Source organism: Sinocyclocheilus rhinocerous, unplaced genomic scaffold, assembly GCF_001515625.1.
Source record: "Sinocyclocheilus rhinocerous isolate Xijiao unplaced genomic scaffold, SAMN03320098_v1.1 scaffold831, whole genome shotgun sequence".
NCBI lineage: Eukaryota > Metazoa > Chordata > Actinopteri > Cypriniformes > Cyprinidae > Sinocyclocheilus > Sinocyclocheilus rhinocerous.
In genome coordinates this window covers 1-72,089 of record NW_015641020.1, presented here as the reverse complement: position 1 = coordinate 72,089, position 72,089 = coordinate 1, and the positions used below count along the sequence as shown (strand labels likewise).

The 72,089-nt window shown below is 36.7% G+C and overlaps 4 protein-coding genes, 1 long non-coding RNA gene and 1 pseudogene across 6 annotated transcripts; 4 read left to right on the top strand and 2 right to left on the bottom strand.

The window, feature by feature from the left end:
• Positions 1–22,087, top strand: part of LOC107753975 (DNA polymerase nu-like) — a 43,540-nt pseudogene extending 21,453 nt beyond the window's left edge.
• Positions 22,088–22,578: 491 nt separating this feature from the next.
• On the bottom strand, positions 22,579–30,129 carry nat8l (N-acetyltransferase 8-like). The gene is made up of 3 exons (XM_016570190.1): positions 29,704–30,129; positions 28,421–28,585; positions 22,579–23,330 (listed from the first exon to the last, which is right to left on the bottom strand). Exons 1-3 carry the CDS (start codon positions 30,017–30,019, stop codon positions 22,963–22,965), a joined length of 849 nt encoding a protein of 282 aa, XP_016425676.1. The 5' UTR covers positions 30,020–30,129; the 3' UTR covers positions 22,579–22,962.
• Positions 30,130–39,550: 9,421 nt separating this feature from the next.
• On the bottom strand, positions 39,551–41,673 carry nicol1 (NELL2 interacting cell ontogeny regulator 1). Of its 2 annotated transcripts, none has more exons than XM_016570188.1 (4): positions 41,569–41,673; positions 41,136–41,276; positions 40,789–40,877; positions 39,551–40,342 (listed from the first exon to the last, which is right to left on the bottom strand). In XM_016570188.1, exons 2-4 carry the CDS (start codon positions 41,257–41,259, stop codon positions 40,271–40,273), a joined length of 285 nt encoding a protein of 94 aa, XP_016425674.1. In that variant the 5' UTR covers positions 41,260–41,276; positions 41,569–41,673; the 3' UTR covers positions 39,551–40,270. The 2 variants fall into 2 exon arrangements, with proteins under 2 accessions (XP_016425674.1, XP_016425675.1); XM_016570189.1 differs by lacking the exon at positions 41,569–41,673 and adding an exon at positions 41,386–41,407.
• Positions 41,204–54,463, top strand: LOC107753916 (uncharacterized). The gene is made up of 3 exons (XR_001641519.1): positions 41,204–41,278; positions 43,187–43,193; positions 54,453–54,463. It is a non-coding gene; the product is annotated as an uncharacterized LOC107753916 (long non-coding RNA).
• LOC107753914 (negative elongation factor A-like) lies at positions 43,197–50,656 on the top strand. The gene is made up of 11 exons (XM_016570187.1): positions 43,197–43,441; positions 44,824–44,995; positions 46,071–46,232; positions 46,387–46,476; positions 48,042–48,169; positions 48,382–48,451; positions 48,576–48,664; positions 48,755–48,866; positions 49,020–49,330; positions 49,669–49,768; positions 49,867–50,656. Exons 1-11 carry the CDS (start codon positions 43,232–43,234, stop codon positions 50,049–50,051), a joined length of 1,629 nt encoding a protein of 542 aa, XP_016425673.1. The 5' UTR covers positions 43,197–43,231; the 3' UTR covers positions 50,052–50,656.
• Positions 54,464–57,869: 3,406 nt separating the features above from the next.
• Positions 57,870–70,581, top strand: LOC107753974 (dual specificity testis-specific protein kinase 1-like; the record flags this gene model as incomplete). The annotated part of the gene is made up of 6 exons (XM_016570271.1): positions 57,870–58,034; positions 58,343–58,787; positions 67,190–67,311; positions 69,194–69,242; positions 70,272–70,418; positions 70,499–70,581. Coding segments are annotated over exons 2-6 (602 nt in total), but the record flags the coding sequence as incomplete, so codon positions are not given.
• Positions 70,582–72,089: the final 1,508 nt, after the last annotated feature.

Below are 72,089 nucleotides of genomic sequence, written 5' to 3'. Positions count from 1 at the left end.
ACACACATTTTTATAAGTACTGAATAGCTCTTTTCAGATCCTGAGAGCTTAATTTGTGCTTTAAAGATGAAAGTTGTCTACACTAGTTCTGTCCTCCAGAGGAAAAGTGGGACTAATGATGGTTTTACTACCAACTACTCATGGCACCCCTCTGCTTTAAGAGCATGAGGCCAGGGGTCGGTTTCAGATCCAGAGACCGGAGACAGTCTGTCCGCCAAGTAGTTCAGATCTCATGTTCAAAGAGCTGTCATGACCTTACCAGATTAATACTTTATTTTCCTTGTCTTATTAGTGTCTTTCGTCCCTCTCTAGGCAGATAGAGAGGGCAAATCATATTTAACATTTCTTCCCAGAGACAGTTTGAAATGAATTAAAAAATCCAGTAAGAGACAGATCTCATTCATTTACTGATTGGACAGACACTGCTGCACCATGCCTTAGCGGCCCCAATTGGCATTTTTGAAGTCTGCATATTTGTCAAAGCCAGGGCTAAATTTAACCTACTCTTTGTGTTGTAGTATTGGATGTGAGAGACACTGTGCTGTGCTTTTCAGGGTGACTGAATCAGACGCTTTCAAATGAATAATAACTGGTTCTTTCCTCCTGCAGAATTTTCAAGCTCTTCCGAAGCAGCCACTGCAGATCTCTAAGAAACAGTACATCCAAGGTAAAGTATGTGTAATCTGACACTTACGTGTTTCTCTCTCTCTCTCGCTCTCTCTCTCTCTCTCTCTCTCTCCATGTCCTTTATATGGACCCTTTCAAAACCAGTGACTCCGATAATGGCCAATAAAAAAAAATTTTTTAAAAACAGTACATCCAAGGTAAAGTATGTGTAATCTGACACTTACGTGTTTCTCTCTCTCTCTCGCTCTCTCTCTCTCTCCATGTCCTTTATATGGACCCTTTCAAAACCAGTGACTCCGATAATGGCCAATAAAAAAAAAATTTTTTTAAAAACCTTTGTGATGTCATTTATGAATCATTTAAAACTAAATGCTTTAAATGATTTATGTGAATTTAGGTGCCACAGCATTATGATGCTCAGTATGAAAAATGGGTATTTGTTTTTGGATTTGCTAAAGACTACATTTAACAGTGTTATTCAGTTAGTAGTGTTTTTAAAGATTAACTTTAAGTCGGCATCAGATGCCTCCTTGAATACATTGCTTTGTGATTTTGTCACTTAATTTGTATTTATAATGTTTCAGTCAAGGTTTCAAACAGGAATACTATGAAAATATATTATAAATGGTGTTATACTGCTGAATCAGTATGATTGTTTTAACTAATATTTTTTTATGATTGTTGTGTGTGTATAGGAAAGATCTCTGACGTAGTGACTGTCCACCCACGTGCCATGTTCATTCCACGAGAGGGATGGACTTTCCTTTCTGTAGGTGAGTGTCTCTGAAAAGCAAAACCGCTCTTTCCGTAACTTCTGTTTGATGTTAAGTGGTTTGTTTTGTGATGTGCACAGCACTAATGGTGTGTTAAGGACAAGTACATGATGTGTCCTGTTCGTCTGGGTATGTGTTTGTTTGTTCTGACAGCACTGAGCGTGTGTGTGAGGTGTGTTAGTGTGTTGTTGTATAATGGTGTCACAGCAAGGACAGCATAACCTGCAGCAGAAGAGGCCAGCCTTCAGACCCTATGGCAATAGCATAATAACAACCTTGGAAACAGCCCGTTCTGGCCCACAAGCTCATCTGCTGGCCGGACAACAAAGTTACACAAACCCCCTAAACTCTGTGTCTGAGAGATGGCGACACAAGGGAGTAATGTGAGATCACTCAATTGGTTTTTTTCTCTTTGATATTTTTCAGCCTCAGAAGTACTCATTCACTTTATATGTTTACTGACATGTGCATATTTAGTGTGTGTGTGTGTATGTGTGTGTGCGTGGGGGTGGTTCAGTAGCATTGCGAGTTCCTGTCCCTGTGGTGGCCCTGTCACATCCAATTGTGCATTATGCCCGGATGTTTCCAGAAGGAGAACAGAGAGAGACTAGAATGAGGACAAAGTCATCCCTCGTTCCCTGCTTGTCTGGTGGCCTCTAGCACAGACTGAACTCCCCTGCATCTCTCCTGAACCCTCTCTCCTGAGCCTTCAGATCAAACCATAATATTTCACTTTATCATTTCATATCAGGGTCGTTTTAACTAAACCATCATTCCCACAAGGCCTTGCAACCTTTTTTCTTAATAACTCCATCAGTCAATACCACCTTTCAATAAATCTGTTTTTCTGGAAGCCCTCTTTCCGTTTCCTGAGGAGAGAGGTGAATCAAACTCTGTGTGTGTTTGAGAGTGCTTTTTCCATATTGTAGTTATTTATTTATTCATTTATTTATTTGATTTTTGTATGAAGGCATACTGAGAGGAGATGGAAAAGTATGGGGGAGATAAATGGGAGCAGGTTGAATTCCATATGAGAACCACAGTTTAATTGTCTGTGATAATCAGCATTTTTACAATCAGGTAGCTTATACTCATCGTTATAGATTAATATGTTTGCTGGTTGTATTGTTATCGTTAACTAAGACTAAAACAAAAATTTCATTTACCAAATTAAAGCTTAAATAAAATAAAATATAAATGTTAGATGTTAGATGAAAACCTTAAACGAAAATTAGAAATTACTGAAATTATGTAAGTGCTAAGAAACTAAAATAAAAAAATTCTAAATGGATATTTTAAAAGGCTCAACAGTCCCGCACACTGTCAATACTTGCACATATATATTTTATTAACCTAAATAAAATATATATGTGTATCGATATTGTGCAGGACTGTCGAGTTTTTTGTATTTGGCCTTGGTTTGGTATGTTTTCCTACACACTTATCTATTATGTGTGCGAGGTTAATTGGCAATTAAATTGATATATTAAAAAATAAATAAAAACAATAAAAAAAGTCAAAAATTATAAACATTTAAATTTAAATGAAAACTGAAAATATAAAAATAAAAGCTCATTCAAAATAATAATAAATAATATAATAGTATATAAATAATACTAAAATAACACAGGTTGTATTTCATTTAGCTCAGATCAATTACATGTCTGGTCAAATCTGTCATGCTGGGAGCTTGCATCTGTGTGAACAGGGAAACACATCTATCTGGTATTTGAGCACGCTGCTTATGAAGGTATCGATTTTGTATGCCTATGTTTACACCATCTCTTCATTTATGAATCAATGTGGGGCTATTTTTGCACTAAGACCAGACTCATATTAATAGATCCACTCCTTTTCAATATATTCTCTGTCAGATCTTAATTTAGCTTGCTCGGAGTAAAGGAAACCTGTTCTTGTAAACCCAGATATCTAGTTTTGAACCATAGAAAGAAATCTGGCACTAAAGGGACATAAGAAAACTATGACTGTTGTTGCTTTATTGGACTTTTACTAGTATTTAAGATTAAGGCTTTAAAATTTTTTTAAAAAGTAGTTCTTAAACCTTATCACATAGTAACGCGTCTTACACTGCTTATTGAAGAGTGTGCTATTAATTTTCCAATCGTTCAGGTGATAAAATATGTACGAATATCAGACCCTAAAGATACTGTCACATTAGCTAAATTTTGGATTAATTTGTGAGCAAATAAAGGTCCATTGTCATTATTTTAGCAGTGTATGAAGCCTGCATAGACCAGTTCTACTCACATTTTCATCTGAAAAAGTAAAAAGCTAATTTCTTCCATTGTTGAGAAGTGAGGTTTTAAATAGAAATGCAAAAAATCAAACAGTAATTGTAAATCAGTAAGTTAATATTTGCTTACAAGTATTCAGACAGTCTGTTCTTTTAGCTGGTCTGTGCGCATGGATTTGCTGACTTCATGTGTTACATGCACATGCTCATCTCCCGACACAAGGCCATTGACATTTAATAACCTGCTAGAAAAACGGGAAGCTAGTCCAGAATAGACTTAATGTGACAAGCTGCCTTAAGTAGCTGTAAAGGGAATTCAGTTATGGTGATATGGGTCTGTACTTAAGGCTTATTAGATTAATCTTAACTTAAATTGCTGCTATTGTGTTTCTAGCCTTCATTATACTGGAAAAGGTCAACATAGCTTATTTAAAGAAGCTCATTTAGAGAATCTATTTTGATGTAGTTTGATCCAAAGTGTCCATCTGGTCCTCATCGAAGCAATAAATTAAACTAGCTAAATTAAAATCTTAAATTTAAAAGAAGAAGAAAAGATTAATATGGTCTTATTTAAGCTGGTTTAGGTGAAAAACGTTTTAGAAATGAAATGCATCTAAACTGAAGAGATCTATTGCCATCTTCATTGTCTGTCAAACACTCAACTGATGCTGGACAATTTAGATCAGATTAACTTACACTTGAACTGCTGATTCTGCCATTTCCTCTCCCTCCTTTTCTGAAACTGTTATTGTACACACACCAACACATCAGTAAAGGGCAGTAACAAACATAATTTTTTTCTCTTCTCAGGACCTCTCTCTCCCTTTTTTACCTTATCAAATAAAGTTCAGAATACTCTCAAATGACATGATATGCCAGTTTATATACAACATTTATGTACACACTTTATCTCATAGTCCACATACAGGACTATGTTAGGTGCCAGTGTTGGTGTGTGTGAGGGTGAGTCAGCACTCTGGCAGTCAGCGCAGTGTACACTCTCACTCTCTTTCTCTCTCACACACACACACACACACACACAGTCTGTATTGCAATGTGAACTTATCCTCTCACACATTCGCTTTTATCTGACAGAAAAGCTGCTGGGTGTATTACTGTTCCTGCTGACACACATAGGAGACATGCCAACATGCACACACCACTCACTGTCATCTTCTCCTCCTTTTATCTTTTTATTAGGAAGGAGAGTTATGAAAAGTTATGGTTGAAGATTCAATTTGGAGGAGGTCATTATGACGTGTGTGTGTGTGTGTGTGTGTGTGTGTGTGTGTGTGTGGATTTCTGTCAGGTGGAGCTGCGTCTCTTGGCTCACCTATCAGCTGACCCACAGCTGCTGAGAATCTTTCAGAACACTGAAGCAGACGCCTTCACCATGCTGGCAGCCCAGTGGTAGGTACACACACTCACATATACACACTCACATATGTATGAGTGTATATAATGCACATACAAAACACATATTTGTTATTGTTTTTTTCAGCATACATGTTTTCAGTGTGACATAAGTTTGAGGTCAGTGTGTTTTTTTTTTTTTTTTTTTTTTGAAAGAGTGGAATTAATACATTTATCCATCAAGGATGCATTACATTGATCAAAAGTGACAGTAAATACATTTATAATGTTGCAAAAAATATTTCAAATAAATCATGTGACAATGAAGACTGGCTGCTAAAAATTAAGCTTTGCCATCACAGGAATAAAATACATTAAATTGTAATAATATTTCACATATTACTGAATTTTTGCAGCCTTGGTGAGCATAAGTCACTTCTTTCAAAAAATATCTTACCAACCCCAAACATTTTGAATGATTGTGTACACCTGTTCTGATGTGGTCATGAGACAGGGACAGTATGTTGTGCCCAGGTAGCAGTTACTTTAAACACTTGTTTTGCTATGGCAGCAGAGTTATTATAAGTGTTTTGTTTTGTCCTGCTGACAGGACCCCCAGTGTCTTTGCACTAATAAAGTCATTATGGGTTTTTAAAATTCACACTCCAAACACTCATTCAGAAAAATGGAAAAAAAAAATGATTAGATGCTGTATGTGAGGTTAATCCAAACCATTAACCTCAACCTAAAACGAAAGACCTCTACCTTTTTAGCAATAGCATTTTTTGTAAATAAAACAATTTGTTAAATTGCTTTTTATTTTTAATACTATATTTTATTTCATTGAAAGGGCTTGGTACATGTGTGTATGTGTATATATATATATATATAAACATACACTGTTAAAAATGTATTGTAATTTTACAGGAAATTCCTGGCAACTAATTGCTGTGAATTTACAGCAAGTAATATACAGGTAATGTACTGTTTTTTAATACAATAAAGTACTGTATTTATACAGCAGTGCTACTGTGATTATAGTAGCATTATTACAGTAAAATGCTGTAATTTATTATAATTTACTGTATATTTACTGCAACTCAGTTGCCAGGAATTTCCTGTAATTTTACAGGAGAGAATTACAATTTAATATTGTAATTCAATATATTGTATATATCTTGTTATTTGTAAATGTTACAATAAATACTGTAATTTTCCATCTTCCACAATTAAAACCAAAACAATGGCAACTTTTTATTATTTTTTTTATTAACTATGCAACATCACATGTTACAAACTTTTTATCTTTTTTTTTTTCCAAACAAAAGTATCCATATTTTTTTTCATACAAACAAAATTACAGTTTCACTGAAGAATCTAGCTCACTTCCAGACGTCCAGACAGCCTATCATCAGGGGGAACATGGTTATAAACAACAATGTTAATGATGAATACTGTGTAAAAAACAAAGTAAGTAACCTATTCCTACTTGCTCGTAGAAGAAAATGACGTTGATGTATTTATTTAACATTAACACATTTAACAACTTAACATTTAGAATTACATTGGCTTTTACATTGTTTTTCTTAAATATATAATGTCTTTGTATGTATGTACTGTATATTGTAGGTCACTTTGGACAAAAGCGTCTGCAAAATACCTTAACCCAAAAAATTGACTTAATTAATTAATGGTTAAAGCAAGGAAACTTTCTGTGCCTGAAATATGCTCAGGGTGCAATAAAAAAAAGTTCAGTGTGCCTATGAAATAAAAAAAAATCACCCAATTTAAATTTGGCTGCTATCCCCTTCAAAGTAGTCTCCTTGTGCAGTTTTTATTTAGATACAGACCGCTTACATGACACATGCTTTGCTGTGTAGTTACAATAATATTACAGGACTGTCCTTAAATTTCCCATCATGCATTTGCATTTACAATAAAAACATGAATACAATGCGTTGTTGTAAAATTTATTGTAAAAAATTACATCAATTGCTAACAGTGTATGTATATAAACGTGTATATATATATAAAAATATATGTATTGTCTGGATGCCAAACAATTAAAAAGTGTTCATTTTTGTGACATCTCTAGTAGTTAGTAGAGACTTCATATGCATGGTATTTAAAAACAAGCCAATAAAGTGTAATGGTCATACTTTAGGTAACAGGTTAAGAAGACAGAGAGTCGACCAAAAAGAGTTTAAAGAATGCTAGATGTTCCATTTGTCACACACGCAAAAGGTAATATACAGGCTGACAAGAGGGCAAAGTGTCCTGCAGTACCAGTCTGTGTGTTTCACCCTGAGGCTGTGTGCAGTCAACCAGACAGAGAGCAAGATCAGTCTGATGCTCACATCTCCACAGTTACCGTAGCGCACGGTGACAGGCCTGTCAAGACAAAGTGTGATTTGATTGCTAACATGAGCCCAGTTTGTGTGTGAGGATGGATATTACCCCAGATCATCACAGCATTTCTGTTAGCATATTCCTTCTTTTATGTATGTATGTGTGTGTGTTGCTTACACAAAAGAGCTGAGATTTTGATATAATAAAGTGTGAGTGCTGACCCGACACTGGCTGCTTCTCTAATGCAGTAAGACATCTGCTGGGCAGCCTCTGATTCCCTGTCACTTTACAAACGCGGATTCCACCAGCACTGCTAGCACTTTCATTACATAAATGTCTCTGTCTTTGTCTTTAGGAAGGGTATGAGTGAGGACAGAGTAAGTCTGGAGGACAGAGAGCATGCCAAGCGTATCGTCTACTCTGTGGTTTATGGAGCTGGTGAGAACTATGTTACCCATAATGCATGCAAACCATCACTTTAATCTACAGGAAGTACAGAACATGGCAATATTTATTATATATTTTACCAAGCATTTAAAAGTGCTGTTTTGCTAACTCAAACCACACGGCTTCTCTTCAGTGGCTGTTGCATGCAGTACCATGAATTCCTGCATGCTGCCATCTTTGCTCATGGGCGCTCCCCTGAGCCGTAAATACCATGTTACTAATTACTGTGGAGCCGCAAGAAAATGACATCCTGACAGCGCTGATAGGGTGATGGCACACAGGAACATGTACAGTTGAAAGGGCATTACTAGCAACACTTCTTTAGGCACAGAAGATGTGAATTCAAAAGCAGCAGTCAGGGAAAAATATAACTTTCAATCAACATGAGGGTGAATGGATGACAGAAATTTCATTTCTGAGTTAATTATACTATCGTTCAAACGTTTGGGATCAGTAACATTTTTTAAAAATGTTTTTGAAAATCGTCTCCATTTCTCAACAAAGCTGCATTTATTTGATAAATAAAATACAGCTAAAAACAGTAATATTGTAAAATATTATTACATTTTAAAATTGTAAATTTTCAGCAGCCATTAATCCAGTCTTCAGTGTCAAATGATCCATCAGAAATCATAATAGGTGCTCAAATATTTCTTGCCGTTATCAATGTTGAAAATAGTTGTGGAACTGTGATACATTTTTCTTCAGAAGTTTTTAAGGAACATAAAGTTAAATATAATAGTTTATATGAAATAGAAATCTGTGGTAACAGTATAAATGGCTTTATTGTTACTTTTGATCAATTTAATGCATTCTTCCTGAATAAAAGTATTATATTACATTATCAGTATCAGTAGTGGCAAAAGTCAGTGCTGAATAAAATTATTAATTTCTTTAAAAAACAAACAAACAAAACTTTTGAATAGTAGTGTATCCTTTTAAAAAGAAATGTGGACATTTTGAATTTGGAAACTAAAAAATTAGGGTTTCAAAATGTAAATAAACTATCCATATTTTTATCTGTATTTAGTCAGACAGGGAAGATTGTGGCATAGGCAGAGATACATAAATGGATTTTTTTAGAATTAAAGAGATAGATGGTACAGATAGGAAGAAATAAAGAGAAAAGTTGTGACCCAGACTGGAGGGCTTTGCTCTATGAGTCAAGTGCAGAGAGCCTTATTGTTTATAATGGTTGCTAACAGAGATCTCCCAGAATGTGGCCTCCATGTGTGTGTGGAGGGAAGAGAGGGACTGAAGGAGGGTGTCACTGTTCTACTTTACTTTAACTGGGTCAACTTGAATGTATCTCTGTGTGTTTTTTTTCTCTCTCTCATTTATATTTTTCAGTCCAGTATCACACAAGTGGCTCACCAAAATTTGTTTGTGAGCATTAAGTTGCTAAATACAGAAAAACACATTTATTGCACTCTTATAAAGGCATAAGGCTTGATGTGTCAGAACGAAACATTTTCATTTCGACCATAATGTCATCTCAGGAAAACGAGAAAGAGAGAGACAGCATGAAGAAGGAAATAATGAGTGACTGAGTGCTGGTAGAAAGTGAGTGAGAGAAAGAGGGGGTGAGAGTGCTAGTGTCAGCATATGTTGATAATCCTGCAGAAAGCGAAGAATTGCCATGGTTACCGAATACTAAAAGGAGGTGTAGCATAGAAGACAATCAAACACACACACACACTCATAGGCGAGGGGGAGGGGTGGACACACACACAACTGGGTCAGAATATGAGAGGCTAACTATTGAGCATCTCAGAGAGAAGGATGGTTTAGTTTGGAGTAATTAGGCAAAAGGAGGGGCACTAGAGAGAAAATGATTTCAACCAGTGAGAATGCACAGCGCGACACTCTTCATCACTCCTGCGTGCCTGCTGCTGCCTTCATCTTCCTGCTCACATGCTTGATATAGTCATCTCTCTCTTTCTGTCTAGAAATAATCTCAATTACAGGCAGACAGAAGGTCAAATAAAAATGAGCCTGAGTCTTGCCGGTATATGAACTCCATCCTGTTTCATTCAACAGGTCACTGTGTGTAAACTAAAGCAAGTAGCATGGGTTTCAGCCATGTCATGTGACTCTGTAGTTGGACTGATGAGAAATTCTTTGCATTTTGATTGGTTGGAATACTGCACACTTTCTAATGCAAGTTGTTAGTAGCTACATTACATCTGATGCTACAGTATTTGCTAGGTATTTATTATTGCTGCTTGCAAAGCGTCACTGGTGATGTTAACACTATAATTAGGGTTAGAGTTCTGAACAAACCATTAGACCTAAGTATAAACTCTTGCATACAGCTTATTTGTGCTATGGACATGATGACACCTCAAATTGTGTGGCTTAAAAAGGTGAGGTGTGCTATTAATTTTGTACATCATCAGAGTTATAATTTTTGCCTGGTGGATGAATAAAACACTTAGACTTAATAGTAAAACAGTAATATTGTGAAATAATATTACAATTTAAAATAACAGTTTTTTTATTTATCAATATACAGTAATTATAAATGTAATTTATTCCTGTGATGGCTAGGCTGAGTTTTCAACAGCCATTACTCCAGTCTTCAGTGTCACATGATCCTTCATTCTAATTATGTGATTTGGTGCTCAAGAAACATTTCTTATTATCAATGTTGAAAACGGTTGTGCTGCTTTACAGGAATAAAGCTATAGCCAATGGTATAACCAATATGAAATTTCTTCAATCATTTACTCAACCTCATGTCATTCCAAATGTGTATGAATTTCATTCTTCTGTTGAGCACAAAAGAAGATATTTTGAAGAATGTTGTTAACCAAACAGCTGATGGCAGATATTGATTTCCATTCCATTTTTTTTCTATACTATTCAAGTCAATGGCTACCCTCATCTGTTTGGTTACCCACATTCTTTAAAATATCTTCTTTTGTGTTCAACAAAAGAATGAAATCCATGCAGGTATGGAACGACATGAGGGTAAGTGATGACGGACTTTTCACTTTTTGGTCAACTAACATTTTTTTATCGAAATCATGATATCTTTTACTAGGATTCTTTGATGAATAGAAACTTTTGCTTCTTTGGTGAATAAAAGTATAATTATTGTGTATGTTATTTTACATTAGCAATATCAGTAGAGGCAAAAGTCAGTGCTCTCCCATTATATCTTGTTTTTATGTCATCACATTTGTTGTCATGGTAGTTGTCGTCATAGCAACATTGGGAGAATGGGGTGCTCAGTTTAACCTATTTCTCATAATCATTCTGAGCCTCTTCTCACCTCACTTTGTCTTTTTTGTCTCACCTTGAACTGTTTTATGCATGGAATATTTCTGTTCTCTCTTGCTTTTGTCCACTGACTTTCTCTCTCTCCCTTTTACTCGACACCCTCACACACAGGAAGAGAGTGGTTGTCTGACATTCTGGGTGTGAGTGCAGTGCAGATGAGGACAGTCGTTTTCAGGACACTTTCCTACAGACATACAGAGAGGTGCCGGTCTTCATCCAGCAAACCATCCAGCACTGCCACAAACATGGTATGTGTGATAAACACAGAGTAGAGTTGAAGAAACTAAGCAGAGCAGCACAGCAACTGACACTTTCTCCCAAAACTCACTCACTTCACAGTTCAGTGTGTATAGAGCTGCCGTTAGGCCTCACTTCTACTGATATTACACACATCGTGGTTTTACACCATGCTGTGAACTTAAGTCACACACTCATTCTTTCACTTCTCCTACTGTGAGTTACATACATTTGCTGCTGCCATTATATTCTATATTATATTCACGTTTCATCTCAGTGTTGCTTGAAAAGGTCAAGTGTGCCATTTACTGGCCGTTTTACTATTATTATAAAGTATGAAATTTTAATTTTGTTTGGTGTGCTGTATTGGCATGAGAAATATTAATAAAATGTATGGCAACACAAAATAAAGAACAATGCAAGGCAGCTAAATAGAAGGTATCAAAATATTAGTTAAGTACGAATGATTAATAGCTAAAAATAAGAAGATCAAATAATAAATAAGAAAATACAATAGCATACGTTAAGTCCAGTAATAAAATAGACAGTGTTAGGTTTGTAGCTACTTTTTTTTTTTTTGTCAGGCATTATCAGATTGCGACTGATATGCTGAGTTATTTTACTACAGTAAAGGTATTGGATCACTGCAGAGAACTAAGCACTCTTTCTTACCAATGGAAAATACAGACTTTCTGACTGTACCATTGCTATCAAACATTTCATAGGTTTCACTGTATTGCCTTCAATCAGACAATCAGTCAGAATAAGAAAAAATATATATTGTCAGTGTTCCTGTTCTGATGGCTGATTGTCTCATTTAGAGTATACCGTAATTGACAAATAGGTTAGAAAATGTATCCAATCACATTGTAAGGTATGCTGAAATGTTTAATGTTCAGAGAGTTACTTATCAAACAGGCAGAAACAGAATGAAACTGAAGTTCCGGGACTGAAAGTTTCTTCCAGTGCGCTCATTACACAATCAAAACTGGAGGCATTGACATGCCTGCACAGCCTCAAAACACCTGCTATCATTTTAGCTGAGAAATTTATGGAGTTCTGAAACGGAGGAAAGAGATTCAAGAAAATGAAATGGAGAAGGGCTGTACAGAGTGAGCTTTCTCTCTCCGTAATCTGTTCTAGAACAGGGAGTTCCAGTAGGAGTGTCATTGCGTCTAATCTTCTGCTCAGGGAGAATCCCTGTGCTGCCTTTTTTAATTTAGAGAGACGCATTTATGTAGCTTAATGTAAAGGAGACAAGACCTTTCTCAGAGGTGAAAAGGAGAATAACATATTCTCTGTTGATGCATGCTGTGATGGAGGGCCCAGTGGCCCAAAAAGTATTTTGGATATTTGGAAATGGTTATTTCACCCAAACATTAATATTGTTATCATTTAGTCACCCTTATGTTGTTCTAAACCTGTATGAATGACTTTCTTCTGTGGAACGGTTTGGTTACAATATCAACATTATTCAAGATATCTTCTTTTGTGTTCAGCATGAATACAGGGGGAGGTGAACTCATTAAAAAAATGTGTATGTCACTGAAAATAAATATCATTTGGTTTGATATTTTGTTAATGCAAAGAAAAATAGCACAAGCTTACTTACAAAAAGTGGTTTGGACATTTTCCGCTTGTCAAACAGTTATGGTAGTTAATCTTCCCTACACCTGTGGTTATTCTGCTAGGATGCCTATGTGACTACATCCTCTAAAATGGCCACCTTTATTTTATTTTTTTATACTTTTTTCGAAGTGTCTTCGTCTTTCGCCCAATAATGAAAATTCTGTTCTGTTCATATAATAAAAATTGTTGGTTGCTTTTGACCCCACTACATTTTTTGTATGGACAAAATAGTTAAAACGTTGTTCAAACTATTGTCTTTTCTGTTATGTTGAGAGAAGAAAGTCAAACAGGTTTGGAATGAAATGAGGCTGAGTAAATTATCACAGATTTGTTGTTGTTGTTTTGGGTGGATTAAGTGTCCAAATATTTTTGGCCACTGTATGATATTTAAGTACACAAAACTCTGAAAAGTAACGTGCACCGGCAACGTTACTGTCACACACTTCTAAAAGGATACGCCCGAGACAAATACACACAAACATTTTGCGTTTGACAAACAAAACACAGACGCAACACCCATTCTCATCATCTACAATAGCAGAGAAACACAATAGCAATTTCCAGTGACGCATCATCATTGTTATCTGTTCATATGACACGCCCACACTGAGCCACACACATTCCTGAACACTGTTACACATATGCATGCAGTGTTCTCTCTTTGTGCCCCTGGCGTCTCTGTGCTTCTGAGGTTTTCCGAATGAGTCCACTGGCTGACCTCACTCTTTTCCAACAGGGGTTTATGCGTAAAGCTTGACCTATTGTCTGACTTACCCCGGAATGCACTGGCATGAGTGATTCGTAAAGAGTCTGCGTGTGAATGAGTGACTGAGTATAATAAGGCTGAATGAGTGTATAAGTTGCTGTGTGTGTTCTTTCTTAATGATGCCTTAGATTTTGTCATGTCCATAATGGGAAGACGCCGTTCTCTCCCTCACATTCATTCCGCTGACTGGAACCTTCGAAACCAAGCAGAGAGACAGGCGGTCAACTTTGTACTACAGGGTATTGCGTGCGTTTCTACTTGTGTTTGTAATGTTTGCTACATCTGTGATCATCACAATGGCTGTGTGTGTCCCATTAGGCTCAGCTGCAGACCTAGCCAAAATGGCAATGATCAAAATCTGCTCTCAAGTGGCTTCTGCCTCTCACACTGCCAGGTACATCCATCCGTCCAACTTTCCACTCCCTCCCTCTCTTATAATCCCAAGTGTACCTGAATAATACATTTTGTATATGGGAAATGCAGTAACATTTTACAGTAAGTTTCAATTAGTTAAATGGATGGTTCACCAATAAATGAGAATTCTGTTATCTGTTAAGTCACCCTCATGTTGTTCCAAACGTGTATGATTTCTAAAAAATACAGAAGAGATTTTGGAGAATGTTGGTAGCCAAAACAGTTTTGGTGACCACTGACCTCTTATGTATGGATGTAAAAACATTGAGGTTTAGAACAACATAATTTAGAACAGAGGTTTAGAACAGGTTTAGAACAACATAATGGTGACTAAATGAAAGCAGAATTTAAATTTTTACTAACTATCCCTTTTACAGACTGTCCCTATAATGCATTAGGTATCATTCACTAACAAAGAAAATTATTTTTGCAGCATTTTTTAATCTAGGTTTATGTTAATTTTTACATATGCTAATGCAATCTTTCTTATCCAAGGATACCTTTCCTTTCATTCTTTTTCTACATATCCCTGATCTTCTCTCTTTTTTCCTCCCTCTGTCCATCTGTGTGAATCACTCAACTTGCAGTGCAGCTCTAAATATTACAGTCATTTATCTTTGTTAGCGTCTCTCAGTCCCTCCTTCTTCGTTCTTTCTCCTTGCCCCTCCCTCCAAGTCTCTTTCTGTTCTGTTCAGTGAGTATTAGGAGATATGTCTGCAATAGATGACTTCCAGACCAATGTAAAGCATTGACACATTTAATGTAATATTGCCGTCACACTCCAGAAGCTAAACACATCATGGGTTGGTGGTCATGGTCTGGTTATCTCCATGTTAAGATTGATAGTTGTCTTCTAGTTGTTGTGTCTCTTTATCTTTTTAGGCTGGTGGCTCAAATCCATGATGAGCTGCTGTTTGAAGTGGAGATCTCACAGTTAGAGCAGTTTGCTGGTGAGGGAGACCACACATGTCCTTTTATATGAACAAGTGAAATAAGTAGTTCATTTCAAATAATTCAGAGTAAATAAACTATTTTTCTGTGGTCTTATTTTAGTATTATTTATATACGATTAAAGTAGCTTTTACATTTTTATTTCTAATTAATATTTGATTAATGTCTTTAGAATTTGTTAGTTTTGTGAGATAGCATGGGATTAAACTATATCAATTAGAGACAAAAAACATTGGCCATTTAATTATTTTGATTATTATGTTGGTGAACAGTGTTGGTGAAGAAGACTATGGAATCTCTTCAGCACATTGAACATTTGGGAGTGAATCTCTCTGTAAGTGAACACCCACACAGCTTCATTTAAATGGCGGTCAATTTATCTTAGTATAAAGAAGAGCTTCTGGATGTAGAGAAAGTAACATGCCATGATCTATTTACTTTCTTCCTTGTTGCTTCAGACACATATTATAGCTCTATTAGAAGCCTTAATCATATCAGACAGACTTTCAAACAGATTTGTCCTCTATAAATGCGATTCACTGTGTCATAGCATTTGATTGGTAACCTAATTAAGCTGCACTGCATTTCCAGATGGCCTTCCCTCCTACAGCCTGGTTTTAAATTACTGTAAAACTAAATGATGCAGCAGTTGTAGATCAGAAGATATAGGCGCTCTAGTGATCCCAGCTCATTTCTCTCTATCCTCAGGTGCCCCTCAAAGTCTCACTGTCCACTGGACCAGCATGGGGCTCAATGTGCGAGATGTACCTCCCCTGCAATATTACAGCTGCATCTCTCTGAGTCTCCCGCTCTTCCTCTCATCCTGTAACTATGGTAACCAGGCAGCTGCAGTTCCCAATTCTTGTTTCTCACAGATGTATCCGAGGGCAACGGTAGGAGCAAGCTGGATCATACCAGTTTCTTTTTTTTGGGGGGGGGGGCTTCCCTTGATTCATTTTTATCCTTTTACTGTTGTATTCTGTTTGTCTTCTTACTGTTCAGAAGCTAGTATCTCTTTGCATGAGAATAGAAGTAGCTATTAAATTTGTTTTTTGTTTCTTTACACCGTTTGTACACCTGATGTTGCCATTTGCTCTTCAATACATCTCTCTATTGATATATTCAGTGAACAAATAATAAATATGGGCCTCTGTCATAAAGATGACTTAATTTCAGGTGTATTATTGGCTTGGTGAGCTGATGGTGCTGCTGTCTGTTTCTCAGCCTCTGTGATGGAACGTCTGTCTCCTGATGAATATTAATAAACTCGGTCCTCATTTAGTGAGTCTCGCTCACTCCATTTTAAACCCGTTAATCTTATCTCTTCTGTTTCCACGGCACCTCACAACTTGTTTAGAACCAGCCCACTGCCTTTTTGCTATATCTCTGTCTCATGTGTATACAGTCCACACACACACTGACTGACCCAGATTTTCGGTGTCCGTCTGTGGCGTCAGATCTTCTGTGCCCCCTCGCAATACACTCTATCAATACAAACACACCCTTGAAAAATGTTCCAGTCACTGTGCAGGTGACTGTTGTGTTTTCAGAGGCGATAACAGCGCAGATGGCTGTAACCCTCTCTGAATGTCAAGATATCCCCGAAAGCCTGTTCTTAAAGGTCTGGTGCTGAGAGTAGAAACCGTTTACCCTGCTAGGTCATAATCTGTCTGTTCTCTCTCAAAGTCATTAATAAATGCTTAGCATCACTGAGATTTGGTGGAGAAGATCCTTTAGGATGTGTAATGGGGGATCAGTAATGAGATCATGTTTTTAACAAATTATTTGAGCCTTCCATATTACTTACATAGTTAGGAAATGTATTACAGAGTTGTTGACTTGCTGAAATCAAAGGTCTTTTCAAAGGTCACTGTTATCAATAACATCTCCAAACCATACTGCCATAATAAGAGGTAAATAAAGTTGCCCTTATCTAACTAGACTTTTGAATGTTCTTGATGTGTGCGCATCCGTTGCTTTTAAAACTTGTTCAGACACACGTGTACAAGCTTTATGAATCGTTCCTTTAATTGATACAGTATGTACACCCTTTTCTTTCATAATTCAGGAAAACATTTCTTTACATCTTTACAAAGTTCCTGTGTATTGAGGAAATGAAAGAAAAAGGGGGAACTTAAACAGCAGTTTAAAAAAAAACTCCAAAGGAAACTCAGGCAGTACAATGATTTCAGACTCAAAGAACCAGGTGATCACTGCGACCAAATGGGTAAAGCAAGGTCAGATTTACCATGCTGAAAACCTCAAACCTAATTTTTCCCTAAACACAATTCTACCCAGCCCCATTTGTGGTTTCTGACCCTGCCCCCATGTATGGCCACATATAATTTCCCTGCTGTGCTTTGTGTGGGCTTGTTTCTATAGTAACAGGCAGCCAATGACTGAAATGTGACCATGCTGACATAAATGGGGTAACTAATGCCAACTTACACCAGAAATTGTAAACATGAGCATTTATAAAGCAAAGAAAAAGTGTTACTGCCAACTTGTGAAATTATCTTTTAAGTGCCATACATTTCCAAAGTATTTCCAGGGATTTACCCGTTAATTATCAGTAACGTACAATAATTAGTAACTAGTAGTAACTTCTAAAAGCCCATAATAAGTACTGAGAGGATGCTGGGACTCTGAAAGTTGCATTTGCTCTGACTGGCACAAATGTAAGCTGATTGTATAGTTAGAATTGTGTCTCAGTTTGCAGTTGTTTCCCAAAGTGTACTGTTGTTGTTTTTTTTTTTTTTTTTTTAAACATCTTAATTATATTCATATAGTTTCTGTTACAAAATGATCATAAAATGTCCCCAAATGCTATTTACAGTAAATTACACTTTACAACTTTACACATATTAAAATGTTAATAAAAAAGTTTAATTGTTTTTGTTTTCAAGAAAAATCATAAAAGCTTTGTTAATATGAACCTGTGCGTATTGCGCCACTTGTAAAACTGGTGTGTGGTGGTTGATTTCTCTGTTTAGATTACTGTCACAGATTGTTGGAGACTGCACTCCTGGTGAATCAGGAGACGGTGGATATTTGAGACCGACCAATCGTGGTTCAGAGCTTGACACAACTTTCAGAGGCCCAAGACATCACCCAGTCACAAAGGTTTTTCACTTATTTTTCCGGGCTTCATATCAGTACAACATAAAAATCCACTGTAAACTGAAGAATACAAGATGCAAGTAAACATGTTAGTTGTAATTAGAATTAAGGAAATATAAAACGTAATGAGAATATACAAAAAATAAAATTCACATTCACACTTTGTTAGGCCTTGGCTTGCCCGTGGTGATGTTGCTGTGCCAATACTAATAACATCTTAGCGATTGTCACCAGTAAAGTATGAGGGATTGAACATCAATGCAGCATTTTAACATTTTTATAATCTCATGGATCATGTTCTTATGTTTTGTTTTGTTTTTCAGCTGTGATACTTTGTATTATTGCTTGATAAAATGGCACATAGGCTTGATTTCCAAAATGAATTCTACAAAGATGAGTTGTGGTAACATCTTAAAGACAAACGGCAAAAGAATGAAATACAGCAAACATCTCGACTTTGGTAAATTTAACTTTCAAAAAATAATTTTAATACATTGTAGTGGATGATAGATAAGCATAAGACAAACCCTTATTTAAAAAATTAACCAAAAAAAAAAATCTTACAATTGTGCTACAAGTGCCACTACCTCCTTGGCACTTGAAGCCACAATTAAGGGAGTGCTTTCAACCTAGAAAATGAAGGGAGAAGGGAGCAGCTCCACAAATTGGTGCCTTGGCTTGTTCCATGCATCCCCTAAAGGGTGACAGTGATGAAGCAAGACCATCTACCATTGTGGATTTTCCCCGACTCCCTTTTCCTCTGTTAAGTGAAACATTCTTAGCAGCCATCTCTTTCATGCAGGTTACCAAGGTCAATCTGAATGCCTTATCATCAACACTAGAAATGTATATACAAAGAATGCACTTTATTTCTGTTTTTTTTCCCCCTTTTCTTTTTTTTAAGACTTGGGTAAAACCCCAGCTTTTTATCCTTGCGTAACAACTTGGCCACACTGCTCCAACTTTCAGAGACTTTCACTAGCCAGTCAAGTCACCAGTCTAAACCCACATATGACACACTAACTGTATACATAAATCCAATTTAATTGAGCCTTTAGCATGTGCAAAAGTTTTAGCATGTGCAAAACTTGCGGCATGATCAGTGACTGGCCAACGGGTCAGTTAAACACAAGCAGTGATCATGGTGTTCTTGCACTCGCTTGCAATTTTAGCATTACAATAAGGCTCTCTTCAATCTGGCAACAATACATGCACCTAATACATGAAATCCCAATCCCATGCTAACTGCATTCTGAATAATAAGATAAGGATTTTCAAGGCAGTTGCACTACAGAATAAGAATAACACTCATAGCAAAAGACCTTGAGTACATCAAACACTGTTCAAATCTGGATCTTCAAAATACGTAATACATTGCTGATTGCCGTGTACATTCACATCTGCCAGCACTATGGTAAATCCCATTAAGACATTAGTGTGTTTTTCCAGTTGATCTGATACTGATTCCTAAACGTGGTATTGAATACAACTTTGTGCTCCTTGTATATTTTCATAATCTATTCCATTAATGTGTGTTTGTGGATTGTTTTAACCTTTCACAGTTTAGCGCAAATGTTTCACAAGATCTCAGGTAAGCAATCTGTAGCCTGTTTGTTTTGGGTTTACACTGGCCTTCGTGCTGATAGTTTAAATATCCCATCATGGATTTAATCAGCCCAGCCTTTCTTCTTAAGGATGTTAAGTGCATTCAAACACAGTGTAGCTGACCACCTAATGAGTCAATTTTAAGGGAGACAGGTGAATGCTATGTTTCATTTGACTAGCACACACTGGCAAAGTTGTGTCTAGAGAATTGCTTTCTAAGTGCCTTATTCGTTTCAACCCACATGGCTTAAATAGCGACGTCCTCAAGTAAAGTGAGAAGCGTCACGTAACTGAACTGTAATCAAAACAGCGCATTCAGATAAATAATTTTCAAGGCCTTCTTACGAGAAAAAGGACATCTCACAATATCCTAAAAGATGACAGTAAGAATTTTAGAATGAACTGAAATTACATAGAAATATGAAAAGAAACCGCTCCACTTTTAAGACTTGCCATGTGAAAGAGGGTATTTTCTTGCTCATTTTTCTTTCAAAGACGTTTCATGCAACAACGATTTCTTTGAACAATGAAACACGTATTTGTTATATGTTCAGTTAAAAAAAGAAGCTTGTTTTACATAGTTTTAAATATACTTCTTTTCCAGGGCAGGCACCGTACGCACAAACCAGGTACAGAGGCATGCCACATACTTGCATTGCTCTTGCATTCTACTATTGGCAGCTGTGATGTCATTGAAGCAGCAAGCTGGTGGGTAGTCCTATTATTTGGTTGACCCCGCCCATCTCACATTCTAAGCCATGCCCACAACTCTCCACACTGCTACTGTGACATCACAGAGGGAGGGAAGTATGGGGGATAGTACAAGCTAGAATGGGAAAAAGGCAGCGCAACAAGACTCCGTGGCGCATGCAGAGATGGGGGTGGGGGTGGGGATGAAGGTTGGGGGACGTAAGGGAGGGAGAGGTCTGGCCCAGGGTTGCAGTTAGATATTCGGATGGGGGTGGGGTTAAAGTCGAGGAAAACTGACGATGTTCATGTTTATTATTTTTTTGTTTTGTTTTTGTTTTTTGCACTACATGTTACTTCTATGTATTTTAAATCACATTTAGTTTCTTAACTTTATACAACATTATGTCACAGATGAGGCTCATTGTGGTTTGTATCTCTCCCTGTGCTGGTACTGTGATAGGAGGGTAGAGACAGAGAGAGATTATGGGTATGTCATAATATATGTATTCAACCATTTTACATATACATATTGAATAGTTGCAGAATATAAAGCCTTATATTGTGTACTTATACAGTCATTTTTTATATATATATTTATCCAAATTTAGATTTGTGCTCGGATTAATTTCTGTTTTATCATCATATTGCTGCTTTTATGCCACCCAAGTTTAATTTGAATACAATTGGAGTCTGGTTGTTTTTGCTTTGTTTGTATTTTAGATATGCATCGGAGGAGCAATATCAGACTGGGAAGCATGACCACAATTCAGCAATTTTGTAGTAAGTATTTTTCCCCAAACCTGAATCGTGAAATTATCCACAAAGTGTACAAAGGTTTAATCAAGTCATTATTAAAGCTTCATCAAATCAGTACACAAATAGATATGTGCTAAAATCGGATCAATTATGTGATACAGATTATCACAGTATATGAAATGTGTGTACTCTTATAATTATTTTTTTTGTAGATTTTAGATTTCAAGTGACTTTTTTTGTAGCACTTCACTGTAAACGTGAATTTCACTGACTGTAACCGCAATGTCAGCCAAATTAAGTGTAGAGAAACGTTTTTTTCCCTATTTATTTCTTTAACATGATGAACATTCATGTTTTTCTAGTAATTTCTGACCTTTGTTGATACTGTGGCACCGAACCTTCTCAAAACAAATAAAGATTATATTGCAAAGTTGTTATCGTAACCTTTTAAACAAGGGGTGCTTAGGGATATAAATCACTGGCTTTATAATAATCACATTTCTAGCTCTTTTTGTTCATCAGTTTGACACAGTTAAAAATTCTGTGCTTTGGACTAAAAATTACAATTCGATGGACTGTTTGACTCCACCAGACTGCTGCTGTTGCAAGTTTCAAACATACTTCCTCAGGAGGAAGGTGGCATCAGAAAAGGTGGATCAAACTTTACTACCTCCTTCCCTCCAGTTCCAGTGTCCACTGGATCATGAACTGTGTTGATAGTGGTCTGTGCTACCCTGTGGATCGGCCTATAGAATGGAGGCAGAGGCAGAATTTAGCTGCCTTGATTTATGTGTTTTAAAGGGATAGTTCACCCAAAAATGAAAATTCTGTCATTAATTACTCACCCTCATGTCGTTTCAAACCCGTAAGTCCTTCGTTCATCTTCGGAACACAAATTAAGATATTTTTGATGGAATCTGAGAGCTGTCTGACCCTGCATAGACAGCAATACAACTGAAATGTTCCCAAGTCCAGAAACATAGCAAGGAGATTTGTGTAGCGCCATTTTGGAGAGTATCAGCTGGATGTAAACAGTGTATGCTGTTCTGTATCAGCTGTGTCATGCCGGATCTGTTTCCTACGTTGTTGTGATTTGATCTGAACGAAAATAGTGTATCCAGGTGACACAGCTGACACAGAACAGCATACACTGTTTACGTCTTGGGAACATTTCAGTTGTATTGCTGTCTATGCAGGGTCAGACAGCTCTCAGATTCCATCAAAAATATCTTAATTTGTGTTCTGAAGATGAACGAAGGTCTTACGGGTTTGAAACGACACGAGGGTGAGTAATTAATGACAGAATTTTCATTTTTGGGTGAACTAACCCTTTAAGGGAGAATCTATCACTGTGAACACATTTACATTTATATCCAATTAAGATCAAATCATTGGGGCTATTCATTTGTTCATGGTGTTTCATGGCAAGATGACCATGAGAAGAAAGAATAAGAGGAGAAACATCCAGTGTGGTCAAAGGAATGAAAGGTTCTGCTAAACCCCCTCAAAAACAATGATCATGAAAATAAGAATAAAAATGAAAATTAATAAAAATAAAGGTTGTAGGAACAGATATGACTTTTAAAAATAGCCCAAAACATAAATAAATAGGTAGAAGAAGAGGACCGGTCAGTGGGTGGTTCAGGGTCATTGCCGGCATTGTCGTTTATATTCTATCTTCTGCGCTCATGTTAACTCTCTGTCTCTCACTCTTCATGAAGCTGCAATCGGTACCGGCTGTAGCGAATCTGGAAGAAGAGCCTCTCCAGCAGTGAACGGGTCATCCCTGGTAGCGTGTAGTCCTCAGTGTCTCCCACTCGCCGGAAACCCAATGACTCGTACAGCTTGTGGGCGGCCATCTTGACTGCAGTTGTTCCCAGAACCACAGCCGAGTAGTTGTTTAACATGGCAAATTCTAGAACACGTCGACCCAGAGCCTTGGCGATGCCTTTACCACGGAAGCGAGAGTCCACTGACATGCGACGGAGTTCCACTGTGTTGTCGTCTTCTCGGCCTTGCGCTGCCACGATGCCCACAACCTGGCCTTGCAAAACTGCCACCCAGAAACAAGAGCCTGTGGGAATCAAAACGAAGAGATTATTCAGTTTTGTCTTTAGAGTAAAACTTTGGCAACTATTTGTAAAATCTAGTTTTCAATTCAAGTGTCTTGATGAAAAACTTAAAGAGTCTGCCCTCCAGGGTCATGCCTCTTTCCATCTGAATGTAATATTCATCATAGTATGGGCTGCTTTTCAACACCTCTCATCATTAGAAGATCAATCAAATCAAATCTTTCAGTTCTAGACTAATTGAAATCCATTCATCTTACATTATATAGAAAATCAATGATTCAGTTTTCAGTAAGATTGGCAAAGTAGCCAATGAGAGGTTATTCAAGCAGCGACCATGCTAATGTTCAATACATGTGCTGCACTGAAATAGTAAAGTGGAGGTAAATAGTTAAGCAAAGTTATACTCTTTTCAAGTATATATTTTATTTTTATTTGTTTGGCACCACATGATCAACCTTATACATTTTTTTAACTCTGAAAATTAAGTTATGTTCATCTGGAGATATATAGTGATGTTGCATTAGTGTGAGTGCAGCTTACAAATAGACTGAGTTCTGAAATGCGAAACCACATTTAAGCACACTGTGTAGCAGTCTGTAATTATGGATCATGCCAGTCAAATTCGATTCCAATTGCCCGGAATTACAGATGCCCAAATGTGCTGTTAATAGAATATAACAGATGGGAGAGATATTTATGATTAGTTCATTGTTAGTTTCACATATTTTTTTTTTACAATGTTTTGTTGTAGGAAGAGTAATAAAATATGTGCGCCATCAAAGGTATTGAAATGTATTGGTGAGTCCCATGATTGACAATTTGTTTTTACATGCTCAAATGCTGTTACCACTGATGACTTGCCTTAATAATTCTCAGAATTCCATGACTTGGGGGAATTTGGGAAGTGTTTTTGGAATTACTGGATTAAGTGCACTTTTTCTTGTTGGGCAAGTCAACTGTCATCTGTAGGTCAGATCAGGACAGGAGCGGAGCACAGATTATGGTATTTCTAATCTTAAACATTCATGCTTGTAAGGCTCGGTTCTGTTCTGCTGAACTAAGTTACTTATGGAGTTGCAGAGAGAAGCGAGGGGCAGGACTGTCACATCTGTGCCACAGAAGCTGCAAAGAATATATACAAAAGGACGGGACTAAACTCCAAGAAAAAACATGTATAAAGGTATGTCTGAACGGATGAGTTTTAAATGAATATTATTATCTTCTATCATGCATACTAATTGTTGTTTTTTTTAAGAATCACGTTTATAACCTAAGGTCTATTAACTTCTGACACACTCTTTTCTATCTCATGGTTCAACACATTCTTAAGCATCTAGTCAACACTATCTTCTAAAATCAGAAAACTATTTATTCTGTGTGTAGAATAAAGTGTCATAAAGAGATTTCATTGAACATCAAGTACAATCACAACATACAATATATAATACTGCATAAGTGTAATATTTATGTAGAAGGAGTTGCAGTCTTTCTACGTAAAAATAGTAGTGCTGAGAATATCATAGTGCCATGTTGTGACATATTGCTACTGTATATCACACAGAGGTGTGTGTGTGTGTGTGTCATAACTGCATTAGCTTCAGGGCTGAGGAGCACTATTAATCACTGTGAGACAACGTCCTGCTGTACACTCATTAGTTTTACCACACACATACATTTGCACAACCCCTCCCCAGCTGTCTGATAAATGCTTCTCTTGTATATGTGCAAGGCCACTAAAATGTAGAAAAATAACATAAGGCAATAATATTTAACTTTTTATGATCATTATTTACATTATTTCCTGCTGAATAGGCAGTTTCACAACACATTAAGGAAATTAAATGTGCCACAAACACCATTTAATTGTCATTAATTACTTGCGGGTAGCATAACAGATCTGCCTGTGTATTTTCACATATTAAAGCGATATCTTCATGCTTTATATTATGGGATGTTTGTTATCTTCCAAGTACCTGACAGAAACTCTGTCCCTGGAATGTCATAAGCCACTCCAAATAGATGTTTAGTGCATTCAAGAAACATCTAGCTCACCTTGGCAGATAACGTCTCAGGTTACTTATGTAACCATGGTTCCCTGAGTAGGGAATGAGACACTGCGTCCTCTAGGGGTCGCTATGGGGAACGCCTCGTCGTGACAAATAACGCATAGATCGTGTGTGTCATCAGATGTTAAACAACGTCAACACGGATGCACACATCCTTAAATGCTTTGCTAGTGCTCGCCATAATGAGATAAATAGAGATCGCTCTTACCACAGAAATGCACGCTTCAAACAAAACAGTCAATGAAGACGAAGAAGAGAATGATGTGTGCTCCCGGCGCCTATTTATACTATAGTCGCACCGGTAGTGACGTCATGGCTGTCGCCGGCCAACAAGTTGGTGTTTTTTCAATGTATGCTTCAGACACGGGTCACGACGAGGCGTTCCCCATAGCGACCCCTAGAGGACGCTGTTCGAAGTTCCCATGAAAGGGAACCCATATATTCTTTTACCATTTCCTCCTCAGATGCAGGATTCCACATTAGCATAGCAAGAGAGAAAATCCCTTGGGAGAATCCTTTGTCTGCATGCTGCCACTAAACAAAACTACCATACATAACTCACAGCGGGGCTTTGATTCTCTCTCTTGAATTCTCCCTTTCATTTGATGTAGGACTAAATAAGAAGCCTGTATGCATAGAAACTGTCTGCAATTAATACTATTTTATGCAAAGATGCATACAATTGATGACAGTAAAGACATTTATAAGGTTTTTAAAAAGATTAATATTTCAAATAAATTGTTTTTTAGCACTAATATTGTGAAATGTTATTACAATTTAAAATAACTGTTTTCTATTTTAATATATTTTAAAATACAATTTATTCCAGGAATGACAAAGCTGAATTTCCAGCAGCCATCACTCAGTGAAACATGATCCTACAGAAATCATTCTAATATGCCAATTTGCTTCCTAAGAAACATTTATTATTAAAGCTGAAAATGGTTGTGTTGCTTAGTATTTTTGTGGAAACAGTAATATATTGTTTTTAGGATTCTTTAATGAAGAAAGTTCATAAGAACAGCATTTATTTTAAAAAGGCATAACAACATACAAGTATAATAATACAATTAATGAAAGTACAGTATTAATTCTTTTTTTTTTTTTTTTTCAAAATCTTACGGAACTTTATGGGAGTGTATCATTTTATGTCACTCTTACGTCATTCCCCAGGGCATGCATGATAGACAATTCACACAGCACCATCAGACACACGCAAAGGGCAACAAACATGTTTTCCAGGTGTTGTCGGATCAGTGTGTAACCCTCGTTGGCATGTGTCACCATTGGTTGGCACTTGTTTTTGCCGGGTGAAGTCTGAGTGAGTGACGTACTTTAATCTGGTGATGGTCGCTATTGTTTTGCCTCCTTCAGTGCAGTGTGAATTGGTTATTATGATGAACTTGCTTTACAGACCCCCATAATTTTTATCTCTAACAGGTAAGGCCATTTTCTTGTAAACCTGTTATGTGTTATATATTTCTAATAATGTCTGGTGACACAGCAGATCTGCCAGACTCATTCTGAGTCAGTAGTGTGCGGAAACAGACACCATACACAGGTCCGGATCTAATATACAGTACACGTGCACTAGGGGTGTAAAAGAGACCCTTTTAAACTTCTAGCGTTGAATTGCAGAAAGCGTTCTGATCAGCAGCATCTGGCTGTTTGGAATGGCAGCTGTTCTGAGTTTGACCGTGAAGTGCTGCAGTGGAGTTTACCATAGGCAATAAATGTCTGTCCTTACACTAACGCTGTCTGAAGAAAGTCCATAGAGTAATAAAAGATTTCAGCCACCCAGCATTCAATCTGCACATGCTACTACCATCTGGCAAACAATTCTAGAACACCAATCATAAACAACTAGGTTAAAGAACCCTTTCTACCTGCAAGTCGTCAGGGTACTGATGAGCCACTAGCTAACCTCCATTATTTTGTCACTTTCCAAGTGTGCTTTTAATATCTGCAGTATTTATTAGTATGTTTACTACTGTATCACAATTGGGGTACATTAAGGATTATAGCTGTAATTCTGAGTTTGCCGCAATACAATAATCAGCATTTTTCCTCCCTTCAATCAATAGGGCCACATGACTCCAAACAGTTATCCTCAAGAGCAGAACTGAGAGAGACTTTCTGCATATTTCATGAGTCTTCCGCATGAAAGCTACACATCAGCTATTCATCCCCTCTTGGACTCCTAAAGTGCAGTATTTAACCTCAGTATCACAGGTACCGATCCTGAGAATATTTGTTCTGGTGAGATAAATGTTTGATTGGGGAAGCTGGTGCATTGTGGGAGACTTATTTCAGTAATTAAATATGAAGTTTATATACGTATTTGAGCCTGTGTGTGTGATTAGCATAAATATATTCACTACCAAGTGCCCATGTGCCATTTGGCATAGACATATTTATACATCATACATTATATATTAAAATATAGTGACTTTTTATATATTAGATGTCAGTGACTTCACCAATACAATTAACTACACACCACAGAATCTGCAGACAAACATTAAATGCATACAGTACCATTCAAAAGTTTGTCAGTAATTTTTTTTTAAGAAATATATATTTTTATTCAGCAAGGACACATTAGATTGATCAAAAGTGACAGTAAAGACATTTACATTGTAACAAAAAAATATATATTTTATATTAATGCTGTTCTTTTGAACTTTCTATTCATCAAAGAATCAAGAAAACTTGAACACCAGATCAGCATATTAGAATGATTTCTGAAGGAACCTTAACATTATTTCAAGTTGAAATTATCTTTTTCTTTTATTTATTGGACTGTAATTTTGATCAGATAAATGCAGCCTTGTTTTTTTTTTTTTTTTAATCTTACAGACCCAAACTTTTGAACAGTAGTTCATATGTGTGTCCAGGTTTGGCTATACTTATGAGGGCCATCTTTTTTTTTAAATGTCCTCACAAATGTAGCAAAACATGTTGAAAACCTAGTTGTGATGATAATTTTGTGTGAATGTGTGTGTGCGCTTGAAATTACGCCTTACCTGTGGGTTTCATGTAATATGTCTCAATGTCAGCCATATCAGTGTGCAGAGCACAGTCCAGGTAGTTGAGAATTACTTTTCTGCTGTAGTAATAACGTGCACCCATTAGAATAAATGGTGCGCAGAAGGTCAGTGTGAAGGATTTGGTCATAACATAGCACATTACTATGGAGAAATGGAAAAAAAATAAACGACACCTGTCAGAAAAGAGAATCAAATGTTTGATTTTTGGCAGAGGAGAGGCAAACAGACATCAAATGTTTTACACACTAGGAGTGTGCAGATACACCCTGAGCAGTGAGATGTAGTGCAAAGTAATTAAACAGTGTATCCTGTTAAAAAAAAAAATCTTTATACATTAGTACGACTTGGAAATTTAATGGGCATGGATGGCGCTATAACAGGGTCTTCATAGATGTAATTAAACCCAAGAAAATCTGAGTATGTCGAGAATGTTGACACTAGATGACGCTCTTGAGAACAACTGACTTGCTGCATTATCCACACACTCCACTGCAACACGATGCGCACTGTTTACTGTCAACACAGAGGTACTTTCAACTCTAATACACTATAAATTGCGCTTACAAAGTCTTTGCTACTCAAGTATTAGCCTTTATGATTCATTTATCTGAGAAACAATTGTCGTACTATGTGTACAGTGATGCAGCGTACTCTAAGCGTATATATTATGTAAGTTTATGGACACTGTTAAAACACCTCATTCATTTCAGATGTGTGGCATAAATGTCATTTCAACGCAGCATAAAAAAGGTTGCTGTCTAGCCAGATCGCCACGGTGCTCGGTTACACCGCCTGCAGTTGAAAACCACTGAACATCATTAGTAAACATGAAAAGGAAATAATCATTAAAAATGATACGTAGCATTAATAGTTAACAATTATCTGTAATCAAAACGTCACATATCTCAACAAACACAACTTCGTGCACTAACATGAGACGTATGTGGGGAACGCTGTGCGCTCGCGCGGGATTCATTCATTCATTCGGCGCGCGCGCACACATGCCGCATGTTCTGGACTGCTGCTGCCTTTGTGACTCCTTTACTCATATATTCACTGGCATTTTAAACGAAAAAAGATTTTAAGATTATGTGAGCGGAGAAAAAAACCGTTAGCTTTTTAGTTTTACGCATAAAATGTCTGAATTGATTAGGCTCATCGTTTTAGTTATATATGAACTTAAACAGCTCAGAGCCTATTTTCACATGTTGCAGGGGAACCCGTTACGCTCATCCTATACCCATAGTTTGACCACTTACCTGTGAGTAAAGCATAGATAAATTGGGTTCTAGTTTGCTGTTTTAGACCCCGAAATGCCGAATTGGGTATCCGCTCCATGATTCCCTCGGTGAAGATCCGGCGCACCTCCTCATGGTCCGAACGTTCAAACTCTCGAATAAAAACCTGGTCCCGTTTTTCAACCTTACTCTCGAACGCACTGGGAGAAGGCGAAGAAGACGTCCACATTTGCGAGGAGGAAACTATAACTGAATCTTTTTTGGTCCCAGCTATGGCCTCGTGTTCGTCTGCAACAATTTTAGTCTCGCAAACCATTTTGGGAGACGAACAATGCATGCAACTGGCCTGAAATGAACTGATATTGGGGAGAAAAAACAAAAGATGGATTATGGTCTTCTTTATTATGGAAAGAAAAAAGACTGATGTATTACTGCAACCCTGAGCTTCCTCACGACCAAGACTTGCCGGTGCATCACAAGTGGTATTTATAATGCGCCAAAGCCGCATTCAGATTCTGGGGTGTGGGTGTTCTCCTCATCTCTCTGATTGGATGCGGCGCTGTGCCACATGACGGCAGTGGGAGGTGAAAATACAAAAGACACACCATAACGTGTCTTTTTGAAACCGTATTTTTGACCCCGTCAGTACACCGGCGAAATTCCTCACATGTTTGTGTTTTGGGGGGAGGGTGAACCCATGGCTTCGTATGATGCGCAAGGTGTCGCCATGAACCCCGCGTGCGATTGCAGTATCAGCAACGTCACGACGATGCTGCGCAACATCAGTCTGCGTTCATCACCGACACCCGGCCTGCACATTTTACAGTGCGTGTGCAAATATTGACGGGTTTCATCTACTGGCAGTTTACCAACATGCACAGGACTGCTTGTTTTACGAGTGTGTGAGTGACACTTTTACTGCACTGCAATGTTTCGCTTCGGTTTAAGTTCCTCCAGCACACACCCCTTTGTTCTTGAGACCCCGGATCACCGTGGCCTTGTACGCTAATTATAAGCGACTTTATGGCTTTTTTTTTATATAACGGCTCTTATGAATATAAGCAATCGTAGGTGTTTTTCGCTTATTCACAGAATACGGTCGTGTATTGTGGGCTTGCGCGTGCTTGAGCCCCAAAGCACAATAAAGTATCAGCGACGGACCACTAATAACAGTTGTGAAATGTTCAAGACTGTTTCTTCCTTTTTACATTTCCCAAAGGTGCATGCGCACGAGAGAGACATTTTTAGTTGTTTAGGTGGCCAATATAAGCTATGTGAGACATTTTAATTATTTTTGTCAAAAGTATACAAATAAAGAAAATATTCTGTTTTAACATAATCTTGTTTAATTTATGACAAGTTTTTGGAACATTAAAGCAGATATTGAAATCAAGATCCAGTGCTCCTCAGTTTTTAAAAGAGTAGAGTAGTGCCTACGAGAGATGTGGGATATTAAATACTTTTTTTTGGATTCCCTCATTTACAACATGAAGTGCTCTATTTATCCTTTATCCGTTTTCTACCACAAGAATAAACACTCCTTGCATGCTACATGTCCAGATTACGTCAATGTCTCGTTTTAAATGTTTTGGGTGTACTCCAAAGTAACTGATGCCCTAAAGAAATCGCCTCGATTTGAATAAGGTCGCATTCCAGCCGTATTGTACAAAACTAGTTTAGACTGGATCGCCTCCCGCCCCTCACCCAGACCCCAGCCCTCAAGACGAAAAGAGGCGTCTTTTTTTTCTAAATGTTTGAGCAGGTGTATCTTACATGCGCTATAATACGAAATCGACGTCCCTCAACAATTGAAAAAACGGAACGCGCGCGTTTTACAGCTCTAGTGAAGATACGGTCTTTTCTCAGCATCAGCATCTGCGTGCACGCGGGCAGTCTGGTGCAAATGGGCATGCGCGCGTTATGCAGAGAGTAGGCTGAGCAATGAACAGCACTCTTCCGCGATGCCTTCATTTTATCGGCATATAGTTACTGTGAAGATGATGTCAGTTCGAAAATGTACACTGTAAAAAAAAAACACAAATGTACTTGTAATTAATGAATCTATTCATTTTTTACAAAATTCGTTAGTACAAAATGTAATATACTGAAATGTTTTTACAGATTTTTTTTTTTACAGTGTATTGTCATAATGTTTAATATACAGTATAAAGGTAGGCCTATATAGGGTTTATTTGAGGAAATAGTTGTGCAGATGAAAGCTGTGTTTGTGTCTTTCAGCTCCTTCTGAACTCGAACAAAACTTATCACAATATCTTGTCACAATATTTTACAATCCAGATCACTTACCTTAAAGGGATATTGATCCAAAAATGAAAATTCTGTCATCATTTACTCAACTTCCCACTTGTTTCTTTCTTCTGTTGAACACAAAAGAAGATATTTTGAAGAATGATGGTAACCAAACCGTTAACAGTCGACTTCCACAGTATGGAAAAAAAATATTAACAATACCTATTTATGCATATATGTATTTATGTATGTATGTGTATTTTATGTAACATTTATATAAAACATTTTATATAATTATATAACATTCATATGGTTTCTCTAAATTAATAGAAAATATCATAATTTAATTGATTAATTAACTCAACTAATTAATCAGAACTCAACACATCTACTCCTAAAAAGTGGTTTAATTGTTGGTTCCTTTTGAATCAGAGTATATGAAGACACATGTCTCTCCTTCCATTGTCCTTATTGTGTAACTTGACCTTTGACCTCAGCAGTCCAGAAGGAAGTGGTGACCCCGAATGTCAGCTGGCACAAAATATGCCAATGGACCCTTTTCACAAGACTGTGATGATGCGTTTAACGGTCATCAGCATCGTAAATCCTCGAAAGTTTTTCATATTTGTATATTTTTTTTAAATGTATGTACATTTATAACACTATTCTTTGTATTATATCACCTTTGCATCAAATTACAAAAAAAAAACAGTTAACGCTAATGTGAGGGTGTTTCTAATGCAGCGTCTATGGGAGGGATGGTAAATTTGACATCGTTCTCTCTTCTGACTGCCGTTATCAGTCTCTCTCAATTTTTTTCTTTTTATTGAAAGTCATGAAAACACTATCGTGGAGTTTTTCTTTTACTGCTATGAGAAAATGGGAATGCAAAAAATATATTTGTGGTACTCTCCCATTCACTGCTCTTCAAGTTAACCCAACTATGACGACTTCCGCTGCTGAGAAACCCAGAAATGTGAAAAAGGTCCATTGTGGGCTCCAATTTGCAGTAACCCTTGACCTTTCAGGTTCTCAGAAGTCGTAATAACTAGCATGTGTGTGGCAAGAGTTGTGGTGTGTGTGTTTTTTGTTTTTTTTTGTATTTTATTATTTTTTTTTATTTAGTATAATAAATTTGTTCCTCTCTCACTAATATAGTACCTGCTCAGGGTGCGACTTTGAACACTGGGAATATAGATCCTAAGAGACTTAGGTCAGTATTCTCATATAATAAGCACTCATAAGCTCATCTGAGACTCATTAAAGGACTGAGCTGAGGTCAGTTCTTTTAATCTCTTAGTCTGTGTATTGTAAAGGCAAATCACTAGTGCACTTTCATTAAAAAAAAATCATGTTTTTAAATGTTTCAATGATAATTAACCAATTTATTTATTGCACATTCATTGTAAAGTTGCAGTGTTTGAATTTGTGTACTTGTATAAGTTTAAATAACACAAATATTAGTGAGCTATCCTCATGCATGAGTGAATAATCTATGGCTGCTTTGTTCCCAGTGATTGTTATAATGACTGATGGCCAGGGCCCCCCATGAATGGATGTGTGTGCGTGCGTTTGTGCACGTGCGCTAGTTTGTGATCCAGGATTGGCAAGGTTTGTGCTGGTGGGTCAGTGGGTCTATGAGTAACACTCCTCAATTTTCTGCAGGGTGTAGAATTAGCATTGCTCAACTTAACTTGTTTCTGCAAAAATGAGTAATGGGTTAATGGTAGCTCCAGGGCTTAGTGTGCCATTCTGTCTTTCAAGGAAGAAATTAGGATTGTGTTTCATATAGTTATTTTTTAAATAAATAAATAAAGCACTGACAGAACTACTCTGTTACCAGTGTATTTATTTATTTAGTTATTTATTTATACAAAAGCTAAACAAATCAAAAATCTAAACACAAAAACAGCATTTTGGTTATGCCCTGTCAGGTATAAACTTATTTCAGTTATGAACACAGAAGTCAATTTTCCATTATGAACACTAAATTCATTTCATATACTTCTTTACGGTACCTTAGTTAACCAAATTTACTATGGAAAAAAGAGATAACATAACTTAGTAGGTCTGTTCAATGTGCAAATCTTTTTGCATTATACATTTGTGTGTGTCTGAAATGTTTGGATTTGTTTTGCCTGATTATTCGGTCATTAGACTTCATTGGACTTTATGTTTGAGCTGCTTTCCCTCCAGCTGTGCGTGAGAGTAATAGGTCAAGAATGGCAAACATAATCTGTCTTGATATTTTTTCTTCCTCTATAATTGTTTGTTTCTTGTCCTTTTGATTTTCAACAGAACAATTAGTCGGTTTTGGAGTCAGACCAAACAAATTTGTCAGGGCAACTATAACTATAAACTATTGCTCCGTAAAAATACTTATTTCTGTGATGATTTATTTCTTCAAAAATAAATAAATAAAATTAGATACATAATAGTATATTCATAATTATACTCATGAATAATTATATGAATTCATAATTAAATAACATTAGTATATGGTAATATGTGATTAGTTTATCATGATTAGAAGTACTTCAGAATAGAAAGGAACTAATACAGACGGGACTACTTTTCCTCACAGAGCTTTACTAGTAACAGAGCAAGAGGAAGTGGGAACTGGCAGGAAACCAGCATGTGTTAATGGGTTGAATTTGATGCCCTGTCCTCTGATCTATCAACTGAACACACAGCACTATGAATGGTGTTCACCAGAACCACATAGGTAAGGTGAGGTCCAACCAATGTGACCTTTTTGTGTTGCTTGTTGTAAATATCATTTTATTCTCAGATTTTTTTTTATTTAGTATAATAAATTTGTTCCTCTCTCACTAATATAGTACCTGCTCAGGGTGCGACTTTGAACACTGGGAATATAGATCCTAAGAGACTTAGGTCAGTATTCTCATATAATAAGCACTCATAAGCTCATCTGAGACTCATTAAAGGACTGAGCTGAGGTCAGTTCTTTTAATCTCTTAGTCTGTGTATTGTAAAGGCAAATCACTAGTGCACTTTCATTAAAAAAAAATCATGTTTTTAAATGTTTCAATGATAATTAACCAATTTATTTATTGCACATTCATTGTAAAGTTGCAGTGTTTGAATTTGTGTACTTGTATAAGTTTAAATAACACAAATATTAGTGAGCTATCCTCATGCATGAGTGAATAATCTATGGCTGCTTTGTTCCCAGTGATTGTTATAATGACTGATGGCCAGGGCCCCCCATGAATGGATGTGTGTGCGTGCGTTTGTGCACGTGCGCTAGTTTGTGATCCAGGATTGGCAAGGTTTGTGCTGGTGGGTCAGTGGGTCTATGAGTAACACTCCTCAATTTTCTGCAGGGTGTAGAATTAGCATTGCTCAACTTAACTTGTTTCTGCAAAAATGAGTAATGGGTTAATGGTAGCTCCAGGGCTTAGTGTGCCATTCTGTCTTTCAAGGAAGAAATTAGGATTGTGTTTCATATAGTTATTTTTTAAATAAATAAATAAAGCACTGACAGAACTACTCTGTTACCAGTGTATTTATTTATTTAGTTATTTATTTATACAAAAGCTAAACAAATCAAAAATCTAAACACAAAAACAGCATTTTGGTTATGCCCTGTCAGGTATAAACTTATTTCAGTTATGAACACAGAAGTCAATTTTCCATTATGAACACTAAATTCATTTCATATACTTCTTTACGGTACCTTAGTTAACCAAATTTACTATGGAAAAAAGAGATAACATAACTTAGTAGGTCTGTTCAATGTGCAAATCTTTTTGCATTATACATTTGTGTGTGTCTGAAATGTTTGGATTTGTTTTGCCTGATTATTCGGTCATTAGACTTCATTGGACTTTATGTTTGAGCTGCTTTCCCTCCAGCTGTGCGTGAGAGTAATAGGTCAAGAATGGCAAACATAATCTGTCTTGATATTTTTTCTTCCTCTATAATTGTTTGTTTCTTGTCCTTTTGATTTTCAACAGAACAATTAGTCGGTTTTGGAGTCAGACCAAACAAATTTGTCAGGGCAACTATAACTATAAACTATTGCTCCGTAAAAATACTTATTTCTGTGATGATTTATTTCTTCAAAAATAAATAAATAAAATTAGATACATAATAGTATATTCATAATTATACTCATGAATAATTATATGAATTCATAATTAAATAACATTAGTAATGTGATTAGTGTGATTAGTTTATCATGATTAGAAGTACTTCAGAATAGAAAGGAACTAATACAGACGGGCCTCACAGAGCTCACAGAGCTTTACTAGTAACAGAGCAAGAGGAAGTGGGAACTGGCAGGAAACCAGCATGTGTTAATGGGTTGAATTTGATGCCCTGTCCTCTGATCTATCAACTGAACACACAGCACTATGAATGGTGTTCACCAGAACCACATAGGTAAGGTGAGGTCCAACCAATGTGACCTTTTTGTGTTGCTTGTTGTAAATATCATTTTATTCTCAGGGATTTTGGATGAAAACCGGGAGGCTTGTGACTGTCCCATTGACTGCCAAGTAAATTACATCAGTCAAGGCCAGAAAAGTATGAAAGACATCGTCAGAATAGTCCATCTGCCATCAGTGGTTCAACCGTAACGTCCAAAATATCCAAAACATCCAAAATATCTTAAATTGTGTTCCGAAGACGAACGAAGCTTTTACGGGTTTGGAACGACATGAGGGTAAGTGATTAATGACATAATTTTCATTTTGGGGTGGAGTAACCCTTTAATGAGGTTAGGAAAAGAGAAAGGCAAAGAGACGTGAAAATATTAGGTGTTTGTACATCCAGCGATGCTAATAAGCTTAATTGTTGATTAATCCATTCCAACAAGATTTAGGGGTCAAGGGAAAGCACCTGGTTCAGTCAGTGACCGTTTGCGTGTTTTACATGTAATCATTTAGCAGATACTTTTATTAAAAGCATCTTAAAATGATGATGCAAGCACAAGCTGTTTATCATACAGGAACCAACAAAAAGCAGCAGTGCAATAATACTTTTCAAAAATACATCAGAGAAGTGCAGAAGCTAGAGGCGAATTATAATAATCTAAAAGTGGAAAAAGTAGATTGTACGTGCTGAAATTGTGGGGTCATCAGCGACAGGTAGAGTAGAGGTCGTCAGAGTGCATTATTAAGCAAAGTGGTCACGACTAATGAATAGAGGAATGGCTTGTTTTAATTCTTTAAAGCAGAGGTTTTCAAACGGGGCGCAAAGTAGTTCAGAGAAGAATACTGTAAAAATATCATAAAATATGTAATGATAAAAATATATAATAATAAAATAAGTTCAAATTTACAGAGTATTATTCTGCATTCTAAATAATGTCCGTAATATTGAAATAATGAATATATTGAAATATATAATGGAATAAAATGGCTGTTCTATTGACAGCCATATTTTTGTGTCTAAAAAGGCACAAAAATGAAAATTCTGCCATCACCTTTTATTTATTTATTTTAATTCAGCAGAAGGAAGAAAGTCATACAGGTTTGAAACAACATGGTGGACTATCCCTTTATTGTGGTGATCTAAACTAGTGCTTTTGAGTGTATGAATTCCATTTTAATGTGTGTCTGTGTTTTTGTTCCAGGATTCCTGATTCTAAAAATAATCCATCCACATGTGGGTGTGTCCCAGGATGCTCACTGTCCGCACACTGTGTCCATTTTCCTCTGGGACTCATGCCTAGTGCCAGGGGCATCAACCACCCAGACACTACTGTCAGCATCGGGACACAGGGTCAGAGAAAGGGAGCGAAAAGACAGAGAGAGAGAGAGAGTGTGCGCTAAAGAGTGAGACTGAGAGGGCGGGCATGAGGAGGAGAGATGGAAACAGGAACAAACTGGATTCTCCATCCTGGAGGAGACAGACAGACAGAGGTCTGGGAGGGAGGCTTGAGGTTTGTCCTCCTTTAAAAACAGCCAGCAATTCTGCTTGTTTTTTTTGTTTTTTTTTCAAAATCAGCAGGGGGTGTCAGCAGATGCATAATGCAACAGGACGTCACCTCATAGCAGATCGTCAATTAAGTACCACACACACACACACACGTTTACAATGTGTGTAATGGGCCAGTCTTTTTTCTTCACACAATCCATCGTTTCCTCTGCAGACCCCCTGCTCAGAAACTCTTTACATCAGAATGCTGTCGTATCTTTCTTGCTCTCTCTTTCTTACCTAGAATGGGGGAAAGTGAATATTTCATTATCAGAAATGGCCATGTTCTGACCTATTCATAGTTCAGCCACCTAATGAGTAATTCATTTGAGGCTTCTGCAAAAATATGTATGCATAATTAATAGATTATCATCTTTAAGTATGTGTGAGCCTCTCAAGGCCTCTGTAGCTGGTTTGAGATCAAGATTGCCATTTATTTTCATTTTCGTCTTTCTAACTCGAGTTGTTTGTTTAGGACTCCAAAGTCATCTTAATTAGCAGTAGTTGATTCATTGTTGAGTATTATTGCTTGTTTGCTGGATATTATGAGTGAAGCTAAAGTTTAATTATAACTCTGACTCAAGACTAGTTTCTGCCTCCTCTACTCTGAGCTCATTTATCATAATAAAAGCTGAAACATAGGTTTATTTTGACCTGATTGATCAATAGATAATCAATATTCTCTGTATTCCTCTTCTCTAGCTTGCTCCCTACACTAGTTGTCCAATCTAATACGAATATTATTAGATATTTGATTAACTTGGTTTTGTTCCTCTTTTATAAATGACTTTGGATAAAAGCATCTCTATCTAAATGCATAAATGTAAAAAGATTATTTTGATCTAGTTTGATCTTTAATCACACATTAGGATTTAGGTAAAACACAGAATCAGTGTTAATTTGTTATTAAATTGTAAAAAAAAATGTTTATATTCAAATGTGATAAATATTTGTCTTTCCAAAAGTATAATGATAATTTTTTTCACTTTTATTGAAACATACAATGATTTATTGCCGGTGACTAAGCCAGTGCTCTGCGTTTGTTTTTTCTTGTGAGAGAGCAACTTTTTTTTCTACGCCTCAACCGTTACTGTGTGGAAAAGAAACTGTGAATGATTTTTACCTAAAGTTTTATTTTACCCTCCTTTAATGAAAACTGTGCCATCATTAGGTAAAGTACTTTAACTCTCTCACTCTATTTTGCGCCACTGTCAATAGTTTGGAAAGCTTTACATTGCACTTTTAACTATAACCGCGGGGGCTGTGCCATTCTCTGAATTCTCGTGTTTACTGTTAATGTATTTTTTTCCTTAAAGTTGCTTGCTCTGCAGAGCTGTGTTTTCACACCTCAACGGGAAGTGCTGCATTGATGCGACAGTATTAGGGAACCTTTATATCCTTGCGCCACCATCTGGTCATTTGATGCGCCACGGGCAAGAGGGCGTGCGGGGCAAGACAGCTGCAAACTGCTGGATGTTGACGTTTTTTAACAGCTGGTAGGATTCAGATACAAAAAAAAAAACTTCAGATAGCTTACTGCAGCTGCTGATTTGAGCTAATCTGGAAAGTTATCACATATTCAGAGATTTTTGGTTAATTACACATTTTTACGGAGGTTAAGATAAAAAGACAAGGGTCTAATAAAACCTATGAAATAATTTATAACATGAAATACAACATCACATATGTTTTAATGCACTTTCTCTACACACAAAAAGACATTGTTACAGCTGTGAACTTACATCTTAGTACCAAAGTAATCTCTACAGGAAACCATCCCTTCTTGTTCCTCCTTCATAAATCTCATAAAATTCTAGACAAGCACTTTACATGCAGGTTCTTTTCTAGTCATATATCTATCATCTAATAATCTTACAGCAAACTCTCTAAGACAACGCCTGAAGATCTACATTTAAATTCTGATATTTAATAAATCTAAATTAAAATCTGCTTGACTATTGTGACTGTTAATCCTATATTTCTAGAACACAAATATAAAAGCAGTTAAACATTTGAAAAAAAAAAAACAGTGTACTGTGCAAATAATTATGATAAATAATGTGTTTAAGGTTTGCAGTATATTTTGCAGTGCATTGTGCGTGGAGAGGAAACATTTACCCTTGTCTTCATACACACTTATGGAAAGTTCAGTGCGTTAGCTGCTGCCCTAATATGTATGTGCCTCATCATTGACATTTAAACTGTGGAATGTTGTGTTGTGACTTCTTTAGTCAGGAATGTGTATTTATGATGCTCTATGCACATATTACAATGAAAGATAAATCGTTTCATGTAACACGTGACAGGAAACATGTTTGAGAGAGAGTAAAAGAGTGTGTATGACTGAGAGAGCAGGTAGTATCCTTTAGTGCAGTGTTTACAGCTGTTTTTTTTAGCGCAGGCTGCTGGCAGGCATGCAGTCACACAGTGCCCTCCTCTCGGCCTTCAGCACCAAACTCTCCGTCTGAAAACACATGAGATATAACACGGCAAAAGTGAAGCCCTCAGGTCTCTGTCTCTAAAATTTCTAAAAGATGCTTCATTTGACCAGATCGACTAGACATTAACCTTTTTCACAGCTTGATTCCATAATTTCTAAACTTACAGGAATAGACATGAAAGCAGGGGTCTTCAGTAGGGCGTCTGTGACTCCCTAGGGGGACCATAGCAATACTAAAGGAGTCTGAAATTTATTTTTGGCTCTCAATTGAATTCCTGTTATAAAATGGAAAATGTTAAGAGGGTAAATGTCAACTGAATGTTTTATTGTCTATCCCACGTTAAAAAAATATAATTAGGGCTAACAAATCATTTGTCTTAGTCCATCAAGGGGTCCTTGGCCTGACTGCCATGCAAAAGACTGCATTGAATGACTTTATGTCTCAGTTGTCTCCTGTTTTATTATCTTACCCGTGAATCTAAGTTGAAAGCTGTTTTCTTCAGGTCTTGCAAGGCTCTCTGCATGAACTCGAAGGCATGACAATCAACACATGGCCGGCCTATTAAACAAAAATTGTACAGTAGGTTTTACCAGCGTTATTATCATTAGTCAAAAAAAATTTTTTTAAACCATTTTTGTTATTTGAAATAAGGCTAAAAATTAGACTATGATAGTGTATAAATAAAATAACACTGCATTTGACCGTCATCATTGAGGCTGAGCAAGTGCCCAGGAAACAACACGGGCCACATGTTGTGATGACATATGCAATGATACATGCTTGACCACACGTTTATAAAAGCATACAGAGTCTTACTCTCAGCGGGAATGACCGTCCCTGATTCCTCGGCATGAACTGGTTTGATACAGAGAAGCTGGATCAGTACCAGCAGCATCGCCGTCGCTAGAGCTCCGCTTGGCCTCATACTGTCGCGCAGCATCACCGTACACACAATACCTGTGCGAAATCACAACACATATAGTAAGCTTTGGAGGAATGGACAAAATGCTCTAATATTTAATCATTTAGCAGACGCTTTTTACAAAAAATAACAAATGAAAAATACCTTATAAAAGACAATATTTATAAAAGTTTACGCAAATAAGAGACTGTCGAGCATCATTTTGCTTTATTTTAGTTTTGTCTTTATACAGCTATTATATGGTCATTTCCAAATATGGCCACCAAAAAACACAAACCCCACTCCTGTACTGCGTATTATTAAAGCTAATTAAAGCATTTGCATTACCTGTAGTCTGATAAAGACAGTAGTACCGTTAGTCAAACCACCGCCCTCCTATTCAGGACGCAGTTTCGTTGCGTCAGTTGCGCTTTTTGAGATCTATTGTCCTTCGCGGAGCACCGTAGAATGGAGTCCAACATTTTTTTTACACCCAGGCAACGTTTTTCTCTCTGATTGGCTACCGCAGGTCACATGGCTTCCAACCGTACTCGTTTTGAATGTAATAATATAAGTTTTGATTTGTATTACTACTTGAGAACAGCGCAGCTTTTTAGCACATTTTAGTCGATGTTTCAATAACATTTTTGATAGATAGTGTAATGTTATTATCTATCCAAGGAAAAGGGATGTAATGAGTGGGATGTTTAGTCCACTAGGTGGCAGTAATGGATTGTATAAAGTCGAAGTGCATTTGCTAAGGAGGGGTGTAGACTAGTAATTTGTATATAATGGATGTTCCACGTGGAATAAAGATGCTAGCACCAGCGATACCTCTTTATATTTGTTTCTTGGCTGTTTATTGAATAATACAGACAGACAGACAGATAGATAGATAGATAGATAGATAGTTCTATTTTAGATCTATATATTCTACTTGCCTAACAGTATATTTTTGTCCTAATTTCACATTCATGAATGCAAGGTTGCAAAAAAAGAGAGAAAGATCAGAATAAGATTAGCTAAATTATGAGATCTATTGTCCTTCGCGGAGCACCGTAGAATGGAGTCCAACATTTTTTTTACACCCAGGCAACGTTTTTCTCTCTGATTGGCTACCGCAGGTCACATGGCTTCCAACCGTACTCGTTTTGAATGTAATAATATAAGTTTTGATTTGTATTACTACTTGAGAACAGCGCAGCTTTTTAGCACATTTTAGTCGATGTTTCAATAACATTTTTGATAGATAGTGTAATGTTATTATCTATCCAAGGAAAAGGGATGTAATGAGTGGGATGTTTAGTCCACTAGGTGGCAGTAATGGATTGTATAAAGTCGAAGTGCATTTGCTAAGGAGGGGTGTAGACTAGTAATTTGTATATAATGGATGTTCCACGTGGAATAAAGATGCTAGCACCAGCGATACCTCTTTATATTTGTTTCTTGGCTGTTTATTGAATAATACAGACAGACAGATAGATAGATAGATAGATAGTTCTATTTTAGAACTATATATTCTACTTGCCTAACAGTATATTTTTGTCCTAATTTCACATTCATGAATGCAAGGTTGCAAAAAAAGAGAGAAAGATCAGAATAAGATTCATCAGCTAAATTAAAGAAACATCAATTTTTTAATTAAAATTAGCATTAACTCAAATAATATTTTATTATTATTAATCTATAACTGTAGACAAAAACGTGTTGCAAACAAAACGCATGCCAAGGAATAATAGCCAAGTGTTCATACATTGCCAAACATAACACAGCGCCAAAACCAAATACATTAAAAAAGAAAAGAAAAACAAAGAGATAAATAGAAAACAAAACTATTACACAATTTAAAACTCCGATTGCATACGGACTATATGTTTTTTCTAAAAGTTTCTCTGGTTGTGGTCACACGGGTCCTAGCGCGCATTTGTGTATGTGTGCGTGTGTGCGTGTGTGTCTGTTTTCTTAGGTAGCCTGTTAAAATGCCCGATCTCATTATTCGTCTTTTTCCAAGATGGCGTCGATGAGGGAGAGCGACACCGGCCTGTGGCTCCACAACAAACTGGGATCGACAGACGAGCTGTGGACACCTTCGAGCATCGCTTCTCTGCTCACCGTGTCGGTCATCGACAACATACGGCTGTGTTTCTCCAGCCTGTCGCCTCCGGTGAAGCTGAAACTCTTGCTGGGGATGCTGCACCTCCCGCGCAGGACCGTGGATGAGGTGCGACTGCAGGACTCACTCCTTCTGCTACTGCACACACAAACTGTCTTAACTTCCGAGCGTGGCATGCGTTATTGGGGTGGCATGTTATTTATTAGTAGTAATTGTGTCATGTTGCTGACACGTATGTGTTGCATGTGTAATAACATGGCTTCCACCGCGAGACCCCTGCAGCTGCTGTGTGGATCATGTCAGTCTCCAGCAAAGCTCAGCTCAGGCTGCTGTCTGTCTGTCTTCAGCCTCTGGGCGTCAGCTAACTTGCTAGCCTCCTTTATGTAAACTTTCAGAGTGTTATTGCCGTGTTATTTTTATGAAGTTTATTTCTGTGTTTGGACGCCCCCCTTATAAAATGGTGACTATAGTTTACGCCAAAATTAATTACACAGTTAGTCCAGTCATTGTTAGTACTGTAAAACTGTGGTAACTGTATTAACTACTACTGCCATTAAAAAAAAAAATACAATAGTAACGTTTTTCGCGGAAGCTATGGTTTTGCACTGAGAAAGGCTCTACTCAATGTTCCTTTTAAATTTTAATTGCTTTATTGGCTATTTTATGATTGTTTTACACACAGTTATGGCCTAAGCATTAAAAGTAATGACAAGAAAAGCAATATACAACATTACCATAACAATAAAGTAGTATTCAAACAAGGTGCTAAGTAATTAATGAGATGTCCAAAATCTAAATATGTATAAATAAGATCAAATAAACATGTATCAAAACAAATAAAAAATACTGTAATATATGTATGTGATAGTCAGTGTTTACGTTGATTGATTGATTGTTTGATTGATTTGATCACTTTCTGAAGAAACAAATCCATCTTGCACAAAAACGCGTTCATGTACGTTGTGTGCAAAAAACTTAAAGAATCAGTCTGTATTGTTTTTGGGTTTTTTTTCAAACAAAATAGTGTTTGTAAAGCTAAACTTAAATACTGTCTGTTATGTTTTCAGTGAGTTTTATTGGCTAACACATTTATTGGTTTTTATGGGCAAATGCATGGAGTGATAAAGCAAACTTCCTTTTTAGTGCCATATAACATATGGAAAAACATTTGCACACTTACTAAATTGTATAGAATATTGGATTTATGGTTTGAAAAAAATTAAGGTTTCCTTTAAGTGTGGTACAGTGTTGTACTCCATTGTTTCACTAAATTAGTCTGGAATCCTGTCATGATTCTTTCTGTATGTTTTACCTCAGAGCCCTAAGAAGGAAGGAAATATAAAATAGCAATAATGTAAACAATGGTGGAATGATCTATTTACAATATCAGGCAAACTCCAGTGCAATGGTAGCGGATTCATTTACAGACTGACTAGGTTAAAAACGAATTTTCTCTCTGTGTGTTCTCTCTCTCTTCCCTTATATTCCAGATGAAGGAGGCTCTGTCAGAGATCATTCAGTTGGCCACTGTGGACTCTGAGCCGTGGGTGTTAATGGTGGCCGACATCCTGAAATCATTTCCAGAGACCGGCTCACTAAACTTGGACCTGGAGGAGCAGAACCCTAATGTACAGGACATACTTGGAGAGCTGCGCGAGAAAGGTCTGTCTGAAATCTGATAGTGGATGATGGTGTTAGAAGAGGGTCAAAGGCTGTTGTAAATAATTTCTTATGGTTGCTACTCTTCACATAAAAAAACAGAATCGCATAAATGATTCGTTCTTGTCTAGGTCCAGATATATCTGCATCCTTTACTATTTTGACTACATATTTAGGGATGTATATTTTGGTCAGTTTGACAGCTCATTGTTGGTCTTTGTATATGTGTGTCAGACAGACATCTTTGATGGGTGCACTGTGTGTCATGTAAAAAATTAAGTTAGCAGAGTTTTGAACACTATATTTCTGCCCTGGACTAAAAATCAACATGTAGTTTATTCATTAACTGATTGCAAACGGCTGTCCAAAATTCTTATGTAACCAATAGCAATTTTGAAACTGCAATATTTAAATTTTTGATGTACTTGAAGTTTGAAGTTCAACATATTTAATGTTTAATAAATATATATGTGACCCTGGACCACAAAACCAGTCATAAGGGTCAATTTTTTGAAATTGAGAGTTATACATCATCTGAAAACTGAATAAATAAGCTTTCCATTGATGTATTGTTTGTTGGGATAGGACAACAGTTTTGTTAGGATAGGACAATATTTGGCCGAGATACAACTATTTGAAAATCTGGAATCTGAGGGTGCAAAAAAAGCAAAATATTGAGAAAATCGCCTTTAAAGTTGTCCAAATGAAGTTTTTAGCCATGCATATTACTAATCAAAAATTAAGTTTTAATATATTTACAGTAGGAAATTTACAAAATATCTTCATGGAACATGATCTTTACTTAATATCCTAATGATTTTTGGCATAAAAGAAAAATCTATAATTTTCATGATCGATCATTGCCCATTATTATTACTCTACATTTATATAACAGTGACCAAGTGACATTTCTACGGTTATTGTGGTTGTCTGGGATTGTTTGTTTGGGTTCTTGTTGGCTTTCGAGAGCTAACTGAACTTATGTGTATTTTTGCTAAACTGTCACTTGCAAGTGCATATACACTTTGGTAAGAAAGAGCTGCTGAGACTTACTGTTAATGTTTGCACCTCTGTTCAGTAAATGAATGTGAAGCGTCGTCCATGTTGCCTCTGGAGTGTCAGTATCTGAACAAGAGTGCTTTGACCACGCTTGTGGGGCCGCTCACTCCACCCATCAAGCACTTCCAGCTCAAGAGGAAACCCAAGAGTGCTACGCTTAGAGCTGAGCTGCTTCAGAAATGTAAGTGTGTTTATGCATTCTTTGTGCCAGAGCAACTGTGTTTTCATTTTTCAGTATGGAGTCATTCGCATAATTTAAAATAGGAGTTTACCCTAATGTTTGTGTGATGACATGTTTATTGTCACTGTGTATTATTCATCATATTGTTTTAAAGCCACAGAGACTGCCCAGCAACTGAAGAAAACAGCAGGAGTGCCGTTCCACTCCAAAGGAAGAGGTCTAGTGAAGAAGATTGACACCACAAGTAAGATTTATATGTATACACAGTGGCCCCAGAAAGTATTTGGATGGTAAAGATGTATGAATGTTATTGCATTAGCTAACAATAGTATCAAACCTTAAGTCTTAGGTTTGAAATGAAACAACAATAGATATAGTGATAAAAGTGAAACCGTATCTTTTTCCTTGTTGAATGTTAGTGCAACGTGACTATAGTTGAAGTAATGAACTTGAGGAGAACTGACTTCATGCATCCACTAAAATACCTGGGAACTAGTTGGCTAAAAGTAATATTTTTTTAAATGAGGGTAAAGTGTTTTACACTAAAGTTTGGGGTCAAAGAGATGTTTTTTTTTTTTTTGAAGGAAAAACGTTTATTTTGCAAGAACACATTCAATAAATCAAACGTAACAGTAAAGACATTTTATAATGTTACAAAAGATTTCAAATAAATCCTGTTGTATTGAACTTTCTATTTATCAAAGAGTTTATTTATTTTTTGTATGTTGACTTTAAGACAAAATTGTTAAATTATTGTAAATATTATATTGAAAGGATATTGAGTGAATTGACTGAGTGATGCAATTTAAATGCTTTTTGCCATGAATCATAAATTAATTAATTAATTAATCTATTCATCAAAGAATCTTGAAAAAAATTGTATCACTGTTTCCACAAAAATGTTGAAAGCAGCACAACTGTTTTCAACATTGATAATAAGAAATGTTTCTTCAGCATATTAGAATGTCTCATTTTAACTCTTTAAAAATTAATTCAAAGGTTATGAGTGCTGACATACATTATTCTTGAGAAAAGGGTTTTTGCATTTTATAGTAGAGATGGTAATCAAAGCTCAGGATATGTCAGCCGTTAAGGCAAAAAATTTTTTTTTTTTTTGAAGGAAAAACGTTTATTTTGCAAGAACACATTCAATAAATCAAACGTAACAGTAAAGACATTTTATAATGTTACAAAAGATTTCAAATAAATCCTGTTGTATTGAACTTTCTATTTATCAAAGAGTTTATTTATTTTTTGTATGTTGACTTTAAGACAAAATTGTTAAATTATTGTAAATATTATATTGAAAGGATATTGAGTGAATTGACTGAGTGATGCAATTTAAATGCTTTTTGCCATGAATCATAAATAAATAAATTAATTAATCTATTCATCAAAGAATCTTGAAAAAAATTGTATCACTGTTTCCACAAAAATGTTGAAAGCAGCACAACTGTTTTCAACATTGATAATAAGAAATGTTTCTTCAGCATATTAGAATGATTTCTGAAGGATCATGTGACACTGAAGACTGGAATAATGGCTACGAAAATTTAGCTTTGCATCACAGGAACAAATTACATTTTAAAATATATTAAAATGGAAACAACTATTTTAACAGCTATTTTAAGTTGTACTAAAAATTCACAATATTACTGTGTTTTTGATCAAATAAATGCAGCCTTGGAGTGCATTAGAGCATAAAATACTAAATCTTACCGAACCCAAACCTTTGAAAGGTAGTGTACATTCATATGTTCTCCTAACAACACACAAGATTGATAATAATGATTGTCTGTCTTCTCTCAGCGCCTCTGAAGGGCATTCCCAAAGCACCATTCCGCAGTCCTACCACCCCAAGCATGTTCAGCCCTCCCAGTAACAGAACCCCTATCGCCCCTGCCCGCACACCCCTGCGCAAGGAAAGGGGAGTCAAGGTAACTGTCCGGCAATGACCAGTTAGGAAGTCACTGAATGACATGGGTATATCTAATAGGTATTTCTCTTTACTTAATGCTGAAGAGCAAATAGTTTTCTTTGCAGATGACACCTGGATTTATGAATCATGAACTGAATTTTACGTTCTTAGTATGGATGTAATTTCTGTGCTTTATATTGTCAGGTTATGTGATTGAGTGTTTTCTTGCAGTTGTTGGATATATCCGAGTTGGATATGGTAGGAGCTGGCCGAGAAGCTAAGAGGAGAAGAAAGACTTTGGGTAAGTTCCAGAAGATTATTTAGTGACAGACTCTGCACCTCTGAACTGACTGACTTAAAGACCAGCCCACATCCCTCTGTGCTGTACATTTGTAGTTAAAATGTTTTTGTTTTATCTTGTTCAGACACAGAAGCTGGAGAAAAGGCGGCCAAAGAAGAGGCGGTGGTGGAGAATGCAACACCAGACTATGCAGCTGGCCTGGTGTCTACACAGGTAGGTTTGGAAATATTATCAGCCATATGATGGATGCTTTGAATGGGGGTCAGAAAAAAAACTCATATTTTTTTCCTCTCCTTTCAATAGAAACTCGGGGCTCTAAACAACGAGAGTGCCCTGCCATCAACCAGTTACCTTCCCGCCACCCCCAGCATGGTTCCTTCCTCATCTTATATTCCAAGCTCAGAGACACAGCCAGGTAAGCCATTGAAAGATGCAGGATGGGATGGATGCAAAGAAATTAGCTACAGTAGAAAATGTATTAATTAGACACAAGGGATAGTCTGATATTAACAGGAAACCAACTATGAGCTTAGTCTTCTCATCCCCAATTTTTTGCCTTAATATTCAGCGAATGCAGGTGGTTCAGGGCGTGAAACTACAAACCGGCAGTCAGAGGAGTCGTCCGTCCCAAGTGCTGCTTCTGCTTCCTTACCCGGCCAGTTTAAACAGCGACCGCCCATGTATAATGCCAGCACTGCCAGTCCCACGGCCCCCACCTCACCCACCACACCAACCAGCACGCCTACCAACAATGCCCCGCCCCCTGCCGCCACAGCAGCACAGCCAGACATGCCCACGCAGCCGCCCACAACTGCAGCCCAGCCTGCTCCCACGCCAGCACCCCCACAAACCCAACCGAAAAAGAACTTGTCGCTCACGGTAAAAACCTCTCTGATTCATGGATACGATAATGATATTTTACTGGACTGATCTGCTTTAACGGTTTTATTCAGAAATTTCATTAAGAGACATTTTTAAAAAGGTTTCAACTGAGAAAATTCTAGAATTTTTGAAGGTCAATGGTAGTTAGTTTTTTTTGGCCCTAGAATAGAATAGAATTATTTTGTAATATTATAAATGTCTTTACTGTCACTTGTGATCAATTTAATGCATCCTTGCTGAATTCTTAATTTCAGTCTTATTGTCCCCAAACTTTTGAATAGTAGTGTACAGTTTGGAAGGTTTTATTTTTATATTGCATGTTCGGTTGCCCACAGAGAGAACAGATGTATGCCGCGCAGGAAATGTTCAAGACTGCAAACAAAGTTACACGGCCCGAAAAAGCCCTCATCCTGGGCTTCATGGCAGGATCTCGAGGTATTCTGGGTTTGATTTTGTCAGATTTTATTTATCTTACTGTTCCTCTATTTTCTAAATGACCCTCCTAATGTTTGTCTGTCCCATCCTCCCAAAAGAAAACCCTTGTCCAGAGCAGGGTGACATCATTCAGATCAAACTGAGCGAGCACACAGAAGTACTGCCTAAAGCGGACGGAACCGGCAGCACCACCATGCTGGTGGACACAGTGTTTGAGATGAACTACTCTACTGGGCAATGGACCCGCCTCAAGAAATACAAACCCATAACCAACGTCTCCTGAGGAGGACTGGGTTAACAAACACACATACTCGGCGCGTTTACATAGACACATATGTATACATTCACACACCCCTCTTCAATGACACTGGAGGAGTGTATTTCATGTACATGTGCTGGAATGTACATATTTATGGGCCAAATTCTGAGGTGTATTGGGAATATGCGCTAGTGAATTTCTAGATGTTGGTTTCAGACAGTTGAAAAGGACTTCCTGTTTGGCTGACCTCATGTCCCATCTCTGTTCCTGCGTTGCCAAAGACAGGGACCTCTTATAAGACAGCTGTTTTCTTGATCTTTTTGTTAATGTTTTTTGTATCGTCTCTCGTTTTTAGGCCCATTTCAGATTTCTTAGTGTCTGGGAAATGAGGCGAAAGGTGGTTTGTGTCTTAACCTACTTTTGATTGACACGTTATTAAGAGGTCTTAAAAGGGTACAAGCATACTATTTTAGTGTCCTACGAATGAAACAAAAAAAAGTCTGTCCATGTGTTTTCACACTGAAAATGTTTAAAGATGTTTTCAAGTTCCTCCTTGGACCGAAAAAAAGATAAAAAACAATAAACAAAGTGTAAAACAGGTTATTTTCTGTTTAGTACTTTTCAAGAATTTTTATTTATTTTTTTTTATAAAGAGGAAATAAATGAAAACATGTCCAGATTTGAATGAGTCGTTTGCTGCAGCCTGAGTGTAAATAATATTATGTTGCACAACCACAGTCACAACTGAATCACTGCCTTTCTAACAACCTACTAGTTCTTGCTAGTTGCTGTTTTTACATTTTATTTCTGTGCAAAAGTCTGAGACACAAAAGTTGAACATATTTTAATGACAAGGGTGGTGATTTTATACGTTTTGAAACAAGTAATCTTTACAATTCAAGTTTTTTGAAGTGGAACAGTGATTATAGGTGACCGTAAAGTTTAATTTAAAGGTTAGACACCAGGACAGAATGAAGAAGATTGAAGAAATCCAACACTCAGTAAAGCTAAGAAAAGTAAGTTTACATACTCAAGTTTATTTAAATTGAATTTATATATAAATTTGATTTATCAGATACTCTGCTTTTTTAAAAAGTTCTGATTGTTCCCCCCACAAATCGGACTAATCAGAAAAACACAGAAAAAGAGAGAGCAGCCAATGTTCAGCTGTTCACAAGTCTGATCCGCTTCATTGCGAGATGTCAGTCTGAGCTGCTGGTGATGGAAAAGAAGCAGAAAGCTGCAGAAACGCAGGCTGAGGAGTTCATTAAAGAGCTGGAGCAGGAAATCACTGAGCTCATTTTTTTATAAAGAGGAAATAAATGAAAACATGTCCAGATTTGAATGAGTCGTTTGCTGCAGCCTGAGTGTAAATAATATTATGTTGCACAACCACAGTCACAACTGAATCACTGCCTTTCTAACAACCTACTAGTTCTTGCTAGTTGCTGTTTTTACATTTTATTTCTGTGCAAAAGTCTGAGACACAAAAGTTGAACATATTTTAATGACAAGGGTGGTGATTTTATACGTTTTGAAACAAGTAATCTTTACAATTCAAGTTTTTTGAAGTGGAACAGTGATTATAGGTGACCGTAAAGTTTAATTTAAAGGTTTTTTAATAATATTTTAAAAATTGTTTTCAAGATTGAGTAAATATATGCCTTAACTTAAAGGTATTTGATGGTTTTATATGATGTTCAATATGCAATAGCACAGCTATGTATTATTTGAATTGAGTGAAAATGTGTTCTGCTCATCTCCCTTTAACTAGTCTTAATGACGGTCTTTTTCAGTACAAGAATACTTTACAGACACCTGTTACACAGTTTCATTTTCATTTGGCTGTAATCAGGTAGGATGCAAATGACTAGTTAGAAAAGCCCTTAAGCATTTTCCTCATGTTCATACTTGTTAATAAATCTGCTTATATAGATCTGCTAAAATTATTATACTTGGAAATCATGTCTAAATACTGACTAAAAAGACTATAGCTTTCTAACCACTTACTTTTCTAAAAGGGATTGTTCACCCAAAAACGCCCCAAAAAATTCTGCCATCATTTACTTGCCCTCATGTCATTCCAAATATCTATGACTTACTTTCTTTTGTGGAACATAGAAGATATTTTAGAAATGCTTTTTGTCCATTCAATGGGCACCAAAACTGTTTGGTTACCAGCATTCTTCAAAATAGCATCTTTTGTGTTTCACAGAAGAAAGTACTACAGGTTTGGAATGACATGAAGGTGAGTGCATGATGACAGAATTTAGATTTTTGGGTGAACTGTCTCTTTAAATAAACTGCAAAGCAGCGTTGGTTGAGATTTGTTTGTTTATTTCTGAGAAACTTGCTTTGTTACATCATGCCTAGATCCAGCATTTCCTTCATCAGTGCTTAAACCACTCCAGGATCGACCCAGCCTCCAAAAGCCTTCTCCAGGTAGAGTGCCACAGCCAAGGGCAGATGGTCTTGAAGCTTCCCAGCCACCACCTGGATACCCAAAGGCAATCGCTCCTTACTCAGACCCAGTGGACACTGTCACCGGCAGGCCTATAACGTTCAGGATCCCTAGAAATGGGTGAAATATATTTTCAAATATATTTTCTTTGCTGCGTTTAAAAGAATCTGCACCTATTTTTATTACACACTCCTGTTACTGATTAGCTTTGCTGCAAATGTATTGATTTTAACATTAAAGTATGTTCCTGTTTGACCACTCTTAATTTATAATAGCTCTTAATCTCTTTAGTAACTTCTCATTGTAATCCACTAAAATGACTACTTAAGCAATTGTTACCAGTGTAACTGAAGTTATATGGAGTGAAAAGGGGATGGTGGTGTTTGGGGCGAGAAGAGGATGAGAGGGGTACAGCAGTACTCTATCTGTCCCCAGCAGATTCTCCATCTCTCTCTGCAGTTCTTCCTTCTGTTTCAGGGTGAACTGAGATTGCTTAGAGCTATGAGAACTGTCCATTAGAGCCAAACCTGAAATCAGCCACAAGGGAAATGCATGTCCAGCAGTAAGTCTCCTCTAGGTTGTTAGTTTGAAAGACGCTTGAAGGACAAGAACAGAACAAGACCCAATTATCCTAATAACAGCAACCAGAGTTAAAACATGACTATTTGCCAAACACTATACAGTATATAGATAAGTTTTAGAGTCAGGATTATTGAATTAAAATGAAAACCATTAAAAAACACATTTTTGTTACTGTAAAATTATTAACGGATTAAAAAATGTAACTTATTTTATTTCAGCTGGATGCCAAGACAAAATGTCTCAGAATCTGATGTACTAAAATAGCTAAAACTAAAACTTTAGAAAACCTAAAAAAAATGACAAAACTATATGATAACTAATAAAAATGGACAATAAAATTACTAAAACTTTAACAAAAATCAAAATAAACAATGAAAATATAAAAATTAAAATTAAAAATAGTGATCAAAGCTTTAACAGTACCTCAATTAAATACTAAAACAATACTGGTTAGAGTTTAGCAATAGCTGCCACAGTGTGTTCAGATCTTCCAAATATCCTCATTATCAGCTCCCAAATAGGCCACACAGAGCCTCCATCTGCCATTAGCTCAACAAAAGGCTGTGGAGGCTGGAATAAACACAAACCCACTCTAATTCTCTGAATGTAACGTTACAGTTGTTGCTGTCATCTCTGCTGCGTGTCAGAGCTCTTTCTGTGAGACTCACCTGGAGCGTCATTTGAGAGTTCCAGGTTTAAAACAACACAAACTGATAGACCCTGTAAAGAAATCTCCAGTATCATTTGTGTCAGAAACACAACAGACCTCTGGAGCTGTTCTGTAGAGATAAGACATGTATGTGTGTGATCTGCACTGTGACGGACAACAACGTTCCTGTAGAGCAGGAGAGTGAAGAGAAGTAGGTAGGAAATACCAAAATGAAAACATTTGAAACATCCCTTAGTATATTTAATCCTTAAGGCATCTTTTTTTTTTTTCAGGATAGCTTTTCAATTATTTTACTTTATTATTTTGTTATGTACGTTAAAGAGCTGGAGCAGGAAATCACTGAGCTCAAGAGGAGAAACACTGGAGCAGCTCTCACACACTGAGGATTTTTATTATTAAATGAGCACATACACTCATTTAATCACATGCATCAAGCTTCAGTGTATTATTTCTTCTTTCTGTCAGGTTGCTCAATCCCAAATGCAAGCTAAACATGTTTAAAAGCAAATTCAATTCATAAATGTGTCTGTATGTAAATGAAGATCTCATCTTTTGTTATCATGAATGTCACAGTGTTGAAGAGGATACAGCAGTATGCAGGTACAGTGTATGGTCCTACTCAATCACATACACTCACTTAAAACACCTTAGATGAACAGTCCACCGCAAAAACGAAAATATATATATATATATATATAGAATAAGAGACCAGCTGATAAAAACATCACAATAATCCACAAGTAATTCACATGACTCCAGTCCATCAGCTAATGTTTAGTGAGGTGAAAAGATGTTTGTAAAAAACAAATTCATCAAGACATTTTTAACGTCAAACCACTGCTTTCTAAAATACAAATCCTCTATCCATAATATTGCTTTCTCCAGTGAAAAAGTCGTTTACACATGAAAACAGTCCAAAACAGTTCTAAACAAATATGTCAGTGGATTTTGATGTGAGAGGACAACAGTGGAAGGACTTTAAAGAGTTATTATGAATTATGGATATTTTGGCCAGAAGCAACAGTAAAGTTAAAATGCCTTAATGATGGATTTGTTTCTTACAAATATTGTGATGTTTTTATCAGCTGTTTGGAATCTCATTCTGACGGCACTCATTCACAAGTGATGTAATGCTAAATTTCAACAAATCTGTTCTGATGAAGAAACAAACTCATCTATATCTCAAGAGATTTGATAAATATATGATTGTCCTGGGAAGAAGGGCTTTTCATATGGGAGGTTTTATTTTGAGGTGCAGGTTAAGGGAAAGCCTCAGTGGAGTTTAGGTGTGAGAATCCTAAACAGGAAGGGGGTGCTCAACCTGTGTCCTGAGAATGGAAATTGGACTTGTGGCAGAGTAATGAAAAAGAGTGTAAAGCTTGTGAGTCTTCCCCTGTCTCTCTCTCCCTGAACTTGAAACTTCAGAAGGTGGGTGTGTTTGTGGATTATGAGGAAGGTCTGGTCTCTTTTTATGATGTGGAGTCCAGGTCTCATATCTCTTTCACCGGTCAGTCTTTCACTGAGAAACTCTATCCAGTTTAAGCCCTTGGACTAATGCAGGTAAAAAATTCAGCACCACTGATCATCTCACCTGTTGATTACAATGAATGAATTTCACCTAAATATTAAGATGAAAATGATTTTTTTTTATAATCATGAATCTGAAATATATATGTGCTTTTGTTTAAAGAATGAAAGTGTGTACATTCTTAATAACAGACTGTACAAATCTACATAATACAGTAAATGTTCAGCATTTTGTAGAAAATTATTTTATGCATGTTTCAAGAAGTATTTACTCAAGCATTTTCGTCCTTTGATCTACTCTGATGTGATACTGACCTGTAAAGAGTCATTCCTGTGATGCACAATTCTTTTCTTACTACCTGAGACAAACAAAAAAATGTTTTAAAAATGGGTACTTCATCCATGATGAAATACCTTTCATTTATTTAAACAAGTTCAAAATGCATTCAAAATCTGTAACACATATATGACTGTAAAACGTAGGTCAGTTATTTACTTAAATCTAGATAAATATTCACAATGAAATGTGTGGACAAAGCCCAAGCACTGTTCTGCATGAGACAGAGAGCAGGGCCAATATCTCCATGAGTTCAATCACTCTTTATTCCTGGTGATCATCATTTTCATAATTATTAGAACATAATTTTCAGTTGCTTTTCAAATACATATAGAATCGCATATAACACATACTTATTTTAAGTAAAAATGCAAGATTAAGAAAGTGTGGATCCCTCTAGTACAGGGGTGCCCAAACTCGGTCCTGGAGGGCCGGTGTCCTGCAGAGTTTAGCTCCAACTTGCCTCAACACACCTGACGAGAAGTTTCTAGTATGCCTAGTAAGAGCTTGATTAGCTGGTTTAGGTGTGTTTAATTGGGGTTGGAGCTAAACTCTTCAGGACACCGGCCCTCCAGGACCGAGTTTGGACACCCCTGCTCTAGTATATCCCTCAGATCTATCAGGGCCATCTTAATTTTAGGAAATTTTGCTCTTTAGTCTTGTGCCACTAGATGGCAGCATAAAGTAACAAGAGCGGTTTCTTTATGGCATACAACACACGTGCACACACACGAAACACACGCCTTCATGTTCTGCTGCATGCAACTCTACACCCATTAACGGCAACAAGAGCAATTTAACGAGCTCTGTGCGCTCGAGCATTGACTCATTTATTCAAGAGGCCAGATGCGTGCTTTTTTTACCGTGAGATATTATATTCTTGCACCATAAAATTCAGCTCACAACTTTCAAGAGTCAGAAGGTCATATTATGACGAAGCTAAAGAGTGACTAAAAACATGTTTTTTAATTCAATATTTTAATACATATTTCATGCATTATATTATACTATTATTTATCCACAAAAGGGCGTCACACATTTGACAAACTTAAAAAAAAAAAACTGAAGGGCGTCCAATACTATCATCAAAACAAAAGCACTTTTAAGACTCATAAATATCTTAAGTGACGGTCTTGCTCAATAATTCATACATCATAGATTTGATGTCTTCGTATAAAGTTTCTCACAGCACTGTAGGCCAGTTTGTCGTAGATTATCAACAAAGCCTTCTAAAAATAATACACATTACTGAAATGGCTACAGAATTATGCTGTTTAATGTTGCACTGCAACATTATAATCTCCGGTAGGCTATGTGTTTTTTTTATCAAATGATAACAACAAGACACGATAAAAAAAAAAAAAAGGTTATATATATAAACAATTATAAATAGCACAGTGACCTTAATTTCGGCAAAATATAAAATATTGGAAAACCCCTTATCAATTAGTTAGTACAGTACAGTTAGACAGTACAATGCTGGAGTGCTTGATTGCAATCATTTTCGGGCTGTATAGGGCTGCGACAAAACATTACTGGTACCCTCTCATTCATTACTATGTATCATAGATTTGCAAATTACAAATAGGCATATATCACAAAAGACCTTAGCGTTATTGAAGTTTATATCTAGTTGTGATAGTAGCGCCGATATTTGCGTTGTCGAGACGATCCTCGACAGGCTGAGCTTAATGCATTTAATAATTTAGGAATTTAATAATTTAGTCGTTTAAAATCATTTTTAAAAAGTCTATTTTTTCTTCCAAATGTTTACAAATAACATTCGCACAAGTGACCTTAATTTCGGCAAAATATAAAATATTGGAAAACCCCTTATCAATTAGTTAGTACAGTACAGTTAGACAGTACAATGCTGGAGTGCTTGATTGCAATCATTTTCGGGCTGTATAGGGCTGCGACAAAACATTACTGGTACCCTCTCATTCATTACTATGTATCATAGATTTGCAAATTACAAATAGGCATATATCACAAAAGAAATCTTCCAAATGTTTAGAAATAACATTCGCACAACTAATATAATTTGCACAACCGACGGGGATTTGGGCTAAAAGTATGGGGGGCGTGGCGCCCCTGTTTGCTACGCAGCAGCACCACATGAGCTTCGCCTCATCTGTCAAACCAGCAGCTTGACTGCGCCCCCCATCCCACCCCGCAGGTGAGCCGCCGCCGCCGGACCCGCCCAGGTGAGTCGCTTCCAATAAGAACTCAAACTCAGCCTGCACACATTTCCTGCGACTTGCACACACAGACGCCAGCAGCCAGGGACTCCCCTTTTAGTCGCTTTCAAAATGAAACACGAGGAGAACTGAGCAAACGCTTCCATCATTTTAGGATATTTACAACGGCCTGAGAACTGGAAGGTGGGGAAACGAGGACTCGATAATTTATACCTGTAGAGCAGCGCAGGTAAGCATCACGATAAACGACATGGTGGCCAAATTATGATATTGATTGTAACAACCTTAATTTAGATGATACATAACATTATAAAATGTGTTTTAGAGAGGCCACGACCGCTCGTATCGCCTCACTTCCAATTCATCATCCGCAGTCCGACTGTAGCGGAAGATGCCGCCGTACACTATCTTTTACACTAGTTCAACTTAACTAAAACGTGTTCACCGCAAGTCTCGCTCTTGCAAAAGCAGATGGTGATCAGAGGATTTAAATGTAACTGTTACTGAGATCGATTCTCCATTTCTTATTTGAAACAGGAATGTGATGCGTTACTGAAAATGAGGCCAGACATCAGTATGGAGGAAGCGACGCACGAGCCCTGAAGATCGGTCACGCGCCGGACGCGCACCGGGGATTGCGCGTAGCCCTTCTTAACTTGATCGAAAGGCTGAGCCGCTCTTTTTTCTTGTCAAACAATTACAGGGACCTTGAAACTGCAGTGTTGCGTGAGCGTCAGAAATATGTAAACGCTCGTGGTGGAATTTAAGAGTGCGCGAGATAATGTCATCCGGGACCATCGTTATGGATCAAGATGACTTGGACCCGGAGGCTTCGGATTCTTTTTTGCACGGGATTCACGGAGCGCACCGGCCCAGGCCGTCCTCTTACCGGGCGCTGCGCAGCGCAGTGTCCAGCCTGGCACGAATAGATGACTTTATCTGCGAGAAAATCGGCTCAGGTTTCTTCTCAGAGGTGTTCAAGGTAAATATGTAATTATGTAATTTATGTCATTGCGTTTGTTTGTGTTTTTTACACACTGCACGTGCTGCATTTCCAGCACAATGTGTATATAGAGGAACACTACATGTAAACAAATGCGTAATTCTATTTCATAGATATCCTAATATATTGAATAAAACACAAATTTATAGGATGGAATTCATTAGTTCTCAGTTTTACAAATCATTTAACATAAGAGTAAAGTTTAAAACACTTTCACTATTTTAGTTTAAGCAGATGTCATTTTTGCCTTTTTACTTTCCACCCTCTTAGTCTATATAAATATTAATAGCTGTAATATTTTCTAATATCAAAAGCAAGTTTTTGAATCAAATACTAATGCATTTATTTTATTAGTTGGCTTGTCTCACTTTACATTATTATCTTGTTTAATACAATTTGTAATACAACCAAAATCTGAATTATATTATCTAAAGTTGATTAAAAATATCTAAACTCATTTTATTGATATCCTAAGGCTAGCCTAATCCCTCAATGAAGAATGGCTATGTTCTGCTCTTTATTTCCATTCTGTTACGTTCCATCCTGTTCATCCTGTTAATTTTCTTGGCATTTGTAAATTGTTTTGCTTTAAGTGCCTAAGCCTGAGCAGATCATATTTCTGCTATGCACCTGTATATAAATATTTTATTAAATGAACATTACAGAGCTCAAAAAGTCCTACATAACAGAACTAATCCTGTTATCGGCTTTGTATATGATATGATTCTATTACTGACTTTGGACAACTAGCCTAAATATCTTTTCACTTCAAGCTGACTTTATGATTGTGTGTCATAATATGCCTCCAGGTTTTGTAGTTCTGCAGATTTATGATCTGTTTTACACTCTCAGAATGATTGATTGGCCAGACCATCAATTTATGAACCTCTTTGCAAAATTCTAATGATAGCAGCAGTCATTCTGGCTGTTCCCTTCCTGTTAGAGAAAAGGGGTCATGACCTGTGTAAGGACAGTAGGTCTGTGTTGGTGTGAAAGTAGATACCCGTTGACAAGGTGCACAGGTGTGCTGGAAACTCTACTCCTGTGTTTGTGTGCGTGCATATGAGACCGAGACCGACAGAGAGAAGAGACCTAATTAGCCATCCCTCTCATAGTTCACCCTGTCACCCAATTTACTGACCAGACACCAAATACGGTAATAACTTCCTGCCGGTTATTACCCGCAAAAATGTCACTGCTGATCAGGTCAATATATATGCAAATGTGCAGTAGATGCAATTTGTTTCTGTTTGTTAAGCAAGGGTTATGAAAGCTTTAAAATATGGCATTTATAATTATGTGCAGTCCAGTTAATAGTCCACAGTTGTGAGGGTAATTTTTGTTTTTAACAGATTCTTTACATGAATGGCCAAGATCCTTCAGGTACTGTTTTTATTTTTTAAAGACTTTGCAGTCTGTGTCAATTGTAAGGACTGGACTGAAAAAATTTTCTGTTCGTTCTCTTCTAATTGGTTAGTCAGAAAAACCTCTTTCGTCTGCCTGTTCAGTTAAATATATGAAAACAGGAAACCGCTGTTAACAGGTTAATGTAACATTTCCCATTCAATGACTAGTAAAATAATGGCAACTTACTGTCTGGATAATATTGAACATGGTTCTTCTGAGATATATTCATCTGCAGACCCGCAGCATGGATACTATTGGTTCTTCTTGGAGTACTGCGGCCGCGCTGCGTCTTCTTCTTATGTGACAGGTGTCAGTGTTAAGGCGCAATACTGCCACCTGGGAGGTCAACCAGGTACTGGCGCTGGAGTAGGCTATTTGCGTGTCGTGTTATCATAAGTGTCCACACCGGTATTCGGTATGAACCGGTATACCGCCCAGCACTAGTTCAGATAATAGCTTGGTTGATGTTTCATCAGACCTGAAGTGGGGGGGAAAAAAAGCTCCGCCATTATGTTCTTCTAACTACTCCGGTTCTCTCCCTTTTCTTGCTTATCTTGATAAAATCAGAACAAGTGATGAAAGACGAGGGAATTTTGTTTCTCTTGGGTTGATGCTCACCTCATTGTGGGATCAGCAGGCTCTCTCCTTTTAAGCTGTGCCAAAACAAAGTTGCTATTTATGTGAGATTCCTCTACAAGAATCTGATGGAGGTGGACAGCCAGAATTAAGTCTTGAGGGTTTTTTTTTTTCTATCTGTGCCTTTTTAACTCGCAAATAGAATCATGCAGCATGGTTTAGTATATAATGTACAGTGCCTTTTAATCCGCTTTTAAAAACGCATGAAAGTCATTGCATTAGATAACGAAATATCAAACGAAGTGCCATTTGTTTCAAAGAGAGTTATACATTGCAAAAAATTTCAAGTTTGCAAATAATAAAACATTACGTTTACATTTATGCAGTTTACAGACAATATCCAAAATTCCAAACTTATTGTTTATACAAGGTAAACTTTGTATCCAGTGTTGGGGAAAGTTACTTTTAAAGTAATGCATTGCAATATTGTGTTGCTCCATAAAAAAAGTAACTAAGTGTTACATAGTTACTTTTGGTTTACTTTGTGTCACCTGAGCTTGGCTTATTTATATTTGATAACAAAAGTTATATTTTTGGCAACTGTAAAGGCCACACCAAAAGTTATTTTAATAAGCCACAGCCTGAAGGAAGCTCCTCTGCCTGTGCACCTCACTCCCAATTTCTCTCAGCATGGGAGGTGTCAGTGAATAAATGGAAAAAACAAAGTAACTTTTTACTTAGTTATTTGAAAAATGTAATCTGATTATGTAACTTCCGTTACTTGTAATGCGTGACCCCCGACACCGGTTATATCAGTACATGCATTCCCTGAGAATCAAACCTGTGAACTTGTTGCTAGCACTAAACAATGGGATATGCAATAAGAAAAGTGAAGGAAACCTATAGCATAAGTTGTTTTCACATGACACTTGGTGGTGTTAAGCACCCAGACACTGCATTGTCATTCTTCAGATAAGATAATTATATCATCTACAGTGCCCAAAGTTCTTAATGGAGATGTAGGTTCTAATTTTATTAGCTGTACATTTGAGCTTTGTGTTGGGGTCGTTGTATCAAGTGTGCTCATTGAGTCCTAGTGTGTTCCTGAAATACTGTAATAAGTCTGGTGACTGCACACTGATCTGCGTTTGACAAAGAGGTGATGTCACGGTAACACGTCTTGGGTTCCACAATTAGAAAAGACGCTCATCGGTGGGATCTGGTTCCCTCCTTGGTGTCACGCGTTTTAAATGGGCTCACTTCCATTAAATATAGATATGAGGAGTGTGGTTAAAAGTACTCTCTGTACATTGTAGTCCTCTTGTCAGTGTGATTTTGAGTGAGAGGAGAGTTGTGAACTGATCGTTAAAGACGGGTTCTGATTGGTTGGAAAGTTTGAGGTTGTAAACAGTTTGCAAGCTAGTTATGACATGATTTCGAAAGCCTGGATTTACAACACCAAGTCCCCTTTAGTGCTTCCCTATTGCATTCTCTCTCTCCCGCTCTGTCTTTCTATTCTTGTTCCTCAGTGTCTTTTACTAGTCAGGGCATGCATGGATGTCAAGCTCCATTGCTGCCGCAGAGCTCCTGCGCATGTTTGTGTATGCGTTGAGTTTGCGTATGCTTTAAATATGAGTGCAGTCTGAACAATTTGAAGCCTACTGGTGAATACATTTTGATGCATTTTACAGGTGTGTGTTTTTGATATACAGTATTTAAAGCTTTGGTGGCATGGTGATTAAAAATGTCTGCTGCTAACCCAAAAGTTCTAGGTTTAGAAGCTTAGCTCTTGTATTGCTATTGTAAATTTGATTGTCCTTGCAAGAAATGTTTTCACTTTGAATAAAAACTTCACAATATGTGCACATTATAGGTTGCACAATATATCTACCATATTAGTTATTAGCCAATTTTAGACTATATATTGGATGTAAACCATATAATATGTAATATATTGGATGATCCATTGCTCATTTCCCATTAGATTAGCTGAGGTAAAGGTAAAAAGTTAATCTTTTAAAACAACAGTAATTTGACACTGTTAAATGTCATTTTAATTTTCAGCAGATCTTAAAATGAATATACATTTTTTCATACAGTAAATTGTAATGTTGGGATTCATCTATAGCATTTCAAAGTATTGTTCTTTGGTTTTAGTGTTTTATTTGTAATTTATTTGGACAACATATGATAGAATTTTAATAGCTGTTATTTGTCATAACATAAAATATTGACTTATAAATATTTGACAGAATTTTAATATTAGTGAATCCCTATTAAAAAATAACAGCTAAACTGGGTGTAAATGTAGTGCGTGTCTCTTTATGAACGTTATTTGAACGTTATACAAACATACAGGGTGTGTGGTATGAATGTAAAACATAAAGTGCAGGCTCACGGTAAGGATCATTTTATAAGAGATGTAAGCTTTAAAGAATAGAAATGTTTTTTAGTGTCTGATAATTTAGGGCCTGTTAAGTGCTCTATGGGGCGCTTTTAACTGTCTCTGGCAGCGTGCTGTGGTGTGAGAGTGGGTGCTAATGATGCTCTGCTCTGGTAAGGTCTGTCTTAAACCACCTGTCTAAACGGCAATATGAGAAGTATGCTGATGGAAATCAAATTCATCACATACACGCTCATCCAGACTCCTACACCTCTGTTTTTCATACACTCAACAGCATACTGAGTAAGAGCAACCTCAATGCGTGTGTTAGTGTGTGCATTGACAATTTTGTGGGCAACCCCAGTTTAAATCCAGCTTGTGCCATTTTTTTCCCCCCAAACCAATGCCGACCTCTTCTCCCTATCAAAAACAAATGCTGTACAGATCATTTATAGGCAGGCTGCGTGGTTTCTGTCCTCATAGAAATCCATGGAAAGCTCCACAGAATTTTTACACCTGTCATTCACAAAGCTATACACATCCCCCCCACCCATTGTTTGCTTGTTTAAAAAATTAGGTTGATTGGATACTGCTTTCAGCTACCAGGTGTACAGTAACCTCATCTCCATTTTGCATGTTTTACCCTGTTAAAGGAATGGTTTACCCAAAAATGAAAATTTGCTGAAAATTTACTCGCCCGTAAATTATTTTTTTCTTCATCTGAGCAGATTTGGAGAAATTTAGCATTACATCACTTATTCATCAATGGATCCCCTGCAGCGAATGGGTGCCGTCAGAATGAGAGTCTGATAAAAACATCACAATAATCCTCTTGTAGTAAACTACAAGACTCCAGTCCATCAATTAATTTCTTGGGAAGCGAAAAACTGTGTGTTTGTAAGAAACAAATCCATCAAGACATTTTTAGCTTTAACCCTCAAAGACCGAGACAGCCGCCCGTGGCTCAATATAACTATTGTTCTTAAATGTTTAATAACTTTTGAACCGCTAATCCTATCTGAATGCTTTAAAAAGTGTTCACATTTTGACAACATTGATCCGTCAGAAGAAACCAATGCATTTCGTTCCTCTGAGCCAAACAGGAAAGATTGTTGACGCTTAGTCCCACCCCCGTGCCCAGATTGGTTCAAACTGTCCCATATTCAACCAATAAACATAGGTTTTGGTTTTTTGAACCACCATTTAGGATTTTTCATTGTAAATTTGAACAAACGCAAAGTGAAAGTAAAGTCTGTCGTGCGTGCATGAAAACAAACACAAAATAACACATTTGCATAAGAGAACTCTCTGAAAAAGCCCAGAAAGACACACGACTGAGTACTTTGACATAAAACAAACAAAAAAACAAGGATGAAACGGCAGTACATATTGGATAAAGCATTGGAATTTGTCTTCGCGTTGCTAGGCGATGTCCCGGTAAAATCGATTCCGATACAGCCAGCGGCTCGATCCATTTATATTATGTAAATAATTCTTGACTTCAAGTTCTCCTGTTTATAATGATATATGACACTTGATGCTGACTGCTAGAATAGGTCTTAAAAAACAAAGGAAAGTGCAGACATGTCAGGCGCCCCAAAAATGTTCTAGGTCTTTAAGGGTTAACCATTACTTTCAGCCAATATCCTCAAAAGTCCTTTATCCATAATATTGCTTTCTCTGGTGAAATGTCATCACGTCTGAATCAGGAGAGAAATATGCACAGGTCAAGCACCATTTGCAGGTGAAAACAGCCCACAACAGTTCTAAATATATCGGTGGATTTTGATGTGAGAAAACAACAGGGGATGGACTTTTACATTGGAGGAAGCATTATGGATTATGGACTTGTATTTTGGCCAAAAGAGATGGTATAAAGTTAAAACTGCTTGATGGATTTGTTTCTTACAAACATGCAGCTTTTTGCTTTGCTTTTTAATTGACGGACTGGAGACATGTGAATTACTTGTGGATTATTGTGATATTTTTATCAGCTGTTTGGACTCTCCTTCTGATGGCACCCATTCACTGCAGAGGATCCACTGATGAATAAGTGATGTATATTTCTCCAAATATGCTCCTAATTCATCTACATCTTGAATGTTAATTTTCAGCAAAAGTTCATTTATGGGTGAACTATTCCTTTAACCTGTATATGGCTGCATAATTACTTGGTGAATTTAATTTCAGCTACTTGATTAACTTTGTGAAAGTGTTGACTTTCCGTTTAAGTCTGTTAAAAATGATCCGCAATTATGAGTTTGTTGTAAGTATGAGTTTGCCATGAATCGACACCATAAAATATGAAAGCACACAGATGTATACCTTGTATGACTACCTATTGTTGCTCAGGAAAACAAGACTTTATCTCAGTTGCCTAAAGTACATCAACTCTCACTGCACAGATATTTTTTATCACTGGATACTGAAATACGTATAATGTGTGTTTAGGGTGTCTTCTGTATCCCTTAGAATGTGCTGCACCTCAGCACCGTTTACCTTTGATAAAAGCCGTTCACACACACCCTCAAATGTGTGAGCGAACGTACACTCTCCCTCACTCTAGCTGCAGGGCTGAGTTATATCAGATAATTTATGGATTTTAAAGTTTCCTGCTATTGATCTTCATGAGACTCACAAAAGCAGATAATGGTGCTCATTGTTATCATGATATCTTAGCTTGCGCACTTTGGTGCTGCAGGCAAGATCAGCCAGCCAGACAACACGGCACAGGTTTGGGTATCATCAATCAGGCATGGGTTTCTGCTTTTGCTTGATTCGATTGTCTATACAAAAGTAATATGACAATCAAAGATGAAGAATACTCTTGAAGCTTGGATGCAGTTTAAGTGTCCCTAAAGTTTAAGTCCTTTAGGGAAATTCTTGCTCTGGGTTATTTAATTTAGTGCGTGTGTGTGGAAATATCTCTTGTCATCAAGGGAACATGTTCAGACAACATTAAAGTTAGTCAACCGCATACTTTTAATTTATAGTGATAAAATGAAGCACTTTATAATTTATGCTTCATAAATCATCTTTTTTTTTTTGTAGTTGCTATGAACTAAAATATTATGGTGTTTCAAATTTCCTGTGAGGTGTGCTCTGATGAGCCACTCAAACAAATGAAAGATATGAACATGGACGCCATAAGCATCTACAAATTTGCTTATATTTGATTTGTGATGTACAAATAGTACACATCACATTTCATGTGACTAACTTTTTTTTTTTTTTTAATTTAAACTTCAAACTTTTGTTTCTAAATTTGAAATTCCACATTTTCAATATAGACTCCACTGTGTATCAGCATGGGAGGTGTACAGATAATGCAGATAATGTCTCCTGCAGCCAGGGACTTTGAAGTCTGGGATGAATTCGAAGGCTGTGTGTGTGTGTAGCTACTTAACCATATTTTGGGGACAAATTTGTACCCAAAAGTGAGCAAAACCTGACAAAATCGAAAAACCCTGCATTTGGGGATGTCCTCATTTGTAAAACTGGTATAAAAATAAATGCTGCGCTTTATCCATTTGCCCACTGTCATATTCATGTCATTTTCACTGTGTGCTGTATGTAAAATGAGTGTTACCTTGGCTTTATTTGAAAAAATATGATTCCCAATGCCCACAAACTTCCCAGAATACTGAGTGCCCTGTTGGTTACAGTGTTTACTTCCTTTTTAATTATATTTTTATAAAATATTTATTTATTTGTGAAAAATACTTTGTCATCTAAAGTATAAGTATGTTTATTTTACACATTTATATTTTAATCCATTGTCAAATTATTTAAAATTTCTTAAATATTAATTCAAATTAAAAACCAATTATATCGGCTTTATATCGGCTATCGGTCCCCCTGCTTTCCAAGGTATCGGCATCTCCTGTCAAAAAACCAATTTGGTCGTGTGTGTGTGTGAGAAAAGGGCCAGAGATCTCTGTCCAGCTGGCTCAGACATGAATAGACCTCTAAAGTGTCTGTCTGTGACAAGTATTTTCTCTCTCTTTCTCTAAAGGTGCAGCATCGGTCCACGGGGCAGGTGATGGCTCTGAAGATGAACACCATGGCCAGTAACAAAGCCAACATGCTGAAGGAGGTACAGCTGATGAACCGCCTCAGACATCCCAACATACTCAGGTCTGCAGTGCACACATCTATACCCTCTGACAACAGAGCTCGTCAACACTGAATATTAACCATATATGTGCAGTGGTGATGTTGCCAAAATATAACATTAAAGCTATGGTTATATGTGCTTTTTATTTGGGTGTCACTAGAAATTATATTTATATAAAAATTATATATTATACCATAATATATTGTACAGTGTTATGTTTTCACTGCCTTTTAATTATTTTAAACTTTTTTTTTTTTTTACTTCTAGCATTAAACTAGCAACAATAGTTGTTAGATTAAAATGATGCTTCCTCTGATTGGGAAGGAAACACTTGTATGCCATTTCAGAGTAAATACAGAGTAAATAATGTATATTTTTAAAGAAATTAATACTTTTATTCAGCAAAGATGTAGTAAACTGATCAAAAGTGAAAGTAAATACTTTGGCAAAGATCCATTTCAAATAAATGCTGTTCTTTTGAACTTTCTGTTCATCAAAGAATACTGGAAAAACTGTATTACGGTCTATAAAATTCAACATTTGTTTATATAAAAACAAATATTGAAACAAACCTTGCATAATTCATATCTCTTAATTCTTTAGTTTATGATGCAAAATTAAATTGCATAATATTTTTTTCAATAAATATGTAGTAATTAAAAGTTCTGAAATCAATTCAAGCCATTTTGATAACTTTAGACCGACTTGGCCACTGAGTTAGACTGAGGCCCCATTGTGGCAAGCATAATCAAAATACCATTACTACAATCTGTACCATGGTACCACCTCAGTACATGGGTTGTGAGGGTTAGCTATCGGAAATATTACCAGTTCCTGATCTTTGCCTAGAGTCAGGAGAGTTTCCAATCTAGATAAAACTGTATTAAAATTCAACATTTGTTTAATTTGTTTATATAAAAACAAATCTTACATAATTCATATCTCTTAATTCTTTAGTTTGTTATGATGCAAAATTAAATTGCATAATATTTTTTTCAATAAATATGTAGTAATTAAAAGTTCTGAAATCAATTCAAGCCATTTTGATAACTTTAGACCGACTTGGCCACTGAGTTAGACTGAGGCCCCATTGTGGCAAGCATAATCAAAATACCATTACTACAATCTGTACCATGGTACCACCTCAGTACATGGGTTGTGAGGGTTAGCTATCGGAAATATTACCAGTTCCTGATCTTTGCCTAGAGTCAGGAGAGTTTCCAATCTAGATGTTTGTCCATGTTTATGAATTTCCAAGTGTTCATTTGAATAATTCATTAATTTATTTCTAAATTCACATTTAGAAGTTTTTATCCATTCTTGCCTCTAGAATGGAAAGAAAGTTTTGTTTTTTGTTTTGTTTGAAGTCCAGCTAACCTAGAGGACAAAGTCTGTGCTGTTGGGCAATAAACACTACATTGTATGAGAACATGAATATTGATGTCACAGGATGGTGGCTTTTGTCTTGCCTCCATAACTGCAGCCACTGTTTATATAGAGTAAAATATTTAATTGGAACCTGGGGAGTAGAGGAGGGAGCAACACATTATTAACCATGAAATACAAATATATTTATCTTATACAAATCCCCACATGAAAACAGGGGATGTATTTGTTTATATGTGCCAGGGCAAGAAGTCTAGGTCTTTTGTCTGCTTAACCTGCACCAGCTTGTGTGGTCTCATGTGTTTGAATTAAGTGTGCGTGCGTGCGTGTGTGTGTGTGTAAAAGAGAGAGCGAGAGTGTGTTTTTCATGCATGCTTAAGATTGCCTTCAAAATACAGGTGTTCCAGCTCACATTCTTGAGATGGGTCACTCTTGAAGGAACTTGTTAGCGCCTTCTCCTGTTTTTTGTTCTTTTCCAACACCTTTTCTCCTGTTTCTCTGTGTGTGTCCCTTTAGGTTTATGGGAGTGTGTGTACATGAGGGACATCTTCATGCTCTGACAGAGGTAAGTAAGTGAGAGTGCTAATAAAGCATAAAAAACATAACACAGTTGTTGGATAAAATTGTTCAAGATTAAATGGTATTCACTACTGTTCAAAAGATTGGAGTCAGCAGTAAAAAAAATTTTTTTTATGGTTTTGAAGGTTGATGTTCGCTAAGGCTGCATTTATTTGATTAAAAGTACATTAAAAACAGTAATATTTTGAAATAATATTTGAATTAAAAAAGTTTCCAATTTAAAATATTCATATATTAGTTATATTAAAATATATAATTTATTCCTTTGGCAAAGCTGAATTTTTCTGAAAATTCAGCAGCCTTTACTCCAGTCTTCAGTGTCACATGATCCTTCAGGAATCATTCTAATATGTTGATTTATTGAAGAAAAGAAAAAAAAAAAGTCTTATTATTATCAATGATGGAAGCAATAGTTCTGCTGAATATTTTTGAGGAAACCATGATAGATTTTTTTTATCAGGATTCTTTGATTAATAGAAATTTCAAAAGAACTTAATTTATTTGAATTAGAAATCTTTTGTAATGTTGTCTTTTGTAACATTATAAATGTCTTTACTGTCACCTTTTGATCAAGCAAGGTGTATCCTTGCTGAACAGAAGTATTCATTTCTTTAAAAAGTAATCTTCCTGATCCCAAATGTTTGAACAGTTGTGGATCTGTATTTATAGGTAGCATTTCTTTTGCTTTATTTATTACCTGGGTTTATTTTTTCACCGAGCTCAATGCAGAGCATTCTGGGATTGCCTTTTCTGCAATGGATATATGTGATGCTGCCTTAGAATTTGGTTAAAGCAAGATATCTTAGGAGACCCTTTGGAACAGCCATGCTGTCAGGATATACGCTAAATAGTCCCTTCTATATTAATTAATGTACAGAGACAATTATAAAAAAAGACTTTCATTGGTTGACTTGAGGTATAACATGTACACAATTTTAAAACTACTCCTACTTCACCTTTAACATCAGGTGGCTTTATAGAAGATGCCCTTAATGTTTGACATCTGTGTGTGTAGTACATTAATGGCGGTAACCTGGAGCAGCTGTTGAACAGTGACATGTTCCTGTCATGGTCTGTGAGAATTAACCTCAGTCTTGATATTGCCAGAGGACTGCAATACCTCCACAGCAAGGGCATATTTCACAGAGACCTTACGTCAAAGGTACACACAATGGAAGGGCCTTTATAAATAGTAAATGCAAATACACAGTAAGGGCACAAATGTTGCTTTTTGTTTTGTAGAACTGTCTGGTACGCTGGGAGAATCGGAACTGCAGTGCCGTGGTGGGGGACTTTGGCCTGGCAGAGAAAATTCCTGATCACAGGTCAGTAAATTGTATCGTCATAATTCAAGAGATAAGATTAGATGTACTGCATGCTTCCAGAGAGAGAGATGGAAGCAGTCAAGGACTGACTGATGAGCTTCCATTTTTCCATAAAGCACTCGTATCTATAGCTGGAGATTAAACGATTAAGAGCATGTGATGTAGTCAGCACATCTTTAGCTTAGTGCAGCCTCTACACATCCAGCCCAGTCATGTCCGGTTGTTGTTTCGGTAAATGTGTACACAGAGCTACACGTGTAAATGAAATGGATGTTAAATACCTCAGATATGCTTGAGTTATGATGTTGACATTTACCCCTAATGGCCCAAGTATCTGTTCTCACATGATGTGAAGCATGTACTATTGCACTGCAGGCACATGCAGTTAATTTAGACACTTGACTAGAAAAACAATGGATGTCAACAATGGAACAATGTCTCACTGCATGCGTGATGTTTAAGGTAAATGCTGTTCATAAGATTAAAGGCAAATACAATACACCTAAACCAAACTGAGGTGTCACATGACATGACAGTCCAACACATAAGGTGTTAAACTCATAACCATGATGGACACTAAAGTACAAAAACGAATTTCTTCATATTAAAAAATAATTACACATCACAGTTATGATACATTCTAGCTTTTAAATCCTATCATGGCTTCCACATTAATATTAAGCAGCACAACTGTTTTCAGCATTGATAATATAGACGATAGGATCATGTGACACTGAAGACTGGACTAATGGCTGCTAAAAATTCAGCTTTGCCGTCACAGGAATAAATTACATTTTAAAATATATTCTACAGAAAACGGTTATTTTAAATTGTAATAATATTTCATAATATTACCGTTTCACCAGTATGTTCACTTAAATAAATGTAGCCTTGGTAAGCATAAGAGACTTTTTTCAAAAACAAACTCTTTCTCCCCCCAAACTTTTGAACTGTAGTCTACCTATGAAGAGCACTTAGAATAAATTCCATAAATTGGTTTGTCCATATGTTGAAGCCAATAAATATATTCACAAGGGCATAGATGGGTATAAATATTGTACATTATTTTTGCAAGAAATCACTCCCTTGATATTACAGGATTTCCCAGTATTGAGGGTGGTTGGAGGTTTTAATTGTGTAGACAAAGTTACACTCCTGGCAAGTAGATCTATGATACTGTAATTGCGAGTTGTCTTTTACTAAAGAAACAGGAAATGAAGGGAGGAGGTAAATTGACTCTTACCAGCATATCACTTGGAGGTATACAAAATATGAGGGGGGCATGCAAAGCATATTTTAAAGTACATTGGGTAATTTTATAATTTGTGTACATTAAGTTTTGTTTAGTATTACATGGAGCCGGTTACCTTATGGGAGCTGCCATGTTGAGATTCAATTGTAAAAAAAAAAAATTTGCCAGTGCAACATAAAAAAAAATACTACATTGCACCTTTAAGGGGTCACTGTTAATGATATTCCAGTGCTTTTATATTTGAGTGGAAAATTTT

What these genes read in the sequence shown, in the direction of transcription:
- nat8l (XM_016570190.1), bottom strand. Translation starts at nt 30,019, where the DNA reads ATGCATTGTTCGTCTCCCAAAATGGTTTGCGAGACTAAAATTGTTGCA. An exon ending in TATCTATGCTTTACTCACAG is followed by an intron (nt 28,586 to 29,703) that starts GTAAGTGGTCAA and finishes ATTTCTCCATAG; the next exon opens with TAATGTGCTATGTTATGACC. An exon ending in ATATTACATGAAACCCACAG is followed by an intron (nt 23,331 to 28,420) that starts GTAAGGCGTAAT and finishes TGATTCCCACAG; the next exon opens with GCTCTTGTTTCTGGGTGGCA.
- nicol1 (XM_016570188.1), bottom strand. Translation starts at nt 41,259, where the DNA reads ATGCTGCGCGACAGTATGAGGCCAAGCGGAGCTCTAGCGACGGCGATG. An exon ending in GACGGTCATTCCCGCTGAGA is followed by an intron (nt 40,878 to 41,135) that starts GTAAGACTCTGT and finishes TTTGTTTAATAG; the next exon opens with GCCGGCCATGTGTTGATTGT. An exon ending in CTTTCAACTTAGATTCACGG is followed by an intron (nt 40,343 to 40,788) that starts GTAAGATAATAA and finishes ATGTGTTTTCAG; the next exon opens with ACGGAGAGTTTGGTGCTGAA.
- LOC107753914 (XM_016570187.1), top strand. Translation starts at nt 43,232, where the DNA reads ATGGCGTCGATGAGGGAGAGCGACACCGGCCTGTGGCTCCACAACAAA. An exon ending in GAGGAGAAGAAAGACTTTGG is followed by an intron (nt 48,452 to 48,575) that starts GTAAGTTCCAGA and finishes TATCTTGTTCAG; the next exon opens with ACACAGAAGCTGGAGAAAAG. An exon ending in CTGGCCTGGTGTCTACACAG is followed by an intron (nt 48,665 to 48,754) that starts GTAGGTTTGGAA and finishes TCCTTTCAATAG; the next exon opens with AAACTCGGGGCTCTAAACAA.